General features: G+C 32.1%; 2 protein-coding genes across 3 annotated transcripts in view; one reads left to right on the forward strand and one right to left on the reverse strand.

Annotated features, from left to right (window-relative positions):
* Positions 1-2,980: 2,980 nt before the first annotated feature.
* LOC139528052 (MLX-interacting protein-like) lies at positions 2,981-32,137 on the reverse strand. 2 transcript variants are annotated; one of them, XM_071323842.1, is made up of 19 exons: positions 31,712-32,117; positions 28,936-29,042; positions 26,039-26,112; positions 22,862-22,987; positions 22,197-22,377; positions 21,477-21,569; positions 20,589-20,677; positions 18,439-18,912; positions 17,885-17,990; positions 17,128-17,206; positions 16,887-16,953; positions 15,276-15,372; positions 12,953-13,047; positions 12,297-12,374; positions 11,615-11,702; positions 10,599-10,698; positions 9,466-9,589; positions 8,567-8,696; positions 2,981-8,157 (listed from the first exon to the last, which is right to left on the reverse strand). In XM_071323842.1, the coding sequence occupies exons 1-19, from the start codon at positions 32,038-32,040 to the stop codon at positions 8,042-8,044; spliced, it is 2,553 nt and encodes an 850-aa protein (XP_071179943.1). In that variant the 5' UTR covers positions 32,041-32,117; the 3' UTR covers positions 2,981-8,041. The 2 variants fall into 2 exon arrangements, with proteins under 2 accessions (XP_071179943.1, XP_071179942.1); XM_071323841.1 differs by lacking the exon at positions 16,887-16,953 and having other exon boundaries at positions 17,061-17,206; positions 31,712-32,137.
* A 17,979-nt stretch (positions 32,138-50,116) lies between these two features.
* Positions 50,117-72,089, forward strand: part of LOC139528053 (lysosomal proton-coupled steroid conjugate and bile acid symporter SLC46A3-like) — a 29,973-nt gene continuing 8,000 nt past the window's right edge. The window contains exon 1 of the mRNA XM_071323843.1: positions 50,117-50,364. The gene's annotated coding sequence lies outside the window, so the exon portion shown is untranslated. The remainder of the gene's footprint in view (positions 50,365-72,089) is intronic.

Raw genomic sequence — 72,089 nt, forward strand, 5'->3', positions numbered from 1 at the left:
AAAAAAACTGTTGTGTTCTTTGAAACTTTGTATTCATATCTTAGAGAAGTAAAGACCTCAGAGCAATTACAGTGTGATTTCCATCATAATTGATATTTCCAAGGGGCATAACTCTTTAAAGATATTTGATCAGCACTAAATTTCGAAAGTGTGAGGAACGTTGCCGATGTAAACCTACAATATAAGTTTCTGGCAATAAATGAACACATATGAGACCGCTGACAATGTCATTTTCCCCATATAATTAATATTGCCAAAGGCCTAACAGTTTTGAAAACAATTACCATACTTGATATTTAAGGCTGCAGGATAAGGACGAAAACGTAGGGCCTCAAACTGTAGGACATGCAGAAATCAATAAATAAATAAGATATGGAAAGGTCTTTCCTTGTCTGCTCTGCCATATGCATGAGTATGGTTCCTTATATTGTAGATTTGACAAACAATGATGTTGGCATATACACAACTTGAAAATGTTACGCTTTCTGTAAGACACAAATGAACTAGAGGCTCTTAAGAGCCTGTGTCGCTCACATTGGTCTATGTGCATATTAAACGAAGGACACAAATGGATTCATGACAAAATTGTTTTTTGGTGATGGTGACAACCAACAACCAGTCGTCCAACAACCAGTCGTCCAATTCATCTGAAAATTTCAGGGCAGATAGATATTGATTTGATAAACAATTTAACCCTGAAAGATTTGCTCTTAATGTTTCGGTTTCTGACCGGCTGAGTTATAAGCCAAAATCTGAATTTACCCCTATGTTGTATTTTTAGCCATGTCGGCCATCTTGGTTGGTTGGCTTGGTCACCGCACACATTTTTAAAACTAGATACCATCATAATGATTGTGGCTAAGTTGGTTAAATTTGGCCCAATAGTTTCAGAGGAGGAGATTTTTGTAAAAGATTACAAATTTACTAAAAATTGGTTAAAAATGACTATAAAGGGCAATAACAGTTACTCCTTAAGGGGTCTACTGACCATTTTGGTCATGAAGCTTATTTGTAGATCTTACTAAAATTCTTGCTGTTTACAGTTTATCTCTATCCATAATAATAAAGATAACCGAAAACGGCAAAATTTCCTTAAAATTACCAATTCAGGGGCAGCAACTCAACAACCGGTTGTCTGATTCATCTGAAAATTTCAGGGCGGAAAGATCTTGACTTGATAATCAATTTTAACCCTGTCAGATTTGCTCTAAATGCTTTGTTTTTAGAGTTATAAGCCAAAATCTACATTTTACCCCTATGTTTTATTTTCAGCCATGGCGGCCATCTTGGTTGGTTTGGCGGGTAACCGCACAGATTTTTTAAACAAGATACCCAAATGATGATTGTGGCCAAGTATGGTTAAATTTGGCCCAGTAGTTTCAGAGGAGAAGAGTTTTGTAAAAGTTAACGACGACGGACGCCAAGTGATGAGAAAAGCTCACTTGACCCTTTGGGCCAGGTGAGCTAAAAATGATGTAGGATATCCGAACATGATCTCTTTATGCAGCTTGTACCATCAAAAATTGACCTAGTCACACTACCTGTTATTCTCAAAACATTTTAAAGAAATCAAAATCCGGTCTCCATGCACACCTCCATTATGTGTATGAACATCTTACAAAATATTAAAGCTGTACCCCCAAAACCGTAGGGGAAGATAGCTGGACAAACAATGTATCCTTTAAGTTATCCCGATGACGGAACAACAGACGGGCGGAGGGACGGACGATCTAGAGGAATTTAATATGCTCCACGACATTTTGTTGCAGGGGCATGAAAAAGAATCTTGTTATATGCTGTTTCAGTGTTTGCCTAAATAAATTAACAAAGAGAGACAAAAATCGTCATTGATAGGCAATAACTAGAGATGCTTTCGGTCAAGTTAGTATATTTGGTGATTTTTGTTTGTTTACAATTTTGCCTATATATCAATATATGCTAGTTCTGATATATAAGGCAAGAATGTGTTGAAGGTGATCTTAAAAGCTCAACTCTACTTCATTTGGTCTCTAATTTACAGATAGTTGTTTATATGACAATCATACCACATCTTCCCTTTTTTAACCATGAAAATAGTATAAAAAAACGTTTTTTAAAGGCAGTACATGTAACTCCTAAAAGAGTTTTGATAAAATTGAACTTTTAAGGATCTTGTATTGCTGAGCATTTTTACTGTGTTCAGTTTCTGCCTATCTTAACACAACAATAAGGCAACAGATCATTTATGGGCAATAACTCCATGGAAGAGTCATCTGATGGTTTTGGCAAAAATTTCTGCCTCTCTTTTATAAGAAGTCAACAGAAACTTGGTGGAAATTGGAACCAGAGGTTCATTGAATCACTCACCTAGCTTAAAATATGCCACCTTGTTAAATAAAAAAATTCCTTTGTTGCAATCCTAATGTCTGAATATCTTAATTTATACATATTATTTAGTGACATTTTTTGGTAGGGTTTGTGTTGATGATACATTTTTGCTCTTTACAGTTTATACGACCTTGTATCTATTAAAGTGTTCAATTGCAATACATCCTGTACCTCGAGTGATAATTTGGCCATTTTCTCTTATTTGTAAATATTACTTTGATCTTTTTTGCCTTGTAAAATTTCTCTCAAAAACCTTATGTTTTTGGCAAAAAAACGGATCAAATCATCATTCTATAAGGAATATGTAGACAATTTCCACCATGATGATCTTCTTATATCTGATGAGCTTTTAATTCTGACTTTAGTTTTCTGCTTTAAATTGTCATGTCAGGGCCTTTCATAGCTGAATATACAGTATGGGTTTTGTTCATTGTTGAGGGCTGTGCATTGACAAATAGTTTGATCCTGGTGGATAGTTTTCATAATGGCAATCATACCACATCTTCTTATCTTTGTGATGTTATGGAATGTGGATGTTAGGTCTTCTTATATTTCTGACCAACCTGCAGTTTAAATTCGTTTTCCCAGTTCATACTGAATAAGATATAATACATTTATATAAATGGCTATATTATATTTTATTATATTATAACACCATGTGACTTATGTACACATACTTTACACATGATCATTAATGTCACTTCAATAATACACAATAAACAACAGCATATGCTTATTAGCCACTACACAAGCTAATAATTTAAACAACATACTATAAACATTAAAACTAAAATGACTGACTATTCTTACTCAGAAAGAATGCATGAAAATGGTCTTAAACTGAATGCCACATATATATGCTAATCTATATATGAATCTATATGAAACAAAATGTTTTATGACAGTGTAAATACTAAATGACTTGAAAAATTGAGCAAATAAATTGTGATTTGAAGATCTTTTAAGAGTTATATGAAAAGAATCTGTCCAAGATCAATGAAAGATAGAGAAGGGAAAAAGCTGCTATAAATATATATCAACATTAAGTGTGATATATTTCTTCTCTGGGGGACAGCAAAATTGAAAAAAAATAAAACACCAGGCTTGACAAGCTTTTAAAAATGTTAAAAACTTAACACACTAGATCTAGAGTAGGGAAATACCATATTGCATGAGATTTAATGGTTGCATCTATTTCATTTTAAGATGATATGTAGACAAACTTAACAATTCCTTTCATGATCAGAAACATGATGTGTTCTTCTAATGTGATGAGATCAGACTGGGTCTCCCCCTTTTTTATTGTAACATCACCATGTGAAATTCAGAGGAAATCAACAAAAATTTATGCCATGAACCAACCACAAGAAAATAAATAACCAACTCCAGGAAAAAGGCTGAGAATTAGAGAAATAGCAGTAACAGGTATAAGCTTCTATTTTTGTTTTGATTAATGTTCCTATTAAATCTGCCTCTGTACAAAAGGATAGAAGCATTAATAAAAGTGATTAAGGGTACAAAATAAAATCAGCATTTAACAGTAAATAAGCCCCAACTATTTTTGAAAAGGTACCTATTGCACAAAATAATATGATCTAATTCAATTTATAGTAAAAACTGATGTTATGCATTAAACAAGTAGGTGGTATGAGGCATCTTGTGTCTACGTAAATGCAAGTTTAGAATAAATGAACAATACTGTGACCTATTGTAGTTGTTGACCTCCATGTTATTTTGTCTCTGGTGGAGAGTTGTGTCATTGGCTATCATACCATATCTTAATTTTTTTATGATATAAAATTATAGGGAAACTACCGGTACTCTAAAACAATGGGATGGATTTCAATAGAACTTAACATGAGAGAGGTAGTTCATATACAAAATGTGCATGAGATAATGCCAATTGAAAATGTGACAAGATCTAGTGAAGCATGTGCTAAAGTTAGCTAACCAGCATTTATTTTTGTGCAATATGTATGGCATATATTCATGGGTTTTCAAGCTTGAAGCTTATCATTTAGCATGTTTTGTGCAGTCAGTAAAAAAGCAATGTGGAAGCTTATAAAAAAAGGCTTAACTAATTGTGAAATGGCCATTTTATTTCCTTTGTCAAAGCATATACCCCTACCCCTAATGGTTTAAAAAATATATATAATTCTGTATACCCAAAAGTTCCTGATTAAAAATTGTATCTCCATATCTGGCCTTCCTAAGTAGTCAGAATTATAAAGACAGATACTTGGTAATCATATAATTATCAAAAGGCTCACAAGTTGAGGATCTGATGCTACTATTAAATCAAAGCACAGAAGCACTGGAAAGGCAGTTTCAGTCTACTCGGTGTTTTTGTGAATTCTAGTTTTCTATCCTTATCTATGAAATCTCACCTAAAAGAAAACGACATTGATCAAATTCAGACAACTTACTTTGTTATTTAAATTTTTCTAGAAAAAGCATTCTTCAATTGAGATGTAAAAAGCAAAACTTTAAATTAATTATTTATCAATATTACAAGACAAAATTATTGAATGATTTAGATCAAGCATTTACTACATTTGAAAAAGGAGTATTATTCGTTTAGAAATTGCATTGCTATAAATTACAATAATGAAAGTAAACTGTTCTGAGGACAATTGCAAAATTGAGATCACCAGTGTTAATAATGAAAAAACAACAACCAATTCTAAAAAAAAAAAAGGAATATTGGTTGGAGAACTTTTATTGCTTTGATGCTGGGCAACTGTTGTAATTCCAATTCCAAAGATAAGTTAATTTTGAAGATAATATTTCATACTGATTTTTTATAATTTCGAAACATATCTTATAATTTAGATTCTTTCAGTTCATAAACAGTTCACAAAACAGTTACAGGTTATTTTTGTTGTCCTGTAAAAAGTAGAAACTTAATAGATAAATGAAATAAATATCACAAATGAAACTTAGCTGGGTAACATTTTGTAGTAATTAAAATCTACGGTAATCTACTTTAAATACTTTTTACAAAATATTTGCCCTATTCATACTTTACATGTGAACAAAAATATACAATACAGTTGATGTCAGAAAAAGAGTTCTACTATATAGAATAATATATATATACATATGTGATTTGGTGATTTACTTATATATTAAAGCTATAATTCATAGAATCACTGAACAAACCATTACCGGATAATAAAATCAATTTATTTTCAATTAGACAATGTCAAGATAACACACTTTATTTTTTTAAAAGTGAATTATATTTATCAACTTTTTCAACTGTATCTGCATAGGTTACTTTTTATAAATTTAACAAACATAATTGTCTTGCATTATAACTAGTCTTTGGAACAAAAATTCAAGTTTGGAAATTCAAAACCTATCACCAAAATATTTCTAGAGGTATCCAGTTTCAGACCAAACCAGGACCTGTTTCTGGGGAAGCCCTTAAGAGAGATCATTTTTCATTTTTTCATATTTTTTTTTTTGCAGTATTCCATGATAAGATGGAACCTTACAATTATATGTTATCCATGGGACAATTAATCTCTGTAGACAAATCATGATAATTTTTATAATAAAGTCTCTAATTATATAATTAAATTAAACCCATCCAAAATAAATATTTCATAAAAAATATACATTTCATATAAATCATCTAAATTTAAAAAAAACCAACATTACTGTAAATTTAGAAATTATTGGGATGTTTTCATCATTGTGAGAAATGCAACAGGTTTATAATCGCAATAATAAAAATTTACATTGAAATTGTTTATACGAGTTAAACAGATTATTCTCAATATTGCAAAAATTGAAATCGCAATTTTTCTAAAATGACAAAATTACAATAATAAATGCATGCAATAATTTCTGAATTTACAGTATTTACTGTCTATCATAAAAAACAATGAGACCTGCCAAAACAGAACTCAACATAAAACAGGGGAAAGTAATCACTGTACAAACAATTTCAAAGGTATTAGAAAGGGTTAGTGGGTTAGTTCACAATCAATGGCAACACACGATTATATTGACAGACAGACAAATTGATTGTTATTGACTAGGTACTGATATTTTGACTGGTCCTTATTCTATGGCACCAACTCCCATATTGTATGGCAAGCATTCCTTTTAATGCAACAAATGAGATGAACTTGAAGGGAAAACAACTGTATTTATACAGATACATACAGTACAGTCAACTATAAATGAAACTAGAAAGATTTAAGGGGGTAACAAACACCTTGATCCAAATAGATTTTGCTTGTTAAATTTCATAAAAACAAGAATGTGTCCATAGTACACGGATGCCCCACTCACACTATCATTTTCCATGTTCAGTGGACCGTGAAATTGGGGTCATAACTTTAATTTGGAATTAAAATTAGAAAGATCATATCATAGGGAACATGTGTACTAAGTTTCAAGTTGATGTGACTTCAACTTCATCAAAAACTACCTTGACCAAAAACTTCAACCAAAACTTTAACCTGAACTTTGCACCATCATTTTCTATGTTCAGTGGACAGTGAAATTGGGGTCAAAACTTTAATTTGGAATTAAAATTAGAAAGATCATATCATGGGGAACATAACTTCATCAAAAGCTACCTTGACCAAAAACTTTAACCTGAAGAGGGACGAACGAACGGACGGACGAAAAGACGGACGAACGGACCCACAGACCAGAAAACATAATGCCACTCTACTATCGTAGGTGGGGAATAACAACCCAATTTGCAGAAATATTTTTAATGGATATATAGCCGTTGACAAAAACTTATCTTGATTATTGAGAAGCTTGATTAATCTCAGCTAGTAGTATGTGATTAAAACATTCAGCTGATTTTTAAAGAGTTAACTCCCTAAGGTGTTCTGCAACTCCTTAAAACCAGATAACAATCAAATTATCCATCTTAAAAAGATGAACTTTAACCTTTCCATTTGAGTTCAGTTTAGACAGGGTTCATTGTACAAAGGATTTTCCTGGATACTTAATTCTAGCTTTAAAAGCACTAATCTAACATACTAAGTTTAAAACTAAAGTGGTACAACCAAACCTTTTTAAAAAGGTCATCCACAGAATACAATGTACCAACGTTTACAAAAGAGGTGACTTTTGAAATTAGATTGAAAATGCATATATGTATAACTACAGTATAAATAGATGATGGTGAACATACAAGTATGGCTAAGTTACTGAAGTTGACCTTTATAACAGGTTTGGTTATACATGGATATATCAACTAATACCTCAATCTCTCGTTATTTTGATTTTGTTTCCATACATATAAATATTCCAAACAACTCTCATACCCTGTAATACTATATATAGGTCCTAATCATAGGAAAACACTAACCTTGTATGTGTCATGTGCAATTCACAAATTCATCTTTAAAAATAATAACTTTTAATCCTGATACAGGATTTGTTGGGTATGTCTACCATGTAATTTACAAATAATTTTTAAAATTAAAACATTTTATTCCTGAATCAGGACTTCTTTTAAATTTCCATTCCGTTATCACACTTTCTATCTAACACATCAAAAATCAACCCTGCTTTACATTTCTCATTAAGTACAAGGGTAATTTCAAGCCTTCTGTTTCTGCAAGTCCAACAAAAGCTTGAAGCAGCCATCTTGAAAGCACTATTTATGAAAGGGTTATCTTCCCTTTGTATCCTTTTGTCACCGTGGTTCAGATTTAGGATTGAGTGCAGCTTTAGTAGCTTGTTCAGGCAGTTTGGAGGGATCAGATAGAATACTTGTTGTTGTACTCAGTGATGTCAAGGCATTAGTCACATCTGAAATGAAATTATTTAACATTACTGTAAATTCACAAATTATTGCCATTTTTAAATATAAATGGAGGTAGCTATAAAACCTAGTTCAAAAAAGTGGATATACTTTTGCAACTCATCACTGTTGAGCTGATGCCAAGTTGTAAAGTCCTTCTGTTCAGTAGTTCAAAGTATTGGAGAAATACCAGACAAAAAATGATGGCAAAATATTTTTAAACTCAAAGTATCAGCAAACACGAAGTAGGTATCTATCTGACAGATGTGAAAAGTGCTTACTCTACAGTTTCTGAGAAAATCACAGAAAAATATGATGAAAACAATTGTTTTATGAACTGTCTGACAAACTAATGGACGAAAGAAATGATTGCAACTTGGCTAGCCCCCGCTCCAGGATAAAACACTGCTGACTTACCTGGTCGAAGGTTGACCAAGGAACAGTGTTGATCTAACCAACTCAGTGTAGTTCTACACAGCTCCTCTGTACTACTGGTAGACACCATGGCATTAAACGTGTCAAATAGGTGGGCTATTATTTTGGAAAACTGATATAATGTTAAGGATTTAATCATTTGTTAACAATTCTTTCTTCAATAATTTACAAAAAACTCTTTCCCCCTAAAATCTTTTTTTTATTTTTTTCCGTTTTAATGCTAGTGTATCAAACTTTTTAAAAGTCTGTTAATAAAGTTTGAAGTCAGAACAGCACATATAAAGTTACTTTAAAGATTAGATCAATGAGTTACAGAATTTTCTATTAAACACAAAGAGAATGTTTCATAAGAGCTTTTCCAGAAAAAAATGTATGGGGGGTTGAAAGGCACATTGTATTAGTAATACATGGGTGATGGGTATCAGAGCAACTTTTCACACTATAATGCACTATAATTCTCAATTACAATTGTCTGGGTGGCGGGTGCTGACAAAAACTGCCTTCCAACCCCCCCATACATTTTTTTCTGGAATAGCCCTAATAAAAATAGGTTTAACAACTTGTAACAATGGCATATTGCTTGATATTTATATCAAATTTAGATAGTAATAAAAGTATCATTTGTTATCCTGTTAAAAATAATTCCAGTTGATATCAATGATATCCAATTCTCATTATTAATAAAACCTAAAATAGTAATTGATATTTTTATAGACAGTTTATCAAGACCTAAACCATGATAGGATTGATTTTTATGGTTAAGTCAGAAGGAAAAAACAGATGATGTTTTTGAAAAAGTTTTGGACCTTGTGAATGAGAAATGTCATTTGCATTGAGTTTTACTTTTATAAAACATTATAAATATTCTATACAAAGGATACAATCCAGAATTTCCAGTTTGTAAGTGTTCTATTCTTAACATATTCGTCAAACATTTTCTTGAGCTGATCAGCCCTCTGCCTTGTTACAGGAACACCAGTGGCTGGAAGCTGTGCTTGACATTGTCTGTAAATAGAAAGATTAAATTTACTTATTGATTGTTGTTAAATTATCCAATAATCACACTATCAAAATCAAAGCACTGTTGGTACTGTGGGCCGGCCAATCTGATCTGATTGATTGAGTGGTGATTGCTTCACGCCACATCAGCACAAAAAGGCTATATTGTCATGACTATTTCAAAATCTGATTTAAACATCCATACATATGACATTTGAATTACTATGTTAAGTCCTGTCTTAAGACATTTTTTTATTTATTAATAAATTGCTTCGCCAAGCGCAGCTGGATACAACCGCAGATGTCTAACCCTGAACCGTTGGGGCAAAAATGGAAACAATTTTCAGGCTTGATACAAGTTTGAATTTGGATTGTAATTAAATATTTGACACATAATAGGTTATGGACACAGAACAACAGTAGTCAAAGAACTTAGAATTGGTAATATGCTTAATTTTTTGCTTTTGTCTAACACTGTGCTGTTGCGAATTGCCCCCCTCCCAAATATAAAGTAGAGGCTCTAAAGAGCCTGTGTCGCTCACCTTGGTCTATGTGAATATTAAACAAAGGACGCAGATGGATTCATGACAAAATTGTGTTTTGGTGATGGTGATGTGTTTGTTCATCTTACTTTACTGAACATTCTTGCTGCTTACAATTATCTGTATCTCTAATTAACTTGGCCCTTTTGTTACAGAGGAAAATATTTTGTAAAAATTTACAAAAATTTACCAAATTAATTTGTTTAAAATTGATTATAAAGGGCAATAACTCCTTTAGGGTCAACTGACCATTTTGGTCATGTAGACTTATTTGTAGATCTTACTTTGCTGAACATTATTGCTGTTTACAGTTTATCTCTATCTATAATAGTATTCAAGATAACCAAAAATGGCAAAATTTCTTTAAAAACGACAAATTGGGGGACAGCAACCCAACAACCAGTTGTCCAATTCATCTGAAAATTTCAGGGCAGTTTTGGAGTATTTAGTATTTTTAATACGTAAAGACTTACCCTATTGCATTATTTAATGTTTCTATTTCATTCCTCAAGATTTCTGCTTCATTGTGCATTTGTGCTCTTTCTTGTTTTAACTTTTTACAATACTCAGCAGCTACAAAATAGAAGCAAGTGATGACTTTTGTCTTAAGATATTTTAATAGTATTGATTCAATATATTATATATTCAAACATTCAATACATACACTATCATCTTACGAACATTTTTATTTATTCAATAAACAAGCAAGTTCTGGTCTTTTCAAATGTCTTGTTTCTTGGAACAGACTAATACACTTGTTATCAGTGAATGGATGTATACAGCTGTGGTAATGAGATTGAACAAGTTAAACTGTGCTGCAAGTGGATAATTTTAATAATATAAAAATATGTAAGTGTTTGGTAAACAGGAAGTTGTTGAGTGATGACCCTGAAAATGTGTGATGCTGTATAGCTAACTTGTACAATCCAAGAAACCAAATTTCAGAAATCCTTTTGATGCAGTTCCTTAAAAGATGGCCAAAAATACTCATGGGATGTATGGACGGATAAAGGGAAACAGTATACCTCCACCTTTTTTAAAAGGAGTATATTAAGCATCTACATATGTATTGGTAAGGAAATATATATATATGCGTTTACTTTTCTACATTGGCTAGAGGTATAGGGGGAGGGTTGAGATCTCACAGACATGTTTAACTCCGCCGCATTGTTGCGCCTGTCCCAAGTCAGGAGCCTCTGGCCTTTGATAGTCTTGATTTATTCTAATTTTAGTTTCTTGTGAACAATTTGGAAATTAGTATGGCGTTCATTATCACTGACATAGTATATATTTGTTTAGGGGCCAGTTGAAGGACGCCTCCGGGTGCAGGAATTTCTCGCTACATTGAAGACCTGTTGGTGACCTTCTGCTGTTGTTTTTTTCTATGGTCGGGTTGTTGTCTCTTTGGCACATTCCCCATTTCCATTCTCAATTTTATTTATATAATTTAAAACCAGTATTAGCAATTAGTATCTTTTAATTTACATACTTTTCTGTAACATAGCTGCTTTACTGATTTTAGCATTACTGTTTTGCATTATTGCTGGGATTAAAACATGAAGGGTATCAAAACCATGCTGAAATGATAAAATAGAAATACATGTATATATATAAATGAAAATAAATGTTATAATGGAAATTTCCCAAAAAATACAAAGTAGCACCTGGTATGGCTAGTATGATTTTGTTCAAACATCTCCTTGAGCAATCCTTATTAGCAATAATACAAAGTCAAACATTCATGATCTCAAGGAAAATTAAAATCTGCCACCTTTTTCAAATACTCTACTTCAGTAAAATGTAATGGATGCAATTTCTACTTCTGTTTCTCTATCATAAATGTTAGCCATGAATAAAATATCTAATTTTCTGTTGAAAGTTTTTCAATTTTGGCTTATAAATCTACTCATTCAAAATCTTAGGGCATTACATTCCCAAACAAGGATTGGTTGATTTTATCTGTTAAAACCTTCATCAGGATCAAAGCAAATCTTAATTTTGTATATTTTCATTTCCTATGACAAAGTCTCTCCTTTAGTCAAGACAAAGTCTCTCCTTTAGTCAAGACAAAGTCTCTCCTTTAGTCAAGACAAAGTCTCTCACTGAGTCAAGACAAAGTCTCTCCCTTAGTCAAGACAAAGTTGACAACAAACTATTTCCTAGGCACCAACCTTGATATTAAATCTCCTCTTCTGCTCTGATGATCTGTGTATTGCCTCTTTGTCTTTGTTGTAGCCTGTAGGGGAACCCTGAAATCAAATCCAAAATAATTTCCAACTACTGTGGGGGTCTCATTGGGGGGTTCCGATCCCGGATCCCGCTTACTGTTTTGTCAGATTCCCGTATCTCGCTTACACTATTGACGTAAGCAATTCTCATTTTTTTGTCATTTCCTGGGTCCCGCTAGACCTCATTTCCCATTTTCACGACACAATAATTTGACTTTCACGTGTCACGCTTACAAAAAATCGGCAATCCCGCGTAACCCTAGACCCCAATGAGACCCACTACTGTTATATGAACTGTTCATAAATCTTCTTACTTGGGTTAATAAATATATGTACCAGAATTGGTTAGTATTTTTTTCATACAATGCTTCAAATTGTATTTTTGCTAGTTTTTCCTGTATACATTCATTGTTCTTAATAATTTATTTAACTTAACATACTAATTGTTCAGTGTAGCTTGTACACATTAAAATTTGATTTTCTAAGCTTAAAATATTAGTTGTATTAGTAATATATTCTTCAACAATTAATTTACTTTAGAGCAAATTGAGTAAATGCTAAATGTTGGGTTGCTGTCCTTTCATTCAAAGTAGACTTACAAGTGAAGTATCCAATGGATTATCAATGGACTGTATAGGACTACCAGCAGACGACACAGGACTCAGAGGTATGTCAGCACTCAAAGATGTATTAACTGTAGTAAGAAAAACAAGCATTTAATACTGAAAACGAACTATAAGTTTATAATACTGTAACTTCAGAAATAATTGCAAGGTTTTTATTATTGCAAATAAAGTGACTGGATAAGTATCGCAATAATAAGAACTTGCATTCTAATAACTGAAACATAGATCTGTATTCAAAATCGCGATAATTAAACTTGCATTTTGTCCATTCTTGAAAAATCCCAATAATAAATGCTGGCATTAATTTCTGAATTTACAGTACTTATAAATCAAATTAAAGTAGGTGTCGGTCAGATTCAAAAAGTGCATAAAGGTTACAACTCATCACTGTTGAACTGCTTAAATATAAATTCATTCAGATTAGTAGTTTCTGATAATAGAGTAACAATATTTTTTTTTATACATTCAACATTTCCAAAAATTTATCATATCATCGAACACGAAGTTTACATCTGACAGAAAAAAGCATCTTACTACTCAAGTTGATGTCAATATATGAGCTAAACTGTTTAGTAGTTTCTGAGAATAGTATGAAGAAAAATATTTGTCATAGGAACTAATAAACAATCTATTGAAAAAGTTGGAATTGCATATGTCTCAATTTGTATAGAACTGTTCTCTACAATGTTTAATCAGACATGATGGTCATGGTGGTTTGATTCTTGATTTACAGAGATCCTGTTTGATTTTCAAGGCAGAAATAACAGTTTTTGTTTGTTCCGACCTTGTAACTAATTGAAGGGTATTGGTTTTGTTCATTGTTGAAGGACCAACAGTGACCTGCTTCATAAATACATACCATTTGGACTCAGGTGAAGTTTTCTCATTGGTTATAATACCACATATCCTTATTTTAATCTGAGCAGACGACTTAGTTTAAAGATTATACAAAATATTAAAGTTCCACCAATACTCATTTGATTGATTTATGCATGCATAATGAATCAGAGTCATAATGCTATTAGCTATATAAAAGATTTACTAAAATTTTTCTTGGAAATTTAGTCCGTAATATAGAATAGAGGATAGAAAGGGTGTACAGACTAATAAATAAAAGAACATACAGAAGAAGACAAGAGTGCACACGCTGAAATGTCTTGCCTTCTATACTAATCATTGATATTATGTTGATAGTCCTAAGTAAAAAGCTAAGCTTTATAACAACTGTACCATAAACTTAACATTAACCAAGATAACTAAACAAAGACCAATGAACCTTGAAAATGAGGTCAAGGTCAGATGAACCATGCCAGGCAGACATGTACAGCTAACAATGCTTCTATACAACATATATAGTTGACCTATTACTTATAGTTTAAGAAAAATAGACCAAAACACAAAACTTAACACTGTGCAATGAACCGTGAAAATGAGGTCACGGTCAAGTAAAACCTGCGCGACTGACATCAAGATCATTAAATATTTCCATACACCAAATATAGTTGACCTATGGCATATAGTATTAGATAAAAAGACCAAAACTCAAAAACTTAACTTTGACCACTGAACCATGAAAATGAGGTCAAGGTCACATGACATCTCCCTGCTAGACATGTACACCTTACAATCATTCCATACAACAAATATAGTAGACCTATTGCATATAGTATGAGAACAACAGACCAAAACACAAAAACTTAACTATAACCACTGAACCATGAAAATGAGGTCAAGGTCAGATGACACCTGCCAGTTGGACATGTACACCTTACAGTCCTTCCATACACCGAATATACTAGCCCTATTGCTTATAGTATCTGAGATATGGACTTGACCACCAAAACTTAACCTTGTTCACTGATCCATGAAATGAGGTCGAGGTCAAGTGAAAACTGTCTGACAGACATTAGGACCTTGCAAGGTACGCACATATCAAATATAGTTATCCTATTACTTATAATAAGAGAGAATTCAACATTACAAAAAATTTGAACTTTTTTTTCAAGTGTTCACTGAACCATGAAAATGAGGTCAAGGACATTGGACATGTGACTGACGGAAACTTCGTAACATGAGGCATCTATATACAAAGTATGAAGCATCCAGGTCTTCCACCTTCTAAAATATAAAGCTTTTAAGAAGTTAGCTAACGCCGCCGCCGTAGCCGCCGCCGCCGGATCACTATCCCTATGTCGAGCTTTCTGCAACAAAAGTTGCAGGCTCGACAAAAAAAACACTACTCACTCTGTGCATTGCCACAGCTAACAGGGGGTATAATAAATTTACAATTACTTACTATGAAAAGTAGGTTTACCAATCGATGATAAAATACTAGTCATTTCACTGTCGTCTGTACTAATGGACTTCAGTAAATGGCTGTCTGTCTTCACAGTCTGAGGAAGATAAATGTGTACAAAATTTATTGACATATTAATTCATAAATAACATAACATTTATAGCTTAAAGCAGATATTTCACAAGATGGCTATAAGCAATTGCACAAACTAAAAATTATTTCAGACAATGAACCAAATGGTGAAACCAATAGTGTGTCTTCAAAACAACAATTCAACTTAGATTTAAAAATACTTTTTGAAACCTTATCATAAGCTGATGAATGAGATGGAAAAGATGGGGCCTGTTTGACAGCATTATCACATTTTCCCTGTGATAGGCATTCAATATAAATAGAAAAGATAGGGTCTGTTTGACTGTAGTGTAAAATTTTCATAAGCTGATAGCAAGGATAGATAATGGTCTCTTTGACTAGTAATCGAATTATCATTAGCTTATGACAAGGATACATAATATATATATGAGAAGCTAAAGCTTATTTAATTGGTTAGACTAGAGACCTACTTACTGGTAAAGTTTGTTTATCAATGGCTGAAGACATAGCCGGAGAAGATAAGGCTGGCTTTATTGATTTGACTGGAGTATCACTACTTACTTGTAAAGTTTGTTTATCAATGGCTGAAGACAAAGCCGGAGAAGATAAGGCTGGCTTTATTGGTTTGACTGGAGTATCACTACTTACTGGTAAAGTTTGTTTATCAATGGTTGAAGACAAAGCCGGAGAAGATAAGGCTGGCTTTATTGATTTGACTGGAGTATCACTACTTACTGGTAAAGTTTGTTTATCAATGGCTGAAGACAAAGCCGGAGAAGATAAGGCTGGCTTTATTGGTTTGCCTGGAGTATCACTACTTACTGGTAAAGTTTGTTTATCAATGGCTGAAGACAAAGCCGGAGAAGATAAGGCTGGCTTTATTGGTCTGACTGGAGTATCACTACTTACTGGTAAAGTTTGTTTATCAATGGCTGAAGATAAAGCCCGAGAAGATAAGGCTGGCTTTATTGGTTTGACTGGAGTATCACTACTTACTGGTAAAGTTTGTTTATCAATGGCTGAAGACAAAGCTGGAGAAGATAAGGCTGGCTTTATTGATTTGACTGGAGTATCACTACTTACTGGTAAAGTTTGATTATCAATGGCTGTAGACAAAGCCGGAGAAGATAAGGCTGGCTTTATTGATTTGACTGGAGTATCACTACTTACTGGTAAAGTTTGATTATCAATGGCTGTAGACAAAGCCGGAGAAGATAAGGCTGGCTTTATTGGTTTGACTGGAGTATCACTACTTACTGGTAAAGTTTGATTATCAATGGCTGTAGACAAAGCCGGAGAAGATAAGGCTGGCTTTATTGATTTGACTGGAGTATCACTACTTACTGGTAAAGTTTGTTTATCAATGGCTGAAGACAAAGCCGGAGAAGATAAGGCTGGCTTTATTGTTTTGACTGGAGTATCACTACTTACTGGTAAAGTTTGATTATCAATGGCTGAAGATAAAGCCCGAGAAGATAAGGCTGGCTTTATTGGTTTGACTGGAGTATCCGTACTTACTGGTAAAGTTTGTTTATCAATGGCTGAAGACAAAGCCGGAGAAGATAAGGCTGGCTTTATTGGTTTGACTGGAGTATCACTACTTACTGGTAAAGTTTGTTTATCAATGGCTGAAGATAAAGCCCGAGAAGATAAGGCTGGCTTTATTGGTTTGACTGGAGTATCCGTACTTACTGGTAAAGTTTGTTTATCAATTGTGGTGGACAATGCTGGAGAAGATAAGGCTGGCTTTATTTGTTTTACTGGAGTTGATGAAACATAGGTAGCCGATGCTTTATTGCCCTCATTCTTCACACTAATTACTGCTCCTGGATAAGTCCCTGAAAAGTTCAATATGTCACATTTAAATGATTGTTTTACTAGACTGATGTCAGTAAACATGGTAAATATATTTTTTAGTATCTATATTTATAACTTAATAAAATATTTGTAATTCCTACATTTAAATTATTGGTTTGTGTGTATCCACCAAAAACCATGAAAATTGGTACTTAACGAATAATAATGAATCCACAGTAATCAGTAGATCTTTTATTAATTGATTTGTGTGATATATATTGTGTCAATTTTCTCCTAGGTTTTCTACTGAAAAGTCTTTGCATTTTTTTCTCAAATATACATGTTACCTATATCATGTATATGTTAATTTCTGTGTCGTTTTGGTCTCTTGTAGAGAGTTGTCTCATTGACAATCATACCACTTTTTTTTTTATATGTAACTTGTCTTAAGTAAATAAAAGAACATACAGAAAAAATACCACTCCTCACCCTGTGCATTGCCACAGCTAACAGGAATTATAGGTTAACATTTTAACTAAATCAACAAAAACAACAAACAAACAAATAGTATTTTTTCAAATACTTGAACAATTTTAACTCTTATGGTATATTTATTACTAAGGTCTTGACTTTTCAAATGCACCTTATTAATAAGTATAATATAAAATAATAGATAAATCCCTATTACTTATACTGATGCTCTCCTTTACAAGTTTTACCTGTTTTAAGAAGTTCCTCCAAGGCAGAGTATGACGTCTTCTGTACAACAGGTGCTGGAGCTATAGTTCTCATTGTAGATTTACTTCTCACTGTAACTGGCTTTCCCTGTTATAAAAGCCATTTGTTCATTAATAGAACATTAATAATTTTGCCAATTAATCTTCTGAAAATATTGTAATCTAATTACTAATATTGAGTTGCTTATATAATTACAATGTATTATTTAATGACCATTTGTGGTCTGTAGTGGTCTTTACAGAACTTTCCTAGACCCTAATTGATTAAGTGCCAATACTATATAGACACTTGTAACCTGTTGATAACTGTTTATAGTTTGAGGTAGACAATTTAGCATGTCTACCTAAATTATTTGCCAGATTATTTTGTCATATTCTACTTTGTTGTTAGTTCAATAGTTAAAAATATTTGTTTGGTTGACAAATGAATTGATTGTTCATGCACCTAACCCAAAAATAGCAACTGATGAAAGTCATTCTCACCCTCTTATACTAATGTGTCTTAATCACAATATTCTATTTTTAATCTACAATACCTGAGGAACAACAAATCCATCTTTTTTAGTCTGTCGTTTACTTGTGGCTCCCGTCCCTCCTGTCTTGTTGGAGAGGATTGATGTTGCCGGTGTTCCAGTGACCATGGAATTTTTATCCTTTGTCTTTTTATTGGACAAATTTCCAGAGAGAGCCGCCTGCAACGTTGATAATGTTGTGTCCTTGGCCTGACCTTGATTACTAGATAACCTTGCCGAACTATTGTCTGATATTACTATTGCCGGCTGATTTTGATCTGGTATCAATTGCTGCCCTTGTTGCTGTAGTAACTGATTTAAAATTGTTTGTGTATTGTTTATTTGTATCTGAGATGACTGTTGTGAAGCATCTCCAGTTCCAGTTAACAATAAATTGATCAGGTTCAAACCACTGATATTCATCTGACCTTCAGCATTTGTTTGACCTTGAAGAAAATCTGGCTTCATTTCAATGTCTTGCTGCACTGGCATCTGAAACTATTAATTAAAATCAAAATCATAGTTTTAGCACTAAAATATGTGCTAACTGAAACATAAACATTTTTGTTACCAATGATATCAGAAATTGATGATTTTTAATACTGTAAAGAAAATAAGATAAAAGTCCCAGAACTCAAAAAAATTGTTTCAATCAAAATGATGATACGATATACAATGCACTTAACTACACATGATGGCAAACTATTACCAAGGGTACGATATACAATGCACTTTTAAACTACATATGATGGCAAACTATTACCAAGGGTACGATATACAATGCACTTTTAAACTACATATGATGGCAAACTATTACCAAGGGTACGATATACAATGCACTTTTAAACTACATATGATGGCAAACTATTACCAAGGGTACGATATACAATGCACTTTTAAACTACATATGATGGCAAACTATTACCAAGGGTACGATATACAATGCACTTTTAAACTACATATGATGGCAAACTATTACCAAGGGTACGATATACAATGCACTTTTGAACTACATATGATGGCAAACTATTACCAAGGGTACGATATACAATGCACTTTTAAACTACATATGATGGCAAACTATTACCAAGGGTACGATATACAATGCACTTTTAAACTACATATGATGGCAAACTATTACCAAGGGTACGATATACAATGCACTTTTAAACTACATATGATGGCAAACTATTACCAAGGGTACGATATACAATGCACTTTTAAACTACATATGATGGCAAACTATTACCAAGTATGAGAGCTTTGTGTAAAACAGTCTCAGAGGAGTAATGTTCACAAGATGTTAATATCACAATACAGAAGATAATTGGCCGTTTCAGAATCTAAAGAATCATGGGTAATTTCATTGTTCATACCCCAAAATGAAAATAACGTGACGTCATTGGTTGAATTTCCATTGTTTTGGACGTTTTCAACCAATCACGACGTTTTGGTGTACATTTTTGAAGAATGCATTAGATTCTTAAACAGCAAATTATCAACCTGCTATAGTATGATGATAAACAAGAAGTTTTTTCAATACTTTATTACTCTGTTGAATCAGTTAATGTTTTAATCAGTCTATCAAATTTCTCAGGTATTTATAGATTATTGTTGAGATGACCAATGTTAATATGTTTATTGCTATTTTACCTATGTTCACTTAGTTTCTAGCAATATTTTTTCCTATCACTCTACTGTGTTGAGAAAGGAAATTATCACTCAGCAAGATCAAAGGAAAATTTCGTAAAATAGCAAAAATATCAAATAATGCAAAACAGATTTACCAAAGTTTTTAAGTCAACATATCTAGTGACATTTGTAAATCCCTGTAATAACCTGGCTTGTTATATATGAAAGGATATGATATGTTATATAAGATGTTGAATCTAGGATTTGATGACAACAGCTAGGTTTACAACACCAGTAGTAATATATAATCAAAAAGTTGTTTGATTTTAACTGTTTTTACCAGTGGTACAAACCTCAACAATAGCCCCTGGTGTACATGTCAACTGCTGTGATGAATACTTTTAAAACTTGATAAATGTGATAATGGAATTTATAGAGCTTGCTGATTTCATTACCACTAAAACCATGGAAATTTAGATTGTCTGGTTTGAAACAAGTTCCCATGGAAACTGACCCTGGGATTGGTCACTATGAAAACTTACTCTGAGATTGTCGGGTTCCTGACTACTGTTACCAGTAAACTGTATCACATTGTTTGTCAATGGTTGACTTTGTGAGAATTGGATCATATCTAAAAGAGATAAAGGAATAAAACTATTGCATCATTTTTCAACATAAAACAATATATAACCATGATAACAGATTGATCAGGTGTTCTTTCAAATGGAGTATATACAAATTTCTCTTTTTGTGCAAGTAGGCAAAGCAAACATCAAAAGTTATCAGTGTTTTAGTGCATGAGTATATAGACTGTTTGAAACTAAATCATACATTTTCTGAAATTTGTCGTATTAAAAAATACAATGTTTATGAAAGTTATAATGTTACTATGTTACATCCTGGTTCTTTTGGTATTACATGGTCAATTACAGTAATGACTTGTCTTCAGATCCAATGAGCTCAACATCCAATTTTTTTTTCATTTAAAAAAGTCTTGATATTAAGGTGGTACCTAACACTTTAACTAAAATTAATCTGGCTCGTTTAATTTCTTAAAATTTTGACAAAGTATTTACTTTGACCCTTTGACAAAAATATAAAAAAATCAAAAAATTTGAACCAACCGTTTTATCAGAAAAAAAATTACACTGGTTATATTGCAGTTTGACAAAGAATTATTTGGATCATTGAGAAGCTTAATATACCCTTATAGACACTACGTCATTAAAACATTTTGCTGATTTTACAGAGTTATCTCCCTGTAGTGTTAGGTACCACCTTAAGGACAAATAATGCACAGTGCTATGTTAATTGTGATAAATAAGGTTGCTGCCAATTTCTAAACACTGTCCTAATTATAATACCTGAAATAAAAACTAAATTGTAAAAGTGATTTTCACTAAAAAGAAAGATTTAAGAAATAGTGTTACCTTGGAGATCAAACGTATCCATGGGGAAGTCTTCTAATGTTGGTTGTAAAGACAACAAACCAGGCTGTGTTAGGTCAGCAATTCCAAAACCAGCTGTAAACAGAATCATGTATTGATTATAACTATCATGCTAAAAATAGATGTAGTGATACAATTTTTTTTTAGAGTATTATTTAATATTTAAGGAAATATTGGATACAAACGGCATTCCATAGTTTTCATCACTTTGATGTTTGTATCATTTTTGTTATCAATCCTTTTCTTTCGAAATGTAAAACACATATTAATTTTAGAAAGCAGTGATTTTTTAATGTTGAAATGTATTTAAATATCATTCATATCTCCTTTGGTAAATCAAACCAAGATAAAAAATAACACAAATTTGTTGAAATCATTACATTTTTAAAGTTAAACTGACTACATGTATATATATAAGATCGGTTAAACATTCCAAATTCAGTTGTGTGATCAAAGATGTATATAATGTTTTGTACATATAGGTCTAACATTGAACCCCACACTACTGACACTAGTTGTCACCAAGTGCATATTTATGAGAATGATTTTCATCACTGCAAAATCTGGATGATAAACATTTAAATCTACAAATCTTTAATGCCAAAAACTGAAGTATATTTTCACACTCATGTGAATTGGTGAAGACCTATAAACGTGTTTCTAACTTACATATGTTTGTACCTGTATTATACATGTACTTACTAAATTCTTTAGCAGTAGGGAAGGCAAATGGCTGACTCTGATTGAGCTGGGAGAAGAAATCCTGAGTAAAATCTATATCCATACTCTCTAACATAAGATCTGTGGCTGAGCTGTGCTGGGTGTTATATGGTATCTGATGCACATCTCTCAGTCTATCTAGTAGTTCTGCATGTGACATCACCTGCAATGTAATTAATCAAAATTCATTAAACATAGAATCACTCATCAAGATTTCTTATTACAACTTGCCAAGGAGTTCATCGTCTCAGAATAAAGAACAAAACGAACATAATAACTTGTCAAGGAGTTCTGCAGGAGACATCGTCTCAGAATAAAGAACAAAATGAACATAATAACTTGTCAAGGAGTTCTGCAGGAGACATTGTCTCAGAATAAAGAACAAAATGAACATAATAACTTGTCAAGGAGTTCTGCAGGAGACATTGTCTCAGAATAAAGAACAAAATGAACATAATAACTTGTCAAGGAGTTCTGCAGGAGACATCGTCTCAAAATATCGAACATATTGATCATATAATTTAGTTGTTAATTTAAAAGAACAAACAAATAAAACATCAAAACGAGACTTTTCTTAACCTCTCTATGACTACATCATATGACTTTACATTTAAACAAGGGAGATAATTATATTTCATTCTTAGTACCTCACTGAGAGAAGGATCAGGTTTGGATCGAGCAAATTTGCTTTTGAAAAACTTTCTCCATCTTTTATATTCATGTGTAACTGTGTCCAATCTTCTTTTCCAATACTTACCTTCCAATACAATAGCCTACAAAATAAAACATACATGAAAGTTTTATTTAAAATATCATAAACAGAAGAGAAAACAAATATTGGTCCTTCATTAACAGATATCACAAACATACTCTAAATATCTTATGGCACGGTTGACAATTGAATCTATAAAACTAATTGTTCCCAATGGCATACCCCAGCAAATTTTTTCAGAAATGATTTACCGGTAAGTCTATTCCAGATCTAGATTTATTTTATCTAAACTTTTTAAACCAGCCTTGCATGGTACATGTGGTACAGATAGAAGACTTGTGACTGACCAGTGTTTCCATTAATCCATTGAAATCCTGTCTTCTTCTAAACCTCTTTTTCTTAAGTGAATGAATATCAATATAATCATCAAAAGCAAATAGAACTGTGAACTAATGCTCACAAATGATAGCCCACCTATAAGTATTCAGCGAAGAAGAAGTTTATGAGTAGTTGATGTGTATTACACAGTAAAGCATACTAAGGTGAAACTTTATTCCAAATTTCAAACAGCCCTGATATTTCTAAGGTGGACAATTATGTGTAAACAAAATTATATTTATGTATTCAGTAAACAGGAAATTGTGTGAAATATAGATTCCTACACTGCAACAAGTGTATTACGATATTTCTCCACTCGAGACAGTTAAATTCTATTATTGAAAGCGTGAGGCTTGCCGAGCATTTTAAATAATTAAATTTAACTGTCGATAGTAAAGAAATATTGTAATACACGAGTTATAGTGTCGGAATCTGTTTCTCTGATGACTTTAATCATTCTTTTTCAAAGATTTTCAGAAACTTGTGTTCTTCATATGCAACGTCATCAGGATAGGTCGCCTTTTTTTATGACGTCACAATAGGAAAATTGAGAAGAAAACAAAACATTTTGACGTCAAAATCAAATTTCAATTAATCATTTGCCGAGAACAGATTTTTCACTAGTGAGGAGAAATATTTTTCTCACACCAGTCAGGAAATGTGAAAATAGCACAAAAATTAAAGAATCTGATTTTTTGATGATTGATTGTTGGTGTTTAATATAAACTAGAGGCTCTAAAGAGCCTGTGTCGCTCACCTTGGTCTATGTGAATATTAAAGGAAGCAGATGGATTCATGACAAAATTGTGTTTTGGTGATGGTGATGTGTTTGTACATCTTACTTTACTAAACATCCTTGCTGCTTAAAATTATCTCTATCTATAATGAACTTGGCCCATTAGTTTCAGTGGAAAATGTTAGTAAAAATTTACAAATTTTATGAAAATTGTTAAAAATTGACTATTAAGAACAATAACTCCTAAAGGGGTCAATTGACCATTTTGGTCATGTTGACTTGTTTGTAAATCTTACTTTGCTGAACATTATTGTTGTTTACAGTTTATCTCTATCAATAATAATATTCAAGATAATGACCAAAAACAGCAAAATTTCCTTAAAACTAACAATTCAGGGTCAGCAACCCAACAACGGGTTGTCCGATTCATCTAAAAATTTCAGAGCAGATAAATGTTGACCTGATAAACAATTTTACCCCCATGTCAGATTTGTTCTAAATGCTTTGGGTTTTGAGTTATAAGCCAAAAACTGCATTTTACCCCATGTTCTATTTTTAGCCATGGCGGCCATCTTGGTTGGATGGCCGGGTCACCGGACACATTTTTCAAACTACTAACCCAAAAGATGATTGTGGCCAAGTTTGGATTACTTGGCCAAGTAGTTTCAGAGGAGAAGATTTTTGTAAAAGATTACTAAGATTTACGAAAAATAGTTATAAATTGACTGTAAAGGGCAATAACTCCTAAAGGGGTCAACTGACCATTTCAGTCATATTGACTTATTTGTAAATCGTACTTGGGTGAACATTATTGCTGTTTATAGTTTATCTCTATCTATAATAATATTCAAGATAATAACCAAAAAGAGCAAAATTTCCTTAAAATTACTAATTCAGGGCCAGCAACCCAACAACGGGTTGTCCGATTCATCTGAAAATTTCAGGGCAGATAAATCTTGAACTGATAAACAAATTTACACCATGTCAGATTTGCTCTAAATGCTTTGGTTTTTGAGTTATAAGCCAAAAACTGCCTTTTACCCCATGTTCTATTTTTAGCCATGGCTGCCATCTTGGTTTGATGGCCGGGTCACCGGACACATTTTTCAAACTACTAACCCAAAAGATGATTGTGGCCCAGTTTGGATTAATTTGGCCCAGTAGTTTCAGAGGAGAAGATTTTTGTAAAATATTACTAAGATTTACGAAAAATGGTTAAAAATTGACTATAAAGGGCAATAACTCCTAAAGGGGTCAACTGACCATTTCAGTCATGTTGACTTATTTGTAAATCTTACTTTGCTGAACATTATTGCTGTTTACTGTTTATCTCTATCTATAATAATATTCAAAATAATAACCAAAAACAGCAAAATTTCCTTAAAATTACTAATTCAGGGGCAGCAACCCAATAACGGGTTATCTGATTCATCTGAAAATTTCAGGGCAGATAGATCTTCACCTGTTTAACAATTCTAGTCCATATCAGATTTGCTCTAAATGCTTTGGTTTTTGAGTTATAAGCCAAAAACTGCATTTTACCCCTATGTTCTATTTTTAGCCATGGCGGCCATCTTGGATGGTTGGCCGGGTCACCGGACACATTTTTTAAACTAGATACCCCAATGATGATTTTGGCCAAGTTTGGTTTAATTTGGCCCAGTAGTTTCAGAGGAGAAGATTTTTGTAAAAGTTAACGACGACGACGGACGCAGGACGACGACGGACGCCAAGTGATGAGAAAAGCTCACTTGGCCTTTTAGGCCAGGTGAGCTAAAAAGAAGATGTGGCATGAACACCACATTTAGCACTATTAGTTATATTGTGGCAGTCAGTTTTAACTGGTGGAGGAAGCAGAGAATCATGACCTTCAACAGGAAAACTGACAATCTTAGTCAGAAAGACTGGAGTTGATGCATCTGCCGACAGGTTCAAACTCATTACCATAGTGTTTGTAGGCTAGTGATACAGTAAATGAATTAGTATTAGAATACCTACCTCTGGTCTAGTGTGTATGTCATCAGACATAGGTGAAGCAAACTGGCAGATCACAGTACTTTTCCCATAAATATCTAAAAAGTCATAACAATAAAAGTTAGTTGGTGATGTCTTGAACTTTTGCTCAGCATATATATGTATATCATATGTATAAAGTCTGTTATTAAACATGCATAAAAAGAAAGTGGCGGGGCTAGGATGAAATTTGAAAAAAATAGGCAGGACAGAAATTTTGAGTAAAAAAAAAGGCAGGATGAGACACTTGCATAAACATAAAGTCAGGATAAACTAAAAAAAAAGAGGCAGGACTGAATAGAGTGAAAAATAACTAGAGGCTCTAAAGAGCCTGTGTCGCTCACCTTGGTCTATGTGACTATTAAACAAAGGAAGCAGATGGATTCATGACAAAATTGTATTTTGGTGATGGTGATGTGTTTGTACATCTTACTTTACTGAACATCCTTGCAGCTTACAATTATCTCTATCTATAATGAAGTTGGCCCAGTAGTTTCAGTGGAAAATGTTAGTAAAAATTTACAAATTTTATAAAAATTGTTGAAAATTGACTATAAAGGACAATAACTCCTTAGGGGGTCAATTGACCATTTCGGTCATGTTGACTTATTTGTAAATCTTACTTTGCTGAACATTATTGCTGTTTACAGTTTATTTCTATCTATAATAATTTTCAAGATAATAACCAAAAACAGTAAAATTTCCTTAAAATTACCAATTCAGGGGCAGGAACCCAACAACGGGTTGTCCGATTTATCTGAAAATTTCAGGGCAGATAGATCTTGACCTGATAAACAATTTATCCCCCTGTCAGATTTGCTCTAAAGGCTTTGGTTTTTGAGTTATAAGCCAAAAACTGCATTTTACCCCTATCTTCTATTTTTAGCCATGGCGGCCATCTTGGTTGGATGGCCGGGTCATCAGACACATTTTTGAAACTAGATACCCAAAAGATGATTGTGGATCAGTTTGGATTAATTTGGCCCAGTAGTTTCAGAGGAGAAGATTTTTGTAAAAGATTACTAAGATTTACGAAAAATGGTTAAAAATTGACTATAAAGGACAATAACTCCTATATGGGTCAACTGACCATTTCGGTCATGTTGACTTATTTGTAAATCTTACTTTGCTGAACATTATTGCTGTTTACAGTTTATTTCTATCTTTAATAATTTTCAAGATAATAACCAAAAACAGTAAAATTTCCTTAAAATTACCAATTCAGGGGCAGCAACCCAACAACAGGTTGTCAGATTCATCTGAAAATTTCAGGGTAGATAGATCTTGACCTGATAAACAATTTTCTAATAGTCAGATTTGCTCTTAATGCTTTGGTTTTTAAGTTATAAGCCAAAAACTGCATTTTACCCCTATGTTCTATTTTTAGCCATGGCGGCCATCTTGGTTGGTTGGCCGGGTCCCTGGACACATTTTTTAAACTAGATACCCCAAAGATAATTGTGGCCAAGTTTGGATAAATTTGGCCCAGTGGTTTCAGAGGAGAAAATTTTTGTAAAAGATTACTAAGATTTACGAAAAATGGTTAAAAATTGACTATAAAGGGCAATAACTCCTATATGGGTCAACTGACCATTTCGGTCATGTTGACTTATTTGTAGATCTTACTTTGCTGAACATTATTGCTGTTTACAGTTTATCTCTATCTATAATAATATTCAAGATAATAACCATATAACGGCAAAATTTCCTTAAAATTGCCAATTCAGGGGCAGCAACCCAACAACCGGTTGTCCGATTCGTCTGAAAATTTTAGAGCAGATAGATCTTGACTTAATAAACAATTTAACCCCATGTCAGATTTGCTCTAAATGCTTCGGTTTCAGAGTTATAAGCCAAAAACTGCATTTGACCCCTATGTTCTATTTTTAGCCATGGCGGCCATCTTGGTTGGTTGGCCGGGTAACCGAACACATTTTTTAAACTAGATACCCCAATGATGATTGTGGCCAAATTTGGTTAAATTTGGCCCAGTAGTTTCAGAGGAGAAGATTTTTGTAAAAGTTAACGACGACGGACGACGGACGACGGACGCTGGACGACGCCGGACGATGACGGACGCCGGACGCCAAGTGATGAGAAAAGCTCACTTGGCCCTTCGGGCCAGGTGAGCTAAAAAGGCAGGACAGAGATTAGCAGTATTTAAGTACTACTTCTACCAGGCAACTTAGGCCGTGTTCACACCAAACGTCATGTAGAGTAAACATGTTTACAATTAGTTTAATGTAATCAACTCTGGTTTCACATTAAATTTGTTCACATCCATACACTTTGTTTAGTTACCTGTGCATAAGTTTTGTTCACACTTATAAACTATATGTCATTTAAATGTTCATTGCATAGAATCTAATTAAAATTTCTTGGACAGATTTTCTAGCAGTAATCAGTAATGAAAGCCATTTTTGATGATTTGCACCTATTTTAAAGATACTGAAGATGTCTCGATTACCAGAGGCGGATGAAGGCATTTTTAAAATGCATGGGGTTCCATAATTTGATTGTCCGAAAAAGGGGGTTCCAACCCCGGGAACCAGCCCTATCCAAATCCACCACTAATTACGCAATACATCAAGTAGGCTATAAAAGAAGAAGAAGGATTGGGATGTTAAGAGTGTTTTAGTAATGCATTTATGAGTGAATCGTTGATTGACCAGCTGCAAATATTTCTGTGTATGTCTAGTCAATTCGGGAAGACATTTTCAAATGAATTATGTGTTTCACAACACTGAGTTTAGGTCAATGAGAACGTGGCCTTATACAAAAATATCTGAAACTCTCATAGAGCTGTACTTAATAAGCACAACTTAAAAAATATTCCTCTCAATATTTACAAAATGAACTGGTAACTATATATAGTAACATACATTGCATATACCATTCCCTCCAGATGATGTTGTTTAATCTGACCTTGTCCTTGATTGTCATGTGAAGGCCTCGAAATGCCTTCCATTTTGGAGATACCAACTTTCCACTGAAAAAAATAAGTACATACTAACTATTAAATTGTACATGTATAGCACTGAATTTTCTTTGATAATTATGTTTTTCAAATTTAATAAGACTTTTCAGAAAAGTCATCATTACAGATCTACATAATAAAAACAATGTTCCAATGTCCCCACACTGATCATGCTAATACACATATTTTATAAACTTGGAGAAAAAAATGTTATTGAGGCTTAATTTAAAATATTGTTTGATTGCAGTTTACCGACCAACCATCAAAATCTGCCCGCCTGAAATTTTTTATTGCTTTTATCTTAAAGAAATTATTTTAAATATTTCTATTGAAGCTTAAGGGATCCAGTTAACATGGTTAACATATTTTAATATGTTATTGAATAAAAGATTGGTTTTCCTGTTTGAATGGTTTTACACTAGTCATTTTTGGAGCCCCATATGATATAGCTTGCTGTTTGGTGTGTGCCAAGGCTCCGTGTTGATGGCTGTCATTCACCTATAATGGCTTACATTTACATATTGTGACTTTGATGGAGAGTTGTCTCATTGGAACTCATACCACATCTTCTTTATATCTACTTTATGCATTTAATTTATATTGTTGTTTTTTGTATCGTACTGCACATGCATGACATGCTTACCTGCTTAAAGGCATTTTATGTTAACCTGTCTGTTAACATTTACCATGTTTACTGTGATATACCCATTGACAGTGTTTGAGGGTCATGTCATAGATACTATTAGTTGACATTCAGTCAGAAATTCACAAGAAATATTAGAAAAAATTTCTTACATTGCATATATACAATATCTATTGTTTCCTTTAGAACTTTTGATGTACTGATTAGGATTTAGATAACATTTCGATATATTTGTGCATTTGATCTGCATTTTACTGGATTGTGTCAGCATTTATATAGTAATTCTTATTCTGCAATATTAAGAGGTGGATAGTGTTTGAACTGAAAACTTGTATCCAAGGCTTGTCCCAGGCATGGATTACCTAAGCCGTATTTGGCACAACTTTTTGGAATTTCGGATCCTCAATTGCTCTTCAACTTTGTACTTGTTTGGCTTTATAAATATTTTGATATGAGCGTCACTGATGAGTCTTATGTAGACAAAATGCGTGTCTGGCGTACTAAATTATAATCCTGGTACCTTTGATAATTATTGTAAGATATCCAGTGATTTTAGATTTTAAGTACTTAGTTTGCGTGTTATATATGGAATAATTGCTTACCAAATGAACAGTGGAAAGTTTTTTTAGATTTTAAGATAACAAGGATAGTGTTTGAACAGTAAACGCTAATGTGAGGGCAGGAGTGTTATATATAGAATAGTTGCTTACCTACAATGTAATGAACAGTGGAAATTTTTAGATTTTATGATAACAAGGATAGCGTTTGAACAATAAATGTTAATAATTAAGGGCAGGAATGTTTAGCCTATTTGATATGGAGATATAAATAGTCAACTGGCTATGGACGATTGGACTGTGTAATATATAGAGAATAATACATGGCAAAATCCGTATCAAAAGTCGTATCATCCTGACACACCAATATCAGCCCAAGGGCCTTTAACCCCGAGCCTCCGAGGGTGATACGGATTTTACCATGTTTTATACGCTTTATCATATATTTCAACAGGAGAGTATTATTTTATATGAACTGTTTTCTGACCCATAGCACTGGGTTATAATGTTCTACTTTAGTCTTGTTTTAAAAGCATCAAAAGAACTTATCCGAAGCACCTGGATTACCTTACAATTTGCGTTCTGTTGTTTTAAAAATATTTTGTTTACTGTATTTTTTTGGTTTTTTTTTATAGTTGCATTTAGTGTGCCAAAAAATATGAAAACTTGACGTTCGTGACGTCACATGCCAAACAATGACGTCATTCAATAAATTGCGTCACGGTCGAATGACCGTTCATTTTAGACCTATTTTGAGGAAAATTATTTCTTCTTAAGCTAATTAACATAAATAAAAACTGACTATGTAAAAAAAAAAAAAAAGGAGGGGTGTGATAAAGGGTGCGATAAAGGGTAGGGGTGTGATAAAGGGTATGATAAAGGCTGCACATCAAAGTTGCGCGATATGGATTAAACAGCAGGTTATTTATCAAATATTCAAAACTACTGTATTTACTACTAAACATACATGTATGATAAATATAGTTAACTTCGTTTACATGGTGATGGATTAGTCCGAATGCTGTATATATGTTACTGTTATAATAACTACGCATAACTGATTTTACGAGTGCCCCGTGTGTAAGGGTTAGGGTGCAAATAAGGGTGCAAATTAGAAGTACGCTTTAGAAGCGAAGCTCCTGCTAGAGGAGGATCATAAAGACTAGGTAACAGATAATGTTATATCAAATTTGAAAGCTTGCACAAGTGCATAAATTAAGCAGTTAATGCCCCTTTAAGTTAAACATATACAATGATGGCCAATATTTTGTTTGTTGGGTCAGCGTGCTCTTAATAATTTCAACTGAAGATAACAAATCAACTGACTTCTACCATGTCTACAGTGCAGATGTACTAAATTTTGGGACTAGAAGGGGTTTCCAATGCACTACAGATGCACAATGTAGCAGCCAGAGTGTATTTAATGAAAGGACAAGTACAGATTGGGTTATGTCCATTGCATATCTGAAATGTTTATATACCTGTAAGCTAAACTTAGACAGTCAAACAATTTTGAAAGTGAGGTTTCAATTGTTGTTGAAGGTTGCTCCTTAAATTCATAAGATTCTGCGGGCTCTTTCTTTGAGGCTGTAAAATCGTAGGGTGCAGGTTGATCGATAGCGGCCAGTGAGGAGGAATCCTCATCATCTTCATCTAGATTGGGGTCATGGACTCGACTCAACATAAAATGACCACTGTGAATGCACGAGTCGGGGTCTCCCACTTCTTGTTTAATGTCCATATTCCTACTATCCGATTCCAACAGCCCTGGTATAATTCTCGAACTCTTTAATGTCATAACCGCAGCCATATGTTTGCATCTCAATGTTAATAATTTGCAGGATTCTCAGTTCTTCGTGCTTGTTTTTTTCTAGTCCTAAATCTGAAAATATACCTGAAAACCTATAAAAATCCTGATATCAAAACGAGCAACAACGGCCTAAAAACACAAAACATACGATACCATCATATTTAAAATACACCAAAGCGCTTATTTATAAAATGATTTAAATTTCTCCAAATTTAGATCTGATTAAAAAATCCTTAATTAGACAGACATCTGAAACAGATATGAACGCTAAATAGTTTGACGTTACGCGCGATGTTCGTACATGTAAGCGTAACACAACGTCGCGAATATTTCGTAACGTTCAAACTAAAATTTCGACTGAAACGTTGTTTTTAATCCAGTACGACATTCTTGTAAGACTCCGTAAAATCGACGGTGCCTTTTAACTACTTATTGAAAGTTGTTGTATCAAAGTTTAGATTTTTGAAAACTAAGAAAAATAACATTTTAAAAAAATCATAAAATTCTACCATTATAAGAGCTCTGATAAAAAACAATTGACGTAAATTTGAGTTGAATTCGTTTTACGTCAAAAATGGCAGATTTACCCTTGTAGTATGGAACACTTTTTTTTCTATGACGTCATAAAAAAAATGCATAAAAGACTGAAGGAACCTTTCTGTTAGGGAGCTACCTTTTGATTTTTATGGGGGGGGGGGGGGGGTGCTAGGATGAAATTTAAAAAAAAATAGGCAGAACAGAAGTTTTGAGTAAAACAAAAGGGCAAGATGAGACACTTGCAAAAAAAAAAGTCAGGACTACAATTTAGGTAATAAAAAGTCAGGATAAACTAAAAAAAAAAAAGCAGGACCGAACAGAGTGAAAAATAAAAAGGCAGGACAGAGATTACAGCTAAAAAAATACAGGACAAAATTTTTCATCCTAGCCCCCCCCCCCCCCCCATAAAAATCAAATGGTAGCTCCCTTAAATTGGAAAAAAAACCGTTTTTCAAAATATCAAATAGTTTAGACGAAAATTATAGTTTAGTGGTTACAATATATGAAACTATGTTACGCGGGACAGCCTAAAAATAGCCGGTTTTTTTTTAAAGCTTGTCGCATGCAGCATAAAACATAGTTTGAACAGTTATTATTTTCGTTTTTATTTTAAAAAACATTTTTTTTTTAAATACGTACAATAGCAATGCATATGATATCACAAAATTATATATTTTGGACTTGCATCTTGCCAACTACACCGATTTTCCAATAAGGTACGACCGTGCAAGGGCTGCATAGTCAGTCAAGGTCGTTAAAAACTTCCATTTGTTGTTGTCGCGTAACGTTTGCGTTTTTCATCTCATTTACTTCAAAATACTTGAACTTGCGTAGAGTGATTTTTGAGCTTTTCTGGGCCTTTTGTGGGAAAAATCTGGTTGATTATATTATATAAGGAATCACTGAAGCATTTTATCTTGAATATTATTATCTAAAGATGACCATAAACGTACAGCAATAATTTTCAGCAAAGTAAGATCTACAAGCAAGTCAACTTGACCAAAATTGTCAATTGATCCCTTCAGCATTGAGGGGGAGGACAGGGCGGTACCCTTCTCCCTTCTCCCACCCCTCTTCTCCTTTCTCCTACCCCCATTCTCCTTTCTCCCATTAGAATAAAACATCTCCTTTTGAGATATTTTTTCTTGAAATATTAGAAATTTTTTTAAAAGGAGAAATATTTTATTTTTTCTCCTTTCTCCAACTTCTTCTCCTTTCTCCCAGCCTTCCTCTCCTTTCTCCTACCCCCTTTCTCCTTTCTCCCACCCCCTTTCTCCTTTCTCCTACCCCCTTTCTCCCTGTCTCCCTTACCCCTGTCCTCCCCCTCAGCATTCATTAAAATTGAGAAGAAAATGGGGAATGTGTCTAAGCGACAACGACAACCCTTTAAAGTCATTTTTTTTACAATTTTTCGTAAATTTACCAAACTTGGCCTCAATCATCATCATTAGGGACCTAGTTTAAAAGTTGTTTCTGAAGATCCTACTTGCCATCTAACATGGCTGACATGGCTAAACATAGAACATATTGAAGTGTAAAATGTAGTTTTTGGCTTATATGACTGAAACTAAAGCAAAAGTATAATGGTGCATTATTAATGCATCAATTGTAAACAAAAATATCAGGTGAGCGACAAAGGCTCCTAAGAGCCTGTACATTTAAATTATATTATAAATGGTTGTTTGATTGTTAAGTTTGCATGTTTTTGTGTTTTTGAATTTTGTAGTTTGTTTGTGTTGTGTTCTTTTGTAAATGGGTACTTTTTTGACAATTGTTTTGATTTTGTTTTTATATGTTATATTATATGTATATTCCGTGGATTTTGTTATTTTTAATAAAATCCTAATTAAACTCTAAAAAAAAAAAAAAAAAAAAAAAACATTTGACACTTTTAACGAATCTCGAATATAATTAATCGCATTCCTGATTAATGTATTTTCCTTATTTTTGGCAAATGGTCTTCCGATTAAGCAGTGAAGTTGAGAGGTGTTAATATACATTTACAAATTTCTTGGGGTGCTTTTTAAGCACTTAAATCATAATTGTACATAGTTGTTCATGATATATTTCTATTTAATTACGGTTCATAGTTGTATCTTTCAAGGCCATATCGATTGATCACGCAAAACAAACGTGCCTTACGATACTGTTACTTTATATAAACTTCATAAGTATGCCATCTGATGTAATCACTGTTTATATCTTAAATTAGATATCAACATACTTAGGTGCGTATATTTTTATGAAATGTACCATATGCGATCGTATGCACCTATTCTGATTAAAATTTTCTTTAATACCTTTACTATATCTTATATATATATGGCTTATCTATGACTTTAGTGTAACTGCTCTGAACAGATCTAGATCCGTTTTCAGTTGTCTTTGCAAGAATGTTTTCTGACAAATTATTGGACAGGTCTATATTCGACCATGAATTGTAAAATAAATATATTTCAAGAAATTAGAATTTACCATTTCCTACACTTTTTTATATTTATAAACTCCCATTTTAAAAATATATATCTGTTAATGTGCGCGGTGGCGTTTCCAGCGTGGTCATATTGAGAGAAAAAATGTGTGGTCATTGGGGTTTTTTAAATGTGTAGTCCACGAACAAAAATATTGCGAAATAGAAATTAAATGGTTTCCAGAGACCTTCATGATAAAAAAATGTACGAGTTATTCCCCTTCTAACGAATAACACTTAGAAAAGTAATATCACTTTTCAATTTTCATGTACTGTTTGTTATAAAAACTTTACATCTTTCCTTCCCTAACTGCTTATTCAACTCGATGCAAAAGCTGTAAATATTTGCGTGATTTACGCATTAGAGATCTTGACACTCTTTCGTGTTTGATTTATAGCAGTGAACTGAGTGATATAGATCTTAAAGATATTATTTCTAACACACCTGTATATGATTTGAATGAATTATCTTTCCCCCATATCTTCATATGATAAGACCTTTCCCCCTTTTTCATTTAAAAATGGCATTTGAAGTGTGATAATTTAAAAAAAAAAGTTTCTTTACATGTAATTTGCATACTCCGACGGAACATTGATTAGTAGTGTTGTAGTGGTACTCAGTGACTGGTAGGTTAAAATTCTATAATTGAGAACTTTTTACCGCGATGTTTGCTTATAGTAGCTATACCAAAAGACTTAGTCAAGAGTTAATTTTGACTTAAGACTCACAATAATGAATTAAAAATGTTTCCAAAGTTATGATATGTTATTTGATTTTTAAATGCATTTTCGATTAAAATACAATGAGCAAATCTCTCCCTTCAGTTTGTTAGAATCTCTTTACTTGCTAGCTGTTTCTTTGCGCCTCTATCCCTATTTGTTGACTAGACAGTCAAAAGAAACCCTTTGCAGATATGTCATTTGTGGAGCTAAGGCTTGTATGGGCGTTTTTCAATAAAAACGTGACTTTCAGACCTAACAAAATTGAAAATCAACTTGTCTAAAATTTTATTTCAAGAGTTATTTTGAATACCTCTATTATAGACCTGTTTGTAAACAAAAAGTGCAATCTTAAATACTCTTTAAAATGATATTATTTTAATAGTTTGTGTACTGTTTCGAAGGGGACATTTGTCCACTACGAAACTGCTTCTAAACACACATCTTATTGCAATTTAAATGTATCCTATAGACATTCCAGTTTGTTTACTTTATAAACTAGAAAGATCTCATTTTTTTCTGAATTGGAGAACCATTTTTTATCGATAAAGATTAGACAGTACTTCACATATGAAGGTACAACTCATGTTACGTAATTGACATTATGATACGTTTCGTAGTTGACAAAACCGTTTCGTAGTGGACAAAAAGTTTCGTAGTTGACATCAACCCTATTCTATGTTAATAAAAACATACTAAAAATTACATGAAACTAACCCTTGTTATTTGTTTTGCACGAATATAGTTGAGAAAAGAGTTAAAAAAAAACTGCATGGTAGTGGTAGTGTCCACTACGAAACGTTTTTCTTCCATACTTGTTTCGAAGGTGACTGTTTCGTAGGGGACATATTCACATGTTTGATTTTTTCCCCGCAATCCCTATATTACAATAGTAACAATATAAAAAAAGAAGACTGATTGTATTCATCAAAGCATGTATTAAGCTGTACACTGATATTTTTTTCATGATTTTAAAACCAGATACTGAAGGAGATTTGACCGTTTCGTAGTGGACATTAACAAAAATACGGTATCACTCTGGTCCATTTGATGTGCTCAATTTTTCTTACCAACAATTTAACTGTCGTTACAAAAGCATCACTTCTTTTGCAAGACCCTAATGTTTATATCTCTTGCAAACAAAATTACATTGATTTTATTAAACTGTTTATTAGCAAATTTTAATGATTTCGTTTCGTAGTGGACATTTTGTCAGGGACACACCTTCTAAAATTAAAAATCCTATGTTAAAAGCTGTTTATTAAAATATGTTGGCTCTAAACAACATACTTTTGATTTATTAAAGAACTTATATTAAGTAAAAATAACATTTATTTCTACATTTTTTTACGATATTTTAGAGTATGAATGTTGAACAGGCGGTCTAGGGACATGCCATTTTGGTTGTTTTGGACGACCTAGTGTTATTTGCCAACTCTGAAAACGAACTGCAAACGTTATTGGATTCAATGAATATATGGTGCGTCAACAATAATATGACAGTGAATGGTAACAAGTCAAATGTCTTACATTTCCGTCCGAATTCTTCACCAAGATCTGCAGCAAATTTTAAATGTGGAAATATAACTTTGAAAACAGTCGATAAGTATACATATCTTGGACTCGTATTAACAGAACATTTGGACTACCAGATCATGGCTAAACATGTTGCAGCTGCCGCCAACAGAGCTTTAGGACTTTTAATTTCGAAACATAAATCGTTTGGAGGTTTTCCGTTTCGAACATTTTCTAAACTATACGATTCAACAGTTTGGAGCACTATCAGCTATGGAGCAGCAGTATGGGGAGATAAAAACTTTTCCTGTGTAAACGCGGTTCAGAATAAAGCGATTCGCTTTTTTATGGGTGTTGGACGATATACGCCAAACACGGCGATAATCGGTGACTCGGGATGGATACCAGCTAATATAAAACAATGGAACAGTGTCAGTAACCAGTGGTGTAGGCTAAAAAACATGGACCGTAATAGACTTAACTACAAAATTTTTAAGTGGTCCGAAGTTTGTAGTTTGAACGGACGTAAATGTAAAAACTGGAACTATAGAATCCGTCAACAATTTGTATCAGCAGACATGATGATCCTGTATAACGCCGAAAATGTGGATAAAGCCTTGGTTAAGAATGTACTGTATGACAAACTTGTATCTCAATTGTACGATGAATGGTCAAACAATCTCAATAAAACTGTATCTCAAAGGAATGGTAACGGTGGAAATAAGTTGAGGACATATAGAACTTTTAAAACGTCATTTCACACCGAGGAATACATGCACAAAGTTATAGTTCCATCACATAGAAGAGCATACGCGCAGTTTCGGTGTGGTGTTGCACCGATCCGCCTAGAGACTGGACGATTTGAGAGGCTACCCGTGCAACAACGGACTTGCGAAACTTGTAAAAACATTGTTGAAACTGAGGAACATGTCTTGTTAGAGTGTCCGTTGTACGATGATCTGCGAAATGAACTTTTTAAAATTATTCTGTCAGAACACTCAAACTTTTTAAATTTTTCCAACCTGGATAAATTGTCTATTGTTCTAGCCAGTAACTGTGATAGTATTATTATTTATAGTGCCAAAATCTGCAAATTTATTTTAGATAGAAGACGTCGATTTTTATATCGTTAAACTTTTTTTTTCCCCCTTTTTTTAAATGTAAATATAAATATTTTAAGGAAATTTTTAATCTAGCTGTACAGTGATATTTATAATTATTAATTTTCAATATATATACATATATATATTTTAATCCCGTCTCTCATAATTCTTTTTAGAATGGCATTAATATTTTATATTATTGTATGTATTCGTGTATTATGTTATGTATTGTAATATTAATGGTGAGACGTAAATAAACTATTTGTATTGTATTGTATTTGGACCATTCGGGAATCAATATCTTATCAATCCCTCTAAAACATAGACTGTTTCTTTGCTTAAAAATGTTAAATCTAATTCAATGTACTGACTGCACCAAAAAATACTTGTAAAGATCAAACACATTTTTTTTAAGTGGCTGAGACAAGAAATCACGTTTTAATTGAAAAACGCCATATACCTCTTGATATATGTGTCTCTGTGTCCCAAGCCAGGTGCCTGTAATTCAGTGATTGTCGGTTGTTTTTGCTGTATTTATTATTTTTTGTTTTGAACATACATCAGACTTTTAGTTTTCTCGTTTGAATTGATAAACCGTTGTCATTATGAGCGCTTCAATAGCTTGTTGTGACATATGGATTTTTCTCATGTTTAAAGGCCGTACGATGATTATAGTTGCATAATATGGTCTCTTGCAATTATGAAGAGTTGTCACATATGCAATTGTACCAACATATTCTTATGGGGTTTTTTTTTGTTACTTGTTTGAACAATTATTTAAAAGCGTTGAGAGGTTTCAGGTATAACATGATTGTTCATCAAATGGAAATATTTGTAAGAAAACGGTTTCATAATATTTTTTTATTCGCTGACTCTATTTTAGTGCAATGGTATATTAACTCCTTATTTTTTCCTGGGCCGATGTATTTGTTAAAAACCTGCACAAGATTTTTTTCTCTCACTTTTTATTGATAATCGGGGGCTATTTCACATAGTTTCATTTATGAGGTAGTAATTTGTATACCATGTTTAGTTTACAACAAATGTAGGCCATGCATCAATCTATTATTCAATTCACTTCAAGTGTGCTAGTGGGTTTGACTAGTTAATCGTTTTATGCGGGAAAATGTTTCCGAATGCTGTCTAATAAATTTAATACAAGGCAGCACTCGCACCGCATAGTGGAAAGGGATTAATATAAATTCTTATAACTTGTTTCCCAATCCACTATAAATAAATATGTTTAAACTAATAAATTTGATACATGTCTATTTTTCTTTTCATACCTTTTGCATCTATCATTGCCAATTATTTCACTTGTTTTATCTCACTAAAATGTTCCAGATATTTCATACTCAATCACGAAAGTCGCTTTTTCTAAATAAAAAAAAGGAAAAGAAAAAGTTCATCGGAAGGTACAAAGACCTTGTTAACGTGTTAAATTATTCCTTTATTTGTCTTAATGAGTATTACGTTTACCGCTTTAGTTTATATATTTGTTTGTTTTTAATGTGATTAAGATAATAACACTATAGTACTGTTGACTGATGTACCCCTATTTTTGACATTTTTAACTATATTGGGTTTTTTTTGTATACACATCGTTGTCAATATAATCGAATTTTACGCGACTGTCATACAAGTGAGAAGTTAAGCTTATTTATAAAACAGGGTTTTATCCACCATTTTCTACATTAGAAAATTCCTGTACTTAGTCAGGAATATAACAGTTGTTTTCCATTCGTTTGATGTGTTTGAGCTTTTGATTTTGCCATTTGCTTAGGGACTTTCCATTTTAAACTTTCCTCGGTGTTCAGTATTTTTGTCATTTTACTTTTTACAAAACAGTACTTTCTTGTAAAAAATTGTGGTATAAAACCAACAAGCGAAGAACACTGCTTGCTTGTTTTTCACAAAAATTAAAAAAAAAACCATTTATAATTTTACATTTACTACACATGATTCATAAAGTCTTTCATACTCGACAGAACTCAGAACTCAGTTTGTAGAATTATAAACACATGAGGTGTGAATTGCATTCAAAAATAACATAGTAGTCTGGTGTAGTTAAACTGTCGACAGCATGTTATACATGTCTGAAAGGTCAACTTGTTTTGATCGTTTAAACACGTTGAACTTTTATATAGACCCGACTGTTGTGTTATTTGTAAAAAAACATTTTACACCTTCCGTGAAATTTCTCAGTATGTGTTTATTTGCCATGATTACAAACAATCTGTTATTCTACCACCTCATAATCACACCATTTGTTTTCCGAAAGCCTCAACATAAGACTTTAACATGTTGAATAAGAAAACCAATACACAAAGCCATTCTATGTCATGGGCTACTTGTTAAATGTTTTCTGCAGAATAGTTATCTAGGAGACAAAGTTATTACCTCATATAGTCAAAGGGTACCATTGATTACAGGCCAACTAATAATTGTTCTGTTCAAATAGGTTATTACTATCAATTAAATTATTTAACAGTGATAATTACACAATAAGTTTTAATCATCTCAACACATGGAGCTCTGTAGTGATTTATGAGTACGATAGTTCTAAATCAATTTAAGATAAAACGTTATTGTTAAATGCATTAAAAATAATGAGATCTGTGTTGACTGTTGTCTTTATGGAGGATCGATCATCCAGGAGTTTCAAATTTTAAAATAAGTGTCAGATACATATAGAAAATTCGAAACTTGCCTTTTGTATCCTGTCATATTTAATGAATTAGATTTACATTCCACGCAGTGTTAGAATAGCTATCGTTTATGTTTATATATTACCTTAGCCGTATTTGTCACACCATTTTTGGAATTTTGGGTCCTCAATGCTCTTCAACTTTGTTCTTGCTTTAGCTTTCTAACTATTTTGATCTGAGCGTCACTGATGAGTCTTATGGAGATAAAATGCGCCTCTGGCGTATCAAGTTATATGCCTGGTACCTTTTTAATTTTTATACATATGACTTTTTTCGCTGTTGTACGTCGAATTTCAATTTGTGTTTTTCTACTATTTGTAAACTTTCATCTGTGTGTAAAATGATTTCATTGCTGTATGTTTATATCTATCTTAGCGTTTCGCTGCTATCGTTTTTCATACTTTTGTTTAATATTGTATCCGTTGGTGTTTGTCCATTTGATTTGCCTTGATAGAATTGCTGTCTACAAATTTGTCCTTTGTTATGGTGTCTATCGAATGTCCTTATATAACATGTATAATTATATAAAACCTCAGTTCATTTGTTTAAACGTGACGCTAAATATGGTGTTTTTCACAATAATTGGAAAATTTAGCATAAAACCAAGCAATTTTAAAATGAAAAAAAATATCAAAAAATGAAAAAATGAAAATTTTGTTTAGTAGCCTTTACCTTTTACGACTACACAAACCAAGTTCGTTCACATTATTATGCATAACATTAATGTTAAAAAAAAACTTTTAAAAAAAATAAGATGTTAAACACCCTGAACAAATAAGAAGATTACGAAAAATTTGAAATCATATTTAATGTGTTTGGTATACAACTGCATACACACAATCTTAGAAGATTATGACTATCATTGCAATTTATTGTTTTGTACATTTGCAGATTCGCATTTTGCAATTTATCTATAACTCTATTCGGGTGGAAAATAATCAAACATAGATAACTGTGAAAACAGAAATGTCGCTATCATCACTTTAGAGTTATATTTGTCAATTTTCTTTGAAATCATCTTTTATTAGAGAAAACTGTTAATTGATCGATTCAAGATTGCGTATTGATTGGCGACTTCAAAAGAGAAAAACAACCATTGTTGACGATTTGTTTAGCTCATCACTGACCTTCCAACAAATACTAACTAAAGAATAGAAAAACAAAAAACTATAAAAATGACGTTCTTTCGATAGATTGTCATTTACTGGCATTTTATAAAGAAAATATTTTGATTTCATTGTTGTTTGTTTTATATTTGTATTTGTTTTGTTTTTCGCCTTTATTGGGCTTCGTATGTTTTCTTTGTCCATTTTATCATTAATGTATATATGTCCTGCTCGATCTTTCTTAAAACATATTCATTAACATATTTTAAAACACATATAGACTAGTCAATCTAGCATAAATTTGACCCTAACCCGAAAGTAATTGCAACAGAAGATTTTTAAGTTTTAATCTTTAGCATTATACCCAAAATATACACAGAAAAAAGTCCCATAAAATCTAACCCGAGGAAAACTAAAAAAATCACCATTTAAAATTCCTTTGGAGATTTGCATTGAAAAGGGAAATAACTCTTGCAAAAAAGGCAGAAATATCAATAAAAATTGATACCAAATTATAACTTTACTGCTTCTATTCATCAGAATGTATTGATTTTTGATTTTGTAGCGGTCTTTAGAGTATAACAAACAACTCTAAAGGTGTTTTCATATATTTTATCAAGCTATAATCTAGATTTCGTAATTCATTAGTTAACCATTTATTAAATTTTTCAACATGTCAAGGTAAAGAATCTCAAATTTGATAAAAGTAATTAAGCATGTATTCTTCTTTTTGTGGTTTAAAGTTTCTTTAGATAAGTAAGTTTCTGAAAGAACACAATATACAGATATAAACAATACCAAATTTTCACATTATTTTTTCAAAATGGTTACAAAGCTTCAAATTTGCAATTTCTTTAATGAAAAATACACGAAAAAAATAAAACTACCCATAACACTTCCGTTTTGTACATTTCATGAGCAGAAGATTATATAATTTAGTCAAATACAAACTTATAACCCATCAAAGTATCATACTTTACATAAATTTCAAGAAAAACAACCAAAAACTGACTAAAAAAAGACTCATTTTTGCAAGAATTATATCCCCTTTCAATGTTAATTTCCATAGGAAATTAAAGATTCTGATTTTAAGTTTTTCTCAAGTAAGATTTTCTGTGTATATAAAGGGCATAATGTTATAGATAAGAACTAAAACATTTTCTGTTTCAATTAGTTTGAGGTTAAATCTGAGTTTGACTGGACTAATAGGGTATTGCTATGATATACCATGCGTTTTTCGGTTTATTACTTTTTTTGGCACAACATTTTGGAATTTTGGGTCCTCAATTCTCTTCAACTTTGTACTTGTTTTGGCTTTCAAACTTCTTTGATTTGAGCGTCACTGATGAGTCTTATATAGATGAAATGAGCGTCTGGCTTATAAAATTATCAGCCTGGTACCTTTGATAACTATTTACTAGAATAGAGAGATCCGCGTTATATGACGAAATTAAGACATTAATTTGTTTTCCTAAAAACTAAGGAATTTCTACCCCGGGATAAATTATTTTACGTGTATTTGGCACGAGCTTTCGGAAATGGGGCCTTTATTTCGTTATTGAACTGTCCTTTAACGTGTAGATTTGGGCTTCACTTGATGAATCGTTTGTAGACAAAACGCCCATCTGAAGAACGAAATTATAGCATGGTATCTTGATGAGTTGATTGATTTTATCTATAGTCCGCATAAAAAGCAGTCCTCTATGTTATCAATGGCTACTGCTAGTGGTGATATGATTCAAAATTGTTTTCTAAAAGATCTAAAGTATTATTCTATACCGTTGTTCATTATAAAAATATCAAAAATAACTTTGATTACCCTGTTGATAGACTCATTCGATGATTCACATAACACAAATAGATACCACCAAACAATTTCGACGAAAATATCATTATTTGTAACACTATTAATGTGAAGAATTGATAAGCACCAAAGTATTCAAATATTTGGGCTTAAACAAATTAAAAGACAACAGTAGGTAACCGATGTTAAAATCTGTTTAATCATTTTGAATATTCAAATGAAGAAAAAACACACGAAAAGGATAATTTAAGTCATATAAGTGAGCGGTTTAGCTATATATACAACCAGGTTCAATAAAAAAATTTCTACATACCTGTAGAAAATACCTGTACCAAGTCAGGAATATGACAGTTGTTATCCATTCGTTTGATGTGTTTGAGCTTTTGATTTTGCCATTTAATAAGTTTCTAACTGTTTTAAGTCTATGTAATTTATCACTCATGTACGCTTTTTGTGTATGTCTAAAAAGAGATATATGTGTACTAGTATCTAGATATGTTATTTAAAGTCATAAGAAACGAGTGACCGGTGAAAAATAATGTTCTTCCGATTCTTGAACCAATGCATACAAACATCATAAACTTAGTCTTCTGTGCACGAATTCATCATTTTTTTCGTGTAAATTTCGTATAATCATCATTTTTTTTTCTCAATCGGTCAGTGTTGTTGTGAAAATATGGCAGGTAGTTAAAGTAAACTTCTTCTAAATATGAATAAATTAAAGAATTTTCTACAGAAAAAAAGTATATGTACATAAGTTTTATAATGAAAACTATCCATTGAGTTATAAAAACGTATGCATTATTTTTTTTGGATTTGAGGTTTCTTATGACTTTAAGAATAACCGGTCTTAAATAGTTTATTTGCTTACTTTTACTGGTAAAGTATTTAGGAAAACTAATTATCAGATGCGTATCTACGGGGGTGCTTTGGTGCAGCAGAACCCTTTCATGAATCTAATATGCAGTTGGAGGATAGATCCTTACAAATCCTATTCCTAATGGTGACTTGGATGGTCCCCTATTCAAATTCATTGATCCAAGTCAGTTTGTAATTTTATACCAAGGCTAATTTCTTTCATATATCTTTAATACACTTTGTTTCTACTTTTGCAGAGTTGTTTAACATTTGAATATAGTCAGTGGGGTTTCAGAATTAGACAACTTTAATTTCTAGAGATTAACGTTGTAGTGAATAACGAAAGTCATCCTTGATTTTGTCAAACTGACTTATTGGAAGGTCATTTACTGGATTAATAAGTTTTGCCGACGTTGTGTCTAATGCTTTAATTTCTCTCACAGAATTCAAGGAACAATGTGACAAAGATGTGTTTTAATTCTAATAATTGCCAATGTTGTTGTTTGCTGTTAAATTGCTTGCGCTATTATGGGATTATAACTATAGAAAAAAACTAACACTTTGCAAAAACGTAAATGCGTTTGATAATTGTCGATTTCTTTAGTTTAAGTACATATGTCTTTACAAATGAACAACCTATTTTTTATCTATTTATCTAGTCGTGATATCAGTTATTTGGTCGTCAATTACGTTCATTCATGACACGTCTAGACTTGAACCGATTGACATATATATACCGAAACCCAATTCGTCAGCACAGTCACAAAGAAAAAATACAACATATTTATAACATCAAATTGCAAAACGCAAAATTGCATTTATGTTCTAACGTGTGTAACTTGCAAATTACAATATGTTGATGAAACAGAAACACCATTTAACATCCGACTAAATAACCATCGGTCATTTTATACAAAAGAAAGAAACTGCCCAATTACAAGACACATTTTAAGAGCAAGACATGATTTTGAAAATGTCACATTTCAAATCATTGAGAAAAATTATAATTGGGATACACAAGGAAGACAAAAGAGAAATAAATTTTGGATGCACCAGTTACGAACTCTTGAATCTGATGGACTCAATGAGAGAGACGAAAAAAGATTTACAAGCAAATCAAAACCATAATTATCTTGAAATTATACAAATTAATTTATAGAAATTTTACACTTTTCCTCAAATCTTGTATAGATTAAGCTACAAAAATATTTTTTTGTCATGCATCCGATTTCACCTTGAGAGATACACACGCCTGATGAAGCTAATTTATTTAGCGAAATATTGCGTTTTTCTATGTAAAATCTAATAGAACTTGTTAATGTATTAATTAGTGTGTTTAAGTTATATTCTTAGACATCTATATATATATATATATATATATATATATATATATATTCATTTTGACATCGTGCTATTATTGAAGAAGGATATCTGTTATCCGAAATATCTAATATTTGTTCATTTTATAGTTTATTAGTGGTGATGTTGTACCCTTTTTGACTTGTTATATATTATATTTTGTAGTGTACAGAATCATATTACCTGATCCATCGCCCTGTAAGATTAATCGTTGACTATTTATTCAGTCGTTTATTTAACTCGTCTAAACATCAACCCAACAATGTTAGATCTGTAAATTTGCTTTCGCAAATTTTTGGTTCTTCCCTCGCCGGGATTCGAACCCATGCTACTGTGATATCGTGACACCAAATCGCCTGCACTGCAGCCGTCCCGCTACACCACACGACCACCTGGGCTCTCAAGAAAAGAGCTTTCGCTGGCCATGTGTTACCTTTCCTCGTCAGTTTTAATCTAGCGGCGTACTACAGTACATGATATATAAGGCATGAAGATGTTATTGTTACAGATCAGCTAAATTATCTATAGTAAAGGATCCTACAAATTAATGTAATATACAGTAAGAGAAAATAATTATATTTATAAGTACGTCTGAGTCAGTGACAACTCTAAAACAGATGTATCCATCGGGTCGCCATCAATGATGGTGATACATGGCTGTGTACATAATGTATATACAACTCGTCTAAACATCAACCCATCAATGTTAGATCTGTAAATTTGCTTTCGCAAATTTTTGGTTCTTCCCTCGCCGGGATTCGAACCCATGCTACTGTGATATCGTGACACCAAATCGCCTGCACTGCAGCCGTCCCGCTAGACCACACGACCACCTGGGCTCTCAAAAAAAGAGCTTTCGCTGGCAATAAAAACTATAACACAAATTCCCATACATTTCGGCCATTACGACCTTCTTCGTTGTAATAAATTACAACATTGAAACAACAATTACATTGCTTGGATACATTACGTTATAATAACTTCTATGACGTTCATTTGCCGCGTTTTTCGCTTTTTTAATATAAATATTTTTATTATCGTTCATACATTGTGTTGAGTCCTTCAGGTTCTAAAGTTTTTAATTTTTTTTTTATCCAAAAGGCTTCTTTAGTTTTTCTGTGACTAAATTGAAATTGTGGCCAAGATGTTATGCCACAAACACAAGGTGTCAATATTTTTTGTGTACACCAGATCTAGATATATATACAAGTCTAAATTTAAAACTACGTTCAAACCTATGATTGCGTTGGATAAAAACCCTAATTTTTATACGTGTGCGTGTAAAAAAAATTCGTTGTAGAAGGGTCTAAATACAGCACAAACAACATTTTTCAAAAGACCAAAAAAGTGAAAAAGTATATTTAAACAAAATGCATTTGACTAACAGGTCGGACAACTGATTTTCTTTAATCATTGGCGATGGCCAAATAAAATTGATCACGAGATGTAACAAAATGGATCTTAATATAAATTTAATACTAAACAGAAAACAATAAACTTATGGCCAAGATGTTATGCCACAAACAAAAGGTGTCAATACCTTTTGTGTACACCAGATCTAGATTTCGACAATATATGTCTCTTCAGTGATGTTAGGGATCGAAACGGTATTTGGAAGGCCATATACTTTACCCTCAATTTAAGATAGACTCTTGAATTTTAAGAGTCAATATAGGATGAACGGATCATATAAACCAATACAAGCCCAAACGAAAAAATATAAACAAGTCTAAATTGAAAATTACGTTCAAACCTATGATTGCGTTGGATAAATACCGCAGCTCATAAAATGTTAGTTTTATTTTCCCTTCCTGTTGATAAACCGAGTATACGAGTGCGTGTAAAACAAATTTCGTTGTAGAAGTATATATATATTTCGATTTAAAAGTTTAGACCACAACAACTTAAACACTGCCTGTCAACACTTTGGTTGTGAACTTGAATTCAGCACATGGCATTCGACTCCATTCTTAATTGACAGAGATTGCTAGCTTTTCAACCGAAGGTCGGTGCTTCTCTCTGGACACTCTTGCCTCTTTCACCAATGAAACTTTGTCGCCTCGATGTAGTCAATAGTGATGAGAGGGGCATTACATTTTAAATTTGAACAATCAATGAAATAAAAGTATTGCAATTTTCATTGTTATTAAATGTAATATCAGTATTTAGTACACATATAATCTTAAATCAATCCTAATTCTATCTTTTTTTGATAGATAGTTTTATTCATTCAAATGTGACGTCATTTTTTGTGTACTGTTTTACAAATTCAAATGTGACGTCATTTTTTTGTGTGCTGTTTTACAAATTCAAATGTGACGTCATTTTTTGTCCTTTTTTACAATTTCAAATGTGACGTAACTTTGCGTTAAGGCCTTGACTAATTCGGGTGTGTTTATTTTTTGTTTTGGATTTTGTCGGTTTATGTAATGTATCCGGTTGTTTTCTGTAATTAGTTAATACTTCAGTTTTCATGTATATCTTTTATATAGTCATTTTATAAAATTTACTGTTTGCAATAGTATAAATTATTCTAAATAATAGGGATGTTCTGGTCTCAAACAGAAAACCCTGGCCGTTTTTGGCACTTTGTTTTTGAACTTTTGGTCCTCGATGCTGTTCAACTTTGTACTTGTTTTGTCTTTTAAATATTTGTATCTGGGCGTCACTAGTAAGTCTTGTGTGGACAAAACGCACTTCTAGCGTATAAAATTTAATACCTGGTGCATTTTAATAGCTATTATTCGTGTGTTTCTTTGTCAAATATGTTCTATTTATTGGTATTGTAGTCCTGTAATGTTGTGTTGTCTTTTAAATGCTATATTTAACATGGCCATTAAAACTGGAGGTTTGGCATGCCACACAACCAGGTTCAACCCACCATTTTTCTTTAAAAAATGTCCTGTACCAAGTCAGGAATATGTCATTGTTATATTATAGTTCGTTTCTGTGTGTGCTACATTTTAACGTTGTGTTTCTTTTGTGTCGTTTGTTTCCTCTTATATTTGAGTGTGAATTCACATTATTATAAGACGTGTCACGGTACTTTTCTATCCCAAATTCATGTATTTAGTTTTGATGTTATATTTGTTATTCTCATCTGATTTCGTCTTATGCTTAGTTCGTTTCTGTTTGTGTTACATTTTAATGTTGTGTCATCATTCTCCTCTTATATTTAATGCGTTTCCCTCGGTTTTGGTTTGTGATCCGGATTTGTTTTTTTTTCTATCGATTTATGAGTTTTGAACATCGGTATACTACTGTTGCCTTTATATAGGACTAAAGTAAATTTGCAAAAAAAGAATGAATATATTGTTTGTCGAAAATTCAATATGTTCCTATCCCCCACTGCTAGTTGCCTATTATATTCTTCTTATATAAAGCAAAATTAATGCAATGCAAAGAAGTATATGATTATACCTACGTACTTAAAGCCTAAACCTCTCATTCAAATCATAATAGTTTATTTTTCATTATAACAGATATTCACCTTTTTTTAGAATTTGAATATATTTTACAAATTTAACTGAATGCCTATCCAAACCATGCAAACTGCAGCCGAATTGTAGAATGTCTTTCATAGAAATCATGTTTTGTTTTAACTTATCGGGTGCGTACATCTAAATAAGAACGGAAGGTGATTCAATTATTTAAGAACATCAAAAATAATTGACACTCATCCTGAAATATTTTTCTGGCAAATACTCGTGTCCAGTGGCAACTTTTTCATGCATGTTCAGGACAAAACAAATATTATAAAAATGCCTCTCCGGATAAAAATATTTTATGTCCAAAAATTCCAATAGCCATTCGTATTGGACAATATATATAACCAATGGCAGTATTTGTCAATGGAACAATGGATACATTACTGTATTGACATAGCCATACAAAGCACTTACGAATACTTTTCTCGATGAGTAGACAAAAATAATTGTCCACCTCTGTAACCGATCAATTCAAGCTTAAACTCAATGAAGGTCGGAAGATTTTCAAATCAATGATACCGACTCAGTAAAAACATTTTTATGCGTCTCCTTGTCGATCAATGATGGAATTTAAAAGTCACACATTTGCATGGAAAGTCTCTGTAAGAAGGTGACTTTAGGAATCAAATGTCAACGTGCAGAAAGCATTAAGTTCGGTAAGTCATGTTAAAATACTATTGTTTTATGTTTATTCTACAGTTATTTGATGAGTATTTATCTCAAGATACATATACTCTAAAAAATATTGTCATGTTAAAATACTAATTGTTTTATTTTCATTCTATAATTGAAATACATGTTGTTTTTGAAGATACACATACTTTTTAGATATTTTGTAAAAAAAATTGTCATTTTGATGTATAATTATCTTTGAGCATAAATAGAACAAAAACGTGTATATAATAATTTTTAGCCAAAGTCATGCCGAAAGTATCAATATCGTTATTCAGAAGGCAAACTTTCAATATTTGTAAAACAAAGCTACTAGTATTCTATATTCTAATAAATTCATTTAACTGAAAATTGCATGTTCTGCATACAAAACATGAATTTTAAAACGAATTTGTCATGTAGAAATTATTCTGGTCATGTTCTGTTATTTTACTTGTAACACACGATCAAGAGAATCTTAATAAATTTAATAAATTTACAAACACCGCATTATGAGTTACTCTGAAACTGTTTGAAAAATAGGTTTGAGTTGGATTGTTTAAGAAAAGATTTGTCTTTCAAATAAAAAAAGAGATTGTTGCTAGATTTGTCAAGCATGTTCGTTAATTAATCTTGTTTTATTAATTTCTTTTTTTGTGAGCTTGTCTATTTGTGATTATATAAAGACCGGAATATTCCATAGAGCGTGTTCTTGAATGTGTTTTGAATAAACTTTACCAGGCTTTATTCATTATACTGCTTATCATCTTTAATCTTTTCCTCGTTTCATTTATCCATACATTCATTCATTTCAAGAGAAATATTGAATAATTGATGACTGCATTTTCTAATCCAATCTTAAAAAGTTAAAATATTATTTATAATACAACAGTCGTTATACATCTTTGGGTATAAAAGATGATAGTTTGTTAAAAGAAACAAAACTGCTTACGAAAATTTGAATTGTTCGAAATATTAAGGATTTTCTACCCCACACATATAAGAACTTAGCTGTATCTCGATATATCACTTAAATGCACTGAAACTTTGTATTCTATTTTTGTCTTTTATTTATTATTTTTTTTATCGAAAGTAAGTAGTGAGTATTTTGTAGACAAAACGCGCCTGGCGTACACATTTGATGATGAGTTTATTTACAACCACTGGGTCGATGCCACTGCTGGTGGAGATTTATTTCCCCGAGAGTATCACAAGCCCAGTAGTTAGCACTTTTTGTGCTGACATGAATTATCATTTATAATGTTATATTTATAAATTAATTGTTTACAAAATTTTGAATTTTTCGAAATAACAAGGCTTTTCTTCCTCAGGCATAGATTACCTTAGCTGTATTTGGCAACACTTTTAGGAATGTTGGATCTCAATGCTCTTCAACGTTGTACTTTATTTGGCTTTTTAAAACTTTTTTGGATTCGAGCGTCACTGATGAGTCTTTGGTAGACGAAACGCGCGTCTGGCGTATATACAAAAGTCCTGGTATCTATGATGAGTTTATTTATAAGCCTGGTATCGTCGATGGGTTTGTTTTTACAGTTATTGTAATGATTTTTGTTATTTGGAAAATCACGGAATCCCTTAGCATTCGTTTCGGGGGCTCAGTCTTTTCTTTTGTTTTCTTGACAGATTTATTTTTATTTTACTTTTGTTACACGTGTTAGGCTGCTTCTACACTTTTTTGTCATAACCACGAGTATCAAAGAATCAAATCAAACCAAATCAAATCAAAAGCATTGCAAAAACATATAAAAAATGTTAGTAAGTAAAGGATTTATAGGGACGCAAGCCAATAGAGAAAATAACAAAAGTGATGCCAATTTTTTAAAGGGATCAACAATATATCTGGCAAATGAATACAAACAGTCTGAACCGCAAATTTGCAAAACTTGACCTCGCCAAGTAAATCCCATGACATCTAGGATAGTGATACTTTCGTGCACACAATTTATTTCAGCAGGGCAACAACCTTTTTGTAGTGAAAAGTTTTCAGATACACTATGCCTGATGTGTAGTACAGCAGACATTCACTTGCTTTATTTACATTAATCTTATATTGGCTAAAACATCAAACATTTAGAAATCGAAATCAATTACAAATTAAAAATGTTTCTGTTCATTTGGATCTTCCGTCACCTGCAATCACGAAATAAGTAATCAATATACTAGTATTATACGTTCCTAATTTTATAAATAACGAATTGAAATACATTTACAACTAGAAGCGTATTAGATTCTCTCCTGATTATATTACAAATTTATTTCTAGTTGGTGAGGAACAATTACACAGAATTTCTTTAACCTTCATGACATTCTTCAAATACCCACATTAATTAAAACATCTTGGAAAATACTCAGGAGTAAATGTAAAAAGATTTTCACTAACAAGTATTCATTTTACGGATTTTAAAACATCAAAATCTTATATTAGATCCATAGAGTTTTAGAATTAACACCATAAGTTTCCTATGATACCTTTACTTATTAAGTATAATTAAAAGGAGATGTTGAGTCTGCGTCAATACATACTATTGGGTGGTTATTGGATCATACAGCTGGCTGAACGTTATAAGAATATCACGACAGTTCAGCTGTAAATTGAGAATGACCAGGAAAACCTAACAAACTGTGAACATAGAACTATTTATTTAATATAAGGCGTTCAATACAGTCTATATTACAGATTATTATACAAAATTTCTCATTATTTTCCCTTCCGAAATAATAAATTGAATATAGTCAACAAAGAAGAGCGACAGTTTGCGTATTCCTTTTTGTTTTGCAAATTTTATCTTATCAGATATGAGTATTTAATGTGCGAAATGTTTAATCCGAATTTAATTTTTTTAACTTATTTTAGTCTTGAAATTGACTGGGTTTAGCTCTCTTCGCAAAATCCACCTCTTTTCATTCAAAAAGATTGTATTCGTTTATATGTTTGTTAATAAGACATCTTGTGATTGTAATCGTAATTCGATGTAGGTTTTACATATGAATAATGCATAGTATATCCGTAAAATTGGAATTTTTAATTGCATTGTTATAAGTTTAATATCTTAATCTGTGAATATTTGGTACACGTATTCATTATATATTGCAAGAGCAGGTTTTAAAAATGTGTAGATCAGATGAACAAAATAATAACAATTTAGATTAAAGAAAAACAAACTAAATCCAACTGAAAAATGTTTTGCTCTAACTTCTAAATGTTTGATCCTAGCGAAAGAGAATCAAATAAAAAAAAGGTTTGACCCGGATGGGCTCAAAATCAATGAGGCGGTTCACATTATAAGGATTATTGTCAGTGAAAAATATTACATGCAATTGGATAGGCTTGACAATTTGTTCATACAAATGCTTTTATTATTTGCATACTTATTTTTATAAAGCATGACCCTTAATACATTTGGACATCTTTATTTCACTGTTTAATAATAGTTATCAAAGGTACCAGGATTATAATTTAGTACGCCAGACGCGCGTTTCGTCTACATAAGACTCATCAGTGACGCTCATATCAAAATATTTAAATAATAAACAAGCTACCGGTATATCATATTCTTTCAAAACTAGTTCCATATAACATGAAATCATAGCATCATCATTTTATTTACTTAAATTAGGCTTCATGTTTTTAAAACAAAGACAACCTCAATTGTAAAACGTTAGAAAAATCACTCGTAGCGTCGCCTTAATTTTGATTTTCCATTTCTAGGAATTCACATGTTAAAACACTCACCAATGACAACAGTCTTATGATATGATTTACCAGACCCATGTTTCCTCGACATAAGTGTCAATCGAATCAAAATAATTGGGCTGCCAAAGCAATGATAAGTTTTAGAGCATCAAAAACCGAACATTTCTAAACGTTGTGCTAAATACGACAAATACAATATATGCCTGGGGTAGCAACCCTTAGTGTTTCGAATTATTGCATGTTAGTTAAAGATAACTGAGTACTGAGTTCTAAAAACTAGTACGTTAAAATACTGTAAACCATGTAAACCATCATTTTATAATAATTTCTTAATACTTGATGTAATTTAATTAGGCAAACTCCTTGTTAAACATATTCGGAACGATCAATATTCGCGATTTTTTTCTTCTCGCGAAAATAGATTGGGACATAGTACATTATCTTTAACCTGTTCATAAACATCTTTTTATATATATCGTTATTTCATTGTTTGTGTTTATCAAAATAAGTTCTAAAATATAAAATATATAGACTGGTATCATGATGATCAGGTATCAAGTTACATATTTCTAGTTTACAAGTCCTTTTAAAATTTCAAACTCATAGGAACACAGACACTATTATTCGTTAACAAATTTTTTTTCCCTTCAAAATATGGTTGGAATTTCATCAATTTTTTCGCAATCTCATTTTCCTTTTTTATAATCATTTATTGGACATAGGAGATGTAAGATAACTAGCAAATGTTCTTAATATGCAATAACTATAAAAGTTGAATTTGAAAATAATAGATTGTCATCTAGAAGATAAAGCTTAATATGTTCAATATTTGTTCATTATATTATAGGCATGAGTTTTAAAATTAAAACACTTTACAATTCCCAATTTTTAACGACAAGAATGTCGTTAATACTGTAATGCAATAGGAAAGTGTATGATGAAACTCTATCGCTACTACATTGAGTGATTTGAATAACATCCCAAAAATAAAATATCATCTCAAACCCCACTTTCTAGGTATCACATTCACTAGAAATCCATCCCTAGAGCATTTGAGTAATGATAACATTGATTTTAAGCAGCTCATGAAAAAAGAACATTGTTTAAAATAACAGTGAAGAGAAAAATGAGTGAGTAATAATTTGTAAGCTTATATTAATGTCATTTGAAAGCGTTGAAACGTTAAACGTTCTACATAGAGCAAATAAATAACAATTAATTACAATTAGTACTTGATGTACGATAACATTGAAACTGCTTAATAAATACAGGTAGCCTTTGTGAGAAATAAATGAAGATAAAAAACAAACTTTATTCAAATAATTATATATGGTGAGATGTATAGATATATAGATCGATATTGATTGCAGGTACATGTACATTTGTACAAGGATAGATCAATACGGAGGTGTCATCAAAATATCGAATAAAACTACCTATAATGACAAATTCTGGAGTTTCTACCCTATTAGAAATACTAATTATTTTTGTTAAATATATTTTGGATGAAAATGAAATAAGAATTTTAAAATACAAGGTGGGCATCAAGTACGCTGACAAAACTTTTGTTTATGTTGAAATTGTTTAAGAAGGTAAGAATTAAGATTGTTTAGTACCTACTTATAAAAGTTTATTTAGAAAGTAATGATAACGTTTAAATCTATTTTAATGGTTCAAGACTTTCCGTTTTAAACTTCCCTCGGAGTTCATTTGTGATTTTACGTTTTACAAACATGCAGATGAGAAATTGAAGGTTGCGATTTCTGAATGTCAGACGCACACATCATATAACTCTCCCTAAAAACTTCGGGAAATATTTATTCTACTGTAAATGTGTATCAAATTACGCTCTCATATTCTTTCCACAAATTAAATTTTCTTTACTGTATCGTCAGTAAGATGATACTAATGTATATATAAATAAGATTGACATTTATATTTTATATAGACCAATCCAGGATATCTTGGCTCTATTCGTATTTTGTTTGTTTTTATGCCCCATTTATGGCCATTATGTTTTCTGGTCTGTGCGCCCGTCCGTCTGTACGTTCGTCCGTTCGTTCGTCTGTCACGTTTCAGGTTAAAGTTTTAGTTTAAGTTTTTGGTCAAGGTAGTTTTTGATGAAGTTGAAGTCCGATCAACTTGAAACTTAGTAAACATGTTCCCTATGATATAATCTTTCTAATTTCAAAGCCAAATTAGAGATTTTATCCCATTTTCATGGTCCACTGAACATAGAAAATGATAGTGCGGATGGGGCATCCGTGTACTAGGGAGACATTCTTGTTTTGTTTTTGTTTTTGCTTTTTTATTCATCAACAGCATTGCAGACGCTATTAAAAACCTTTCACTTACACAGCTGTCTCAATGATGGTCCTCGTCGCATAAGTACCAGCAGTTCAGGGATTCTTCATGTAGATGTACTGCAGAATGTTTTTCGTTTGCAAAAATATCCATATAACATCAATATTTGTTATTTGAAATTAGTTACCAGTTTTATTTTAGTAAAACAATCCAGTTATAATTCGAAGACTAATAGAACTTTAAACCTTGACAAAATATAATCTTTTAAAAAAAATGATTTGAATCTAATGAATTACAAAACATTTCCACGGGCTACACTAAGGGACATATGACATCAGATGAAATGTTACCCAAATAAGATAACGCACTCGTAGTCAGTGCTTTGGCCTTTAAAGGATACTAGTTATTAATCAATTAAGATTAGTTTATTTTACTACGATCAGCATAACCTGCAGATGAGTTGACATTATCCTCACCGTGTTTAACGTTCAATTATCTTTCCAACCGTTAAGTCTTGAAAAAGACCTGACTAAAATGTAAACACAAACAGTAGGGTGCACCAAATTTTTATTGATACCAACATGGGCAGTATTTTATCCTTAAAATAATTATGCCAACTACAATACTATTTTCTGGGAAACAAGAACTTATTTCCGTTGAATTATTTACTATTAACAGTAGATAGATAAAATTTCAGCAAGAAAAACATTTTTTTTCTTAAAATTGGCTGCAGAATATGCCTATTTTACATTTAATTGTTAAGTCCGTACTTCTGGATAATTATTGGATCATACAACTGACTGAATATTATAGGAAAATCACGACAGTTCAACAGCAAATTGGGAATGCCCAAGAAAACCTAACAAACTGTGAACAGATAACTATGTATTCAATATTTGGCGTTCAATACAGTCTGTATAACAGAACATTGTAAAACAAATTACTCATTACTTTAACGTTCATATAACTATATATAATTTGATAATGTTTTAGTTAGTATATTTTTTAATAGAGAAATGAGAAAAGCATTTATTTAGAAATCTGTACCAAATTTTCTTAGCTTGCATTCGTGTTAATTCGTTCCTTTGCAAGTTTCACTAGTTCTAATTGTAGTTACCACAATCCCGTCCTCGTTTGTCTGATTGCGTTTTACCGAATTAGATTTCTCAGCAGATTTGTATGAAAAACGCAACGAGTGCTTCATGTGCAGCATGTGCAGTAGGATTTGCTACTAGTTTGGAGCATGTCAATTAAATAAGTGTTGGTTAATTGTTTTCTTTGTAATACATTTGTCTTTTTTTTTATTGTCAATTTACGAGTTTTGAATATTCCCGTTTAATCTCACCTCTCTTTTTACGGACCCCAATATTATTTGTTTGACGGTTATTGAATATAAGCATCACAGCTGACCAAGAAATACAGATTCCACATGAAGTAACTAGCTTCCTATTTTCCTCGATTGTGACATTACCAAATGCAACTTATCGCTGGATTTGTACTGAATCAGCAACACGATGGGAGCTACTATTAAAACAGAAACTGCTTATCCTCCTGAAACACGTGACTTCACCCTCGGTCTTTATTTGTGTTTTTCTTTTTACAATATTTTGTATTGGTTGTTTGTTTTTTCGTTGTAATTTCCTCATCCTCATTTGTATCTTATGATTCTTGAAATGAGAAATGTTGGACGTCTTAAACCAAGGTTTCAAATATATTTCCATATTACTCATCCTCCTTTTTTCATTATTTTTGATATATTTATGAACTTCTATGAAAACTCGAATCAATAGAGTTCTTAAAACATGGAACCCGTAAATTGTAAGAAGAGTATACATAATTTTATGTAAAAGGAGACAAATCAACACTATAGGAGGAGACGCATCCAGAGAAAACCAATTGACATCCAGAAGATACTATATACTTTTTTAATATTTAAGTATTTTCACAAAACATCATTGATTGATTGTTGACTACTTAACGTCCAGTGGAAAATATGTAATGCATATTCATGACTTTATCAAAGTGCATGACGTCGCCAACATTCGGGGCACGAAATTTTAATAGCAAATTATTTGGTATATTCACCAATATTGGATTTACCTTATGATGCAAGGCAAATAAATGAATGGTATTTATGCTTTTTTAGGCAACAAGATATGAAGCTTACTTTACAATTTTATAAGGCAGACGTGCGTTTCTTCAACATTCGACTCATCAAAATAGTTACGAAATTAAAGAAATGGGACAAAAATATCGAAATATTTTGCTTAGAAAACAGCAAAGGTTTTCTATGCCCGGTAGTAGAAAACGTTAGTGTATCGTAAAACATGTACGTTTACAAACGTTATATTTACAAAAATGAATATATCAATGATATTTCATGGCAACACCAAAGTAATGTCTACTGTGCTGGTGATACCATAGGGACTAAAATTCAACCAGCAAAGGCATTGACCCAGTGGGTGTAAAAACCTCATCAAATATATCTTGCTTATATTTTGATGCACCAGACGAGCGTTAAATGTGCATTCAATAATTGAGAGGAATTAACTTTCTAGAAAAGAAAATCAAGTACATATTTTACCATGACAAAAAAAAATGAATTTACGTAACACGTAGTTCATGATTAATTGAAGGAGCACTGAGGTAAATGCATATTTGATTTTGTTACTTTATTTGCAAATCATCTATGCATTTCTATATATTTTAAAATTATACCTTTAAATATGACATCATCGTTAATTACTGATACAAAATGTTCATTAGTTTGACAATTAGTTTTACATTATATCATATTTTTTATCTCTTTAACTAGATTTCATCCCATCTAAAACAAAAGTAACCTAAGTTTTCTGTTCTTTTTATATCCGTTTCCTTTTTCATTTCCCATAATATTGTTTTCTGTTGTAATTATTTTCACGAAGGATCGCGATATTGATTAATCTAAAAAGGTGTTTCGTGTGCACTACTTAACAGACGCGGAATTGTTGTTTTACAATTATTCATTTTCATCAGAAAATATAGAAACTAGATTAATATGCTCCAGCATATCAGTTTAATAAAACGAAAAACATACACATAAAAATTATGACACATTATTATGTTTCCAAAGCTTAAAGATAAGACTGTTTAATAATAATATCATCAAGTAATTGCAGAGATATTGGTAAACTATCGCATTCTTTCTTTCAATTACGTAGTCATTATTAAATTACAACACACATTTGAACATTACAGTGCTATATGATTCAATAACGTTGAAAAATCCAACTTTATCGCAAATTAAACTTTCAAGGTATCATATTCACCAAATATAAATCATCAAAGCATTCCGCTAATGGAAGCATTGATTCTAAGAAGTTATAGAAAAACGGAAATAGAATAAGTTATATTGAACAGAAAATTGATTCATTAATAGTTTGTAAGCTTACATTAATGATATGTGAGAACATCACATCTCTAAAGAAACTTCATCAAACGATTAATTAACGATTAATAACCATTAGTACAAACGTAAATAGATCAGACACTGTTAGTAATCTGTACTGTCACTATCAATATCGAGGTTTCCTCAAACTATGGAATAAATGATTAAAAAATGTTATAATAATATCAAAATTTGTGAAATATGAACTCGTATCCAATTTGGGTATGTCACAACTGTTAAGGTGGTACACAACACATTCACTAAAATCAATTTGACTCGTTTAATTTTCATAAAATGTTGTCATTTACTTTGACCCTTTGACAAAAATTTAAATCAAATCAAAAACTTTGAACCAACCATTTTATCAGAAAAATTACACTGGTTATATAGCAGTTTAACAAACACTAATTGTGATCATTCAGATACTTAATATTCCCTTTACAACATAACGTAATTAAAACGTTTAGCTGATTTTACAGAGTTACCTCCCTGTAGTGTTAGGTACCACCTTAAGCATGTCCAATCACCAACAATCAGACAAATTGACTGCAGACGGCTTTAATATTTTCCTCCACATGTAATTCATTCATCTTTCCAACTTTATTCATTGAATTTTAAATGAAATGACTGGGAAAAGATTGTTTATCCGTAACCAATTCCTCCTAGTATAAACGTATTATCTGGGAAACAATAACGTATCTCCGTTGTTATGAACTGTTAACTTGACAATTTACCAAGGTTAGGTTAGATTTTATCATTTGAAAATCAAATAGAAAGAGACTTATTGTCAACAACAAATCTAAATGCTGCTTAAAATTAAAATCAATAGTTAAAAAATGACGTATAACTTGATTTTCTACCTAAGGAATAGATAAACTTAGCTGTATTTGGCAAGTTTTTAGGACTTTTCGGTACTCAATTAGCCTTTTCCATTTTTTTTTTATTCGAGTGTCTTTTGAGACGAAAAGTGCGTCTGGTACAAATTCAAAATATCAATCCTGGTATCTATGATTAGTTTATTTAGATGTATTTGGCAAAACCTTTCGAAATGTCTAGGCCTCCATCCACTTCGTAGGTTCTATGAGCTTTAACATTTTGAATTCGTGCGTCACTGAGATCTTTAAGACGAACTGCGCGTTTATCGGACACGAGTATAGGTCTTGTTTGTTTGACAATTGTTTTTACTGTAAAAAAAATATATATCTGCATCTTTTCGAATACTATATTCAGTTGATACTTGGTTCATATTGTTTTATAGTGTAATTGCTAAAATATAACACGAATGCAAAATCAACAAAATTAACATTACAATGATGGTATCTGGAACGATTTTAAACTAAATTTTAGGCTTAACAATTCAGCAATAGAATCATTTCTATTTCAAAACATTTCAAACGGGATGTTCTCGTTTAGATTTCTTAATTTCGTCTAAGTAACATTATATTTCGGGTAATTATTACTAATATAAAGTTTATATTTTTCTAAATTATTGATGACCATGGCTTGGGACAAACACATACATACAGAATGTGGCGGGGTTAAACATGTTAGCGGATCCCAATCTTCCCACTGACCTGAGACAGTGGTGAAACAATACAACAACACTTTGTGAGCACTCAACCCATCCCGAAGCTCGGACAGTGGTGTAACAGTACAATAAAAGAACAACCTGCACTAATCAGTTACAATTAGATTAACCCAAAAGATCGGTACGAGACACACAAAAAAAACTAACATTCAGACAATAGACACAAAACACCAACATAAGAGTATTTGCAATTACTAGAAGTTTGCTCAAGGCAATGAGACAACTCTCCATCCACAACTTGTAAATGTAAACCTTTATAGGTCAAAGTACGGTCTTCAACACAGAGGCTGGGCTCATACCGAACAGCAAGCTATAAAGGGCTAACAAAAAATGACTAGTGTAAAACCATTCAAACAGGAAAACCAACGATGCCTAATCTATTTAAAAAAAAAACGATATACTTGTATATAGATCCATTTACAATAAAAGTTTTTGAAAAGTGGTGGTCCAAACGTTTTGACTATCGAAAATTTTAAATAGAAAAATAGTTAGGAACAGAAGATTTGTAACTACCTGTGCACGAACTCGCACGAACGCCAGATTTACTTAGAGGGGCGATATTCATTCTGAAGATTTTCAATTCTTGGTCACTCATGTTTAGCAGGAAAGGAGAGAAATCCAAACAAATACCGACCAATCACAAACGTTGTTGCAAATTTGATCTTATGAGGTCAAAGAATTTCCCAGAATGCAATTATTGCATATAAAAAAATCAACTGTCATACAAGTGAGAGGTTAAGCTATCTATGAAACCAGCTACCATTTTATTTTTAAAGATACATGGTAGTGTCAAAAATCTGAAGAATAATTTCGCATTTAATTAACATTAAATTTACAGAAAAAGTACATATCAATGGAATTTCACGAAATACAAAATTAGACAGGTGATTCTTTCAGAGACGAAACAATCACAGCAGCTGTATCGACTCAGTAGTTTACAAAACTCACCAAAGATACCAGGCTTGTTACTGTGGATTCATTATTTTTCGTTGGAAACCGATTTTCATGGGTTTCGTGGATACAGGGGAAGCACGAATTCATATGAAGACATCAAAGTTTTTGAAAAGTGGTGGTCCAAACGTTTTGACTATCGAAAATTTTAAATAGAAAAATAGTTAGGAACAGAAGATTTGTAACTGCCTGTGCACGAACTCGCACGAACGCCAGATTTACTTAGAGGGGCGATATTCATTCTGAAGATTTTCAATTCTTGGTCACTCATGTTTAGCAGGAAAGGAGAGCAATCCAAACAAATACCGACCAATCACAAACGTTGTTGCAAATTTGATCTTATGAGGTCAAAGAATTTCCCAGAATGCAATTATTGCATATAAAAAAATCAACTGTCATACAAGTGAGAGGTTAAGCTATCTATGAAACCAGCTACCATTTTATTTTTAAAGATACATGGTAGTGTCAAAAATCTGAAGAATAATTTCGCATTTAATTAACATTAAATTTACAGAAAAAGTACATATAGTTATCAAAGGTACCAGGATTATAATTTAATACGCCAGACGCGCGTTTCGTCTACATAAGACTCATCAGTGACATATCAATGGAATTTCACGAAATACAAAATTAGATAGGTGATTCTTTCAGAGACGAAACAATCACAGCAGCTGTATCGACTCAGTAGTTTACAAAACTCACCAAAGATACCAGGCTTGTTACTGTGGATTCATTATTTTTCGTTGGAAACCGATTTTCATGGGTTTCGTGGATACAGGGGAAGCACGAATTCATATGTTCAACGAATAATAAATTTGGATATTTACATGTAGAGATTAGTAAAACCACGAAATCGGATATCCTCGAAAATGCAAGTTTTCATCAATCCAAGAAAATTGATACTCACGAAAATACATGAATCCACAGTATTTGGAACGCTAAGCTAGAATTATTTAACTCTTAAAGATGATCAAATTTGAGAGTTGATCAAAAAGAAAATAATCCTAATAGAAAATTTATCTTAAAATGCCAAGAAATGAAGAAAAAAAGAAATATGAAAATGGTTTAACTAGATCAGTTGAAAAATCTGAAGTGCAGGTGCCAGAAGTTATGAGTGTCAAACTTTCGGATTCGCATGTTGATACCAGAATCATTGACATAGTACTTTTGTGATTGCATTACAGGTCTCCTGTGATTCCATAATTATCAGCTGCAGGAAGTGTTGGAAGTAGCAACACAATTAAAGCGTTAATCTCGTTAGTAAGCATATAGGAACTATGAGAGAATAATATTGTCTTTAGGGAGTTGAAACAGTATAAAGAGTAACAAAATTGATGGAAAACCCAAACATGCAACACTAATCCGAAGGATGTCCTTTTTATCTTAATTTTTTTTCCCTTTCCTTGTTAATTATGGAAGTTTTATCCTTTTCAAATACATCTAACTGTTAAAAATGAATAATAATTCTATGCCAACAAAAAACGGATTATTGTTCGGAAGCGATCATGTAACATATGAGAGTAGTATTTTCGTATCTTTTTATGTCCAAATAAAGGAACAATAACATGTATTATTTTAATGAACGTATTGTTATGCGTTTACTTTTCTACATTGGCTAGAGGTATAGGGGGAGGATTGAGATCTCATAAACATGTTTAACCCCGCCGCATTTTTGCGCCTGTCCCAAGTCAGGAGGCTCTGGCCTTTGTAAGTCTTGTATTATTTTTAATTTTAGTTTCCTGTGTACAATTTTGAGTTTAGTATGGCGTTCATTATCACTGAACTAGTATATATATTTGTTTAGGGGTCGGCTGAAGGACGCCTCCGGATGCGGGAATTTCTCGCTGCATTGAAGACCTGTTGGTGACCTTCTGCTGTTGTCCGTTCTATGGTCGGGTTTTTGTCTGGTATCTATGATGAGTTTATTTGACACATTCCCCATTTCCATTCTCAATTTTATAAACTAACTTTATGACAATAAGCATAATTGCAAGACCGTTATAACGCTTGGTTTAGAAATTATTGCATTACATGTATGCTTTATAAGAATCCATAGTTTTGATTGGCTGCAAACAATCGTTTGGCATTCGAAAAATAGATGCTATTTCCTAATAAATAGTCATGACATTGCGTGCTTCACATGACAGCATCACACCAACGCATAGGAAAACTAAACAAAAAGCTTGGTATAACTCGTAATTTCATGGTTGTAACATTAAATGTTACTCTAAGAATTAAATGCTTTTGTTATTCTATATATAAAGAAATGTACAAGCGTTGACCATGCACATCATCCAGTACACTTCAAACGAAAAAGTGTTTCGGTCAACGATTTGAGAACCAAATACGAAAACATTAATTGCTTTGTTGGCACTATACAACTCTTACAAAAATTTGTTCGTTATTCTTTAGTAGTAAATACCTATCCATTTCCGAAAACAATTATAAACAAAGCATAATTACTATTTTGATGAAATGAGAATATGCCCAATAATATTAATCACTTAATATTGAATTCGGCGATAAACAGAACTATGCGACACATGTTAAGTAATATTTCAAAACCCTTAATCAGGTTCGGTTCGGTTCTCAAGCATAATGTATGTGTGGTGTCTTCTTAAGATACATCTACATCAATCGTTGAACAAAATTTCTCATTAAGAGATCTGAAATTAATGTCATGTATCTGTTAATTATTGTATTAGAGGGGAATCATTGATTATATGGTTTTAAAATAATCTTTCTATAATGACAGTTAATCATTCAAAGATGTGTGTGTACATTTGAAATATACCTTAGACGTATATTTAAGGAATATCTTTGATGTATGTGCCTTCAATTTCAAAAACACGCGAAATAACCATGAAACTGACGTAAACTGTAATAGTAATAGTATTGTTCGCATAAATAAAAATCTAGATACATAAAAACAGTGTTATAATAATTTTTAAATACCCACTTGCCTTAATGTTGTCTGTTCACTTTTTCGCGGACTGCAGCACAAACTTATTAAATATAATGGATGATGTAAAGAAAGGCCCTGAAATCTCTGAATTTCCTTGCAGTAATAATTGCATTGAATACACTTTAAAAATAAAAGAAATACCGTCTTAAATAATGTATTCGGTATATTGCATATATATATAACTGATCGCTTATAAAATATAAGGTTATGATCCAAACCATTTGTTGATTATTTTACCTGATAATTATAAAAAAAAAAATGTGGTATGATTGCTAATTATACAACTCTCCAGAAGACATCAAATGACACAAAAATTAACAGCTAATAAGGTTATTACAAAAACGCGAAATGTACGCACTTTAACCAGTTCGACTCGTTTTTCCTTTTGCCCAAAATCTTATTTTTGATTGTTTAAGCTCAACTGTACAAGAGGATCAATGTGTTTGTTTTTTCCCATTTTAAGTGTCTTGAAATTTCCCATTGAGGTCGTCCAAAGTTAACTTACAATACATGTCCTCTTTAACAAATTGATTGATAGACCATTGATATTTGTTTTTAGATACAAAAATGGTGGCAAAAGATGTCAGATAGATACAAATAAAGTCATTAAGAAATAGAATATTATTGATAATTTCTTTTATTACTTTTCTCCTGAGAAAGCAAAAGAACAAATCTTTTAAATTTAATTTAATTTAATTTAATTTAATTTAATTTAATTTAATTTAATTTAATTTAATTTAATTTAAAATTCCATATAAATTAAGATTTAGAGACAATCTATAAAGAATCCCATACAAAATCATAAAAAATCTAAGCAACACAAACCCTACTACAAACTTGGGGGAACTCAGTGCTCCTGGAGGGTACCCAGACCTGGTCCCACATATAACACCAAAGGATGTAATTGAATCTGTAGCAAATATAAACGTAGTGTCAAAACAAATAGACTAAGAAGATATATTACAGGTAATTGAATATAGTAAAATCGATTTGAAATTTACTTATTAGATTTTGAAAACAAATGCTTTTTTCAAACGATTTATACAGAGTTTATTTACAAAAGTCTAGTGCGGCAGAAACAGACGTATTTCATTACAGATTCTTCAATCTAAATATCTTGTAATTTGGAAGTTTCATTTTAAGTAATAAACTGCAAATCTTTCACATTGTTTCATCATGTCCATTAACTAAGTAAACATTATTGTTAAAATAATCAATCATAACTTTGAAATTTAAATTTATGAACTACTAGTATATAATACTTTTTGTTTAGATATTGAAATTCGAAAAGCCAGATAAAGGAATCTTCCAGAAACTGGTTTGACTACAGAAATAGAAAAAAAACCATTGGAATAAATTCAACAATTTGGAATGAACCGTGACCTCAGCATTTCATAGGAAACGAAACATCGTAATTAGCAAAAAGTACAATCACAAAAATACTATACTACGAGGAAATTTCAAAACTGAATGCCTAGTCAAATGGCAAAAAAAGTCCCAATTTTGTTCGTTAATCAGTCTATTTCAAAAGCCTAAATGCTAAATAAATCAGTTCTTTTCATCAAACTACATACTAACCACAGAGTAGGCCCATTTTGGAAAATGTGTCAAAATATGATGATTTTCTGAAATTTTCGTACCTAATAGTTGTAGGAAAATATTAGCCGCCACTTACGATCCAAAATGCATTGTAACCAAAAGATTCAAATTTCGATATAGAATTCATCAATATTAAAATCATTATCAAATGCACCAGGATTATGATTTAATACGCCTGACGCGCGTTTCGTCTACATAAGACTCATCAGTGTCGCTCAGATCAAAATAGTTATAAAGCCAAACAAGTACAAAGTTGAAGAGCATGGAGGACCCAAAATTCCAAAAAGTTGTGCCAAATACGGCTAAAGTAATCTATTCCTGGGATAAGAAAACACTTGAATAAAAAATAACCAAAATTGCCCTTAAACACAAATTTGGTGTATTTAAGGGGTCATAGCTTCATAAATGTTAAAGGAAGGTTCTAAATAAATTTATTACATTGGTTGCAATGAATTACATTGATTTCCCAGTTAGATAAAAACCGATAATTTCACATGTGAAATAAACGTGGTTATTTCACTCTCTGACGTCATACAACAATAGGCGTTGTTAAGACGTCGATAACGTCGGATCAAAACAAATTGTCAATGCGTAGGAAAAAGATATAGTTCCTTACATTTTCTACATTAATTTCATAAAAAAAAGCCATTTACCAATGTAATAAAAAGAATAACTTATCGCCGTATTTGAATATCAAAAATAAGACAACTTGTGACCGAACGCCGCTATGACATAAACTCGTGCTGCGCACTCGTTTAATCCATGCGTCGTTCGGTCACGCGTTGTCTTATTTTTGATATTCAAATACGGCGATTAGTTATACTATGAATATTTTTGTCTCAATAGTATTATCACAAGTATTTCTATGTAAAATTTGTAATATTTAGTCCAGATTTAAAAAAAAAACATGAAAAAAACTAGGGACAATTTTAACGCTTCGTGTACCTTCTCCTTGAAAACAACACGTACAAGCTCAGTTGTTAAAAAACCAAAATTAAGTTTAATAGAAAAGAATTAATCATTCAAACGGGTTATGAACATGATTTTTTAAAATATTAATTTTAGAAACGCAACTAAACTAGGTTGAAGGTTTTTTTTTTTATTTCAAAATACACATTACGCACGAAATACTAAATCGTTTATAAAGTTGATACATTTCTTCATCGTTTAAGGTAAGTTTGAAATTAGAAAGTAGAATTGATTACGTCAAACTAAACGTTTAAATCATGTGGTATGCACTAAAATCGTTGTTTTATCTTCATTATTGGTCGACAAAGACAGCTGTTAAAAATTTCTAAACGTTTGACAGAATGGTTAACCATTACTGTTTGGAATGTTTTTAGTCAAGTTTTTCCCCTTATGATTTTGTACATTTCCACCTATTTCAGTCTGTTATTGCAGTAACGTGGTGTACATTAAAACCATTACTAACAATACTAAAATTGATTTTGTCGCATATCAGCATACTATTGCTAATGTAAATCTGCCTGTCATGACATCCAACGACTTGGTACAAAATCTGACGTATTAGCCATTACATTGTGTTGGAAATTACGTTGCCTAATTTCATTGAAATAACGTAACGTTAAACTTCATGTTGACCAGGTCAATAGCTGGTGACTTACGAGTAATGATTACCAGCTCGGAGGTTTCAGGGACTTAACAGTAATTTTATAGTGTTTATTACCATGTTTTACCATTTGTCAATTCACCTTTGTCCTAGCAGTTTTATATGATATGGTGAATTTCTATGTTTCTTTCGGGATCGATTTATTTGATCTCTCTATCTTCCGCGTTTCTTTATCTTTTCTTTGGTCATACTTTCTGTGTCGCACTTCCGCTCGGTGGTATTTTATGTCTTAAAAGCGGGGTCGTAATTTAGGTCACTTCATACGAAAAAGATGTCGGCGAAAAGAGTATGGAAAGACAATAATTCAAAAGCAGTACATTTCTGAAAATTAAGAGAAAATAAAGAATTTTCTTATAAATGAAAATCTTTTTACTTATATACAAGTGTGGACACAGATGAGTGTGGATAGTATGTATGGATGTTTGACAGTGTCTTATGACAAAATGAGTTCTATGTTTTTTCTATATGGTGTTATTAACTATGTTGCACGATGACAACCAATCTGAGCATTATGAGTGTTATTTATTAAATTTTTTATGCCCCCACCTACAATAGTAGATAGGCATTATGTTTTCTGGTCTGTGGGTCCGTTCGTTTGTTTGTCCCGCTTTAATTTAGGTTAAAGTTTTTGGTCAAGGTAGTTTTTGATGAAGCTGAAGTCCAATCAACTCGAAACTTAGTACACATGTTCATTATGATATGATCTTTCTAATTTTAAAGCCAAATTAGACTTTTGACCCCAATTTCACGGTCCATTGAACATAGAAAATGGAAGTGGGAGTTTCAGGTTAAAGTTTTTGGTCAAAGTAGTTTTTGATGAAGCTGAATTCCAATCAACTTGAAACTTACTACACTTGTTGCATATGATATGATCTTTCTAATTTCAAAACTCATAACTGCTCCAAAAGTAATCTGATAGAATTTCAAGCATTTTAAGCCAATATTATCAACATCTACTAATGAGTCTTAATATGTCTACATATCTAAAAAGTCATAGTATTCAAAAGGTAATGCAAAATTATTCCTTTTCATTTTTTTTGTTATATGGATACACATTTGAGTGATACATGTACCAATACAATATATGTTGTGGTATGAAAGTGCAGTAATTAGCATTTACTGTAACTATGTTAATTCACACAAATTGAAAAATAAACAAATGAATGGACCAGATGCTCCGCAGAGCCCAGCTTTATACGACTGCAGAGGTCGAAGCCTGAACAGTTGGGGCTAGTATTGACACAACATTCAAGCTGGAAACAGCTCTGAGTTTGAATTGTGATTAAATAGATGACACAGCTTAGGTTTCTGACACAGAATGAATGTGGTCTAATGAACTTAAATATTTGTTTTGCTTTTGTGTTAGGAGCAATTCACTATGCTGCTGAATATTAATCCTTTCAAACAAAAATATCTAAAGAAATTTTCTTTTTAATTTCTGAAATGAGAAACATTTAGAGGAGACAAACTTCAGTTAAGAGATCAGAAACTAAAAAAATGTATAATTTTTCCATTTGTAAAAGGGCATACCCTAGAAAGTGCTTGCAATCACTGAATGGTTATTAATGACTGCTTTAATTTATCAGTTGGTAATAAAGTGAATATTGCATTGTATATTGTATAATTGATTTAAGTTGACTGAACAAAGAAAGATAACTCCAATTTTCAAAGAAGATTTCATAAAGCATTGGTATTAGGTAATTCAAGAACCATTCTGGACAAACTCCAATTAAGGGTCTTGAATTTACAAAAATGTTTGTTTTTGGTCCGTAATTATTAGACTGTTTGTACCATAACCCACACAATATATCCGAACCTTCTACTTATGGTATTAAACATTGTGGTACAATTTCAGAACAATTGAAATACTTATACACAACTTTTTAAACCGACACTAGATTAAAGCTTGTTTTGGGCACCTTTGTACCCCTTATTCCTAAACCTTAGGGACCATAACCCCCAAAATCAATCCCAAGCTTCCTTTTGTGGTTATAAAGGTTGTGTTATAATTTTGTTGATTTCTGTTGACTTATAATAAAGTTATTATCCAGAAACCATCTTTCGGACAGGATACCAATTTACGACCCCAAATTTTTTGTGGTTGTATAAAAATGTTGAACATGTGCAATGAAGTATAGTTTTAGAAATCGATTAGGGAGCTACCATTTGATTTTTATGGGGGGGGGGGGGGGGGGGGCTAGGATGAAAAATTTTGTCCTGCCTTTTTTTTTAGTTGTAATCTCTGTCCTGCCTTTTTATTTTTCAGTCTATTCGGTCCTGCCTCTTTTTTTCTTAGCTTATCCTGACTTTTTTACAACAATTGTCATCCTGTCTTTTTTTTTTTTGCCAAGTTACTCATCCTGCCTTTTTTTTTTACTCAAAATCCTGTCCTGCCTTTTTTTTCAAATTTCATCCTAGCTCCCCCCATAAAAATCAAATGGTAGCTCCCTTAGACTGGATAGGCCTTATAATTTTTTTCCCTCCTAATTGAAGGACCGTTTACACTCAGGGCCGAGTCATCAGCAGGCAATACAGATGTATTAAAACAACCTAGCATCATATTGCTAGTAGTGGGAGTAGCATTGTCCGGTAAATTTGTTCCCACTTTTTTTTATAAAATGTATGGTTCAAATCAAAATAGAATGCTTTTATCTCCTGAATACTTACATTGTACATAGAGATGATACTACTTTGACAAATCCTTGTCCATTAGAGTTGTCTGTCAAATCTTAATTTCACAAAGAATGAATTGCATAACAATGAACTGAGCTCAAAGCAAAGTACTTTAATAATACACTTAGACAAAGAGCTAAATCCAGTGATATACTTTGTACTACAGGTCCTTCATGACCATCCATCCACCCAAACCATATCTCAATAACATTCCATACTACATGATTGGATTCAGAAGTCCTGAAAAAGACATGACTTTTTTTATCTTGTTTTAAGTATATATGCACAGGTTAAACCTTTATTGTGGATATAATCATTCAGTATCTAGCAACTATCAATTTGCTTCATGCACATATTGATATAGGTTGATTGCTCCTCTGTTGGAAATTAGAACACACCTCCATCTAATTTTAGTCAACTGACGAAGAAAAATTCAAAACTATATAAAATGTTATCTAAGACTTGTCAGTGTCTATTTCCTTTGCCACTGAATAAGATTCCATATTTACAACCAATGAAAATCAAATATCCCTCTAATAGACTTAGCATTGAAATCGTTTTCTAAAATGGTAGTTATGTGGAACCTAGAACTAAAAAAATTGAAACAATATATCTTAAATATTTCAAATGCATGTACATTTAATAATTCTCCAAAATTCACTTTATTTTTCCTTTTTTGGTTTTCTGTTGGAGACTGTATATTGACCTCTATGTAGCCTTTTCAACTTATAAAAGGGGGGATACATTTCCATAGAATTAAACTTTTCTGAAAGAATTGATTCCATTTATTTTCAATAAACAATAAATATTGAAGTCTATAACAGGCATCTAGGAACAGGCTCAACATTATTTCTAAACATGTATTAATATATACCAAA

This window comes from Mytilus edulis, chromosome 6 (assembly GCF_963676685.1).
Source record: "Mytilus edulis chromosome 6, xbMytEdul2.2, whole genome shotgun sequence".
NCBI classification, from domain to species: Eukaryota; Metazoa; Mollusca; class Bivalvia; order Mytilida; family Mytilidae; genus Mytilus; species Mytilus edulis.

Excerpts from the sequence above, each read along its gene's own strand:
- LOC139528052 (XM_071323841.1), bottom strand. The coding sequence starts at position 32,040 with ATGGCTGCGGTTATGACATTAAAGAGTTCGAGAATTATACCAGGGCTG. Across the intron at positions 13,048-15,275 it reads TGGTAAACCTACTTTTCATA|TTAATACATCTTTGAGTGCT; the intron begins GTAAGTAATTGT and ends TTCTTACTACAG. Across the intron at positions 12,375-12,952 it reads ATCCATTGGATACTTCACTT|GGTTCCCCTACAGGCTACAA; the intron begins GTAAGTCTACTT and ends ATTTGATTTCAG.